This window comes from Thermobia domestica, chromosome 3 (assembly GCF_964235325.1).
Source record: "Thermobia domestica chromosome 3, izTheDome1.hap1.1, whole genome shotgun sequence".
In the NCBI taxonomy this organism is placed as follows: domain Eukaryota; kingdom Metazoa; phylum Arthropoda; class Insecta; order Zygentoma; family Lepismatidae; genus Thermobia; species Thermobia domestica.
This window is the reverse complement of record NC_137456.1, coordinates 276717358-276788976: the sequence shown is the minus strand read 5'-3', so window position 1 is coordinate 276788976 and position 71619 is coordinate 276717358. Positions and strand designations below refer to the sequence as shown.

Sequence of the window (71619 nt, the reverse complement as noted above, 5' to 3'; positions counted from 1 at the left end):
GCGTAGATAAGATTTTCAACTAGGGTGGATAAGATTATCAAGGCGTCTTTTATATTTTTTTCTATTCAGCAATGTTCTAACGCTCCACTCCAAGTATGCACTTGAGACAGGCCGTTCTAGCCTACAGCATCTAGAGACATTTAGGTTCTAGCAGCAGATTTTTAACCAATTTACAAATTGTTCATTCCAAATATAGGAAATTGTACAGCATATTTTTTCTTGAGAAATATCTGCTAGAATCATTTGCGCAATTGCGCGTGCATTACGGGTTTTCCCGTTTTCGCGAGCCTTCTATATTCCTTGCAGTAACCATCCACTAAACCTTGTCGTTAACGATGCAGACACAGCATCTCAGTACACCGTTTCATTGTTTGTATAGTTAAAAAAAGGTTTGACATTTTCTCTGCATCAGTTCAATGTTGAGTCATTCTAAAGGAACATATTAGCAATCTCACTTTAGAGCCATTAAGCACCACACGGTGGGAGAGCCGAATTGATGCTCAGATTCCACTTATATATCAAATAGGGAAGGTTTATGATGCCTTACTTCAAATAAGTAACCACAATAAAACAGAATGGTCTTCCACCATGCTCTGCGTATAGCAAACCAACTGCGTTCCTTTGCTCCCTCGTTATCTGTTATAACTTTTTATTCCACATAAACATAGTAAGCAAAAGTCTCCAAAGCATTGATTCTCATGTGTTGGATGCAGTCGGGTTTCTTGAAAATATATCTGAGAGGAGCAGAAATGATGCAAAATTTCAATCTTACTTGGTTGATTTAACCTGGTTGTCATCAGCATTAGATATGGATGATCCACGGATAGATAATTCAGTGAAAACTCGGAAGTCGAAAGAAGAGACAGTTTCAGTACGATACAGAGGATGAAGCAATTGAAAATCCACAAACAAGATACAAGATGGATTTTTATTACAAATTTCTAGACGTGATTCTGTTAGCTCTAAGAGAAAGGTTTGAGCAACTTAAACATCACTGCGAGTATTTCGATTTTCTTTACGATATAAGTAATCTTAAAAATATGCCACCTGAACTACTGTCTGAAAAGTGTACTAAACTTGCCAGCATTATAACACACAAAGAATGGAAATATATTAACCCCAGTGATCTGCATGATAAACTAAAAGTGTTATCCGCTATAATTAAGCCTAAAAGTTCACCAAAAGAGACTTTAAAATTAAGGAACATAACTTTGCCCCCAATGTATGTTGCACTTAAGATTTTGTTAACCTTACCGGTAACAGTGGCAAGTGGAGAAACAAGTTTTTCGAAATTTAGACTTACTAAAAACTATCTATGTTGCTACCTTATACATCATATAATGAAACATGGCCCGGAAGTTTTGGGCAACCAGTGTATATATGAATTTAATATTTATTAAAATTTTATTTTTAATATATAATTAATCAATGACTTGATTTGAAGTAGATCGCAAAATTTGCGTTAAGTTCCTTGAACTAATGATTTTAGTATATTTAGAGGGAAATATATGGTAATATATTTACATTGAATAATTATTCGTATATTTAGCTAAAATATAATATTATTTTGGGAAATAAGGTAATACCTGGTCGTATTTAGTCCTTTCCAATCAATTTTCATTCATATTTTTGGCTTAGGGGATCTTCAAAAGAATTCAAAAATTTATTTCAGAAATCTTCTTTAAAATTATTACATTTGTAAAGTCAGCCATAGTAGCTTCTTGAAGCATCCCTTTGTTTAATCTAAATTATCTGTGATTGGATCTTCCGCAATCACAGTTGTGGTTGAGATTTTTCGGCTTCCTTGATCTTGAGAGAAACTCCTATCATCGTATAGTTACGTCACAATGATCTTCCAATTGGGAATCTTCTTCCTGTTGTCTTTGTTCTTTTGGTTGATGAAGCCGCCATGATCAGATGGGTAGTGCGTCTGATCTGCAGAAAATCTACAATTTAATTCAGTGTGGTTAGCTGCTAGTGGAGCTTTTGGAGTACGAACTCCTGAGGACTGCGTCGCAATTCAAATTAGTTTTGACTTGCTCATCGTGTAAGGGTGAAGGAGAGCAAGCTGCTGGCGTCAGGTTTGCACGTTGTTGCAGAAACCCGAAGACATGGAGTTCCAGTCTCAAATATTTTGAGTTATCCAAAATACTTGCCCGGGGCAAGTAGGATAAAGTATTGGTAAAGTATAAACTGAACAAACACGGCATTTATTCCAAAGTTGGGCGTCCGCTTTCGCCACGTTTTTTCGCTGTTATCTCCTTTCCACACTTTCTGCAATTTGTTATTAGGTTCATTAATCCGTGTTCTTCACAAACTTTTAAAAGATTTTGCTCGTAATCAACGTATTCTTTCACAAATGTTAAAACTAGTAATTCATTGCCCTTGTACATTCGCCATGTTGATAACATAAATGCTCGTTTCTTTCCCACAATGCATCTGTTCAGTTACCTTGCGCCAAGTAGTTCCCTCCGCTCGCCGTATAGTACCATGTTTGTAACCGCTTATATATAACAAATAAACATATTTTTTGAGACTCTTATACATTATCAAGCACACAAACGATCAAATTATCCATATCTTTCCTGTAAATTTTAAAAATTTTGCTGGAAACGGACGCCCAACTTTGGAATTTAACCCACAAACACGTTCGTTATATGGATTATTGCAGCAAGTAAGTGGTAGAAAGTAAAGTTCCAAATTATTGTTGTTTTGGCCTAGTTGAAACCTGCGGAATTCTAACCTCTTTCGGATTGGAACATGTTTATATCTGGTGTTGTGATGCCTCCTAATATGTGCTAAACGCTGCGTAGTTTTCCCTAAGTTGTACAATATATAAACTCTGCGATGTAACATAAATCACTCGTTCAATGGAGGGGGGGGGGGGAAATTGTTCTTTTGGAGTTTCAGTGTGGATGTTTGTTACCAACAGTCCATGAAATGTGTGTACTTTCGAGTACATACATTTCACCCCAAAATTATATTTTGGATATGTAATTTCGTATATTCTTTTTCTGTTATTTATTATTTTCCGTACTGCTATATCACAGAACAAAATCCATTCTCTGGTTTGTGCTTACCTTCACTTTAGTTTGAATACGATGAGACAAAATGTATACAAAGTTTCGACTCACATTGATAACAAGGGTGCTTGCATAGCTATTGGTAATGGGAGATGCTCGTCAGCAACAACACGTTCGTTATGTATTTTAAATTCCTTTCACCAGAAACCAGAAATTCGAATTTTAAGCACATAGTTTAAGACTTTTTTTTATTTTAACAATATACAAAAGTAGAGCTGAATGGTCGACGTCCCATACGTCCTCGGTAAGAAGCAGGGTGTGTGCTATATTATTAATCTGTTGAATAAAGTGATTTTATATGTTTTAGGTTAAGTTAGATAGTTAGGCTAGGGACTAGGTTAAGTGTACTTTCTTTTCATGTAGATTTATTTAGTGTATGTATTGTCTCAAAAGAAAATGTTTTGTTGTGGAATCAAAGTGAATGAGGTCTGAGCTCATACAAGGGAGGTCACCTTGTTGGTATAAATCCTCCGCGCTGACCCTACTTTCACAACGGTATCCAAAAGAGAATACTAAGAAAAGAAAGTAAAATATGAAGCATACAGCCGTAATGAGTAGCACATGTGTAGTGCAAGGCTTACGTGATTTTGTAGTAAATGTCCTTATTTTCAAAAATTTTTTTTGACTAAACCAAACGTATGTAGAATTGTTCATGATATGTGCGGAGAATATATAATGCAATAATAGACTTACCCATTCAGCTATGTCAAGAATTTTCCTCAATTTCCAACCTTTTTTTTAATGTATTCTCCTGTTATCTCTTATCATACAGAAAGTTAGTGTAAATAAAGCATGCGAGTCGAAACAAAATCTTTCATTGTCCAGTGCAAAGCTAATTATTTTAAAACGATGTAGTATAGTAACTTCAATAGTATTGTTAGTACTCAGAAAGTAGAGTTTTGAAATACAGTACGTGAATAGTGTAACGAAAGTATATTATAGCATCTTGAGACGTATAGAATCGTTTTCACTTAGTGTGACCGGGGTTGGAATCACAGACCTGCCAGGAAATTTCACTTCGATAATAATATCAGCAAAATTCATTTTTGGCATTCAGTTTTCTTTTTCGAAATTCCATCCCGTTGCGCGTTTTAGATCCGATTTGAGATTTTTTTTTATCTGGGTTAGTAAAATCACACATTTAGATTTTCGAAGCACTCACCGTCAGTTTCACTCTTGGGTCAGTGTCTTGTTCTGTCGGATTGTGGTTTGTAACCTTATCTCGCGATGGGATGCAGGCTATGAACTGCGGATCGGGATACTGGGCTGCGAGTGAGAATGAAGGAGGCTTAGAAATCTTTATATTTAGGATCAACTTGAGTTCTATTTTCCGGAGATGATTGGTGTAGTGGATGGGTCAGTGAGTGTTGATAGCTTACCCGTCTGGGCCCGGTGGGTTCGCGTTCAGCGGTCAGTGACACATTCACGCAGCCATAGTCTCGAGGAAAGGGAACATCATACAGAAACACAATATCATCATCATCATTCATTCATTCAGTTATTTTATTCTATATTATTTTTATTTTTATTTTATTTTTACAATTTTTTTTGTAAAATTGGCGTTCCACAGCCAGGATCTGTTATTTCAATCTTTCGCGAGTGCTAAGTGAATCATATTGAAAGAGCAGTGTAATGTAATGGGGACTGTTGTGACAAACGACTCCTTGAACGATGTGTAGTTACTCTTGAGTTTGTATATGTGTAACTTGGGGAAAACAATTTATATGAAATGGAGATGTCTGCTGGTAGCAGGTCAAGTACTGAATCCCGTAGCCCGGATGAATATGTGTGTTGTAGTGAGGAAATACAGGGCTTCAGTGTGTATTGTGACGGTTGTTCTGGATGGGTGCATGCACAGTGCTATGATATAACCGACGAGCAGGTAGAAGAATTGAATAAGTGTAGTGAGCCCTGGTTTTGTAAAACGTGTGTGGCCAAACAGCTGACTGTGCAATCGCTTTCCAAGTCACAGGAAAGTGGAAGTGAACGGAACACCGCGACGCACGACACGGGAGAGAAACTCTTACACAACGGTGGAGAGAGTGTCGGAACTGCAGGTTCACCTGCATCCGTGACAGACCTTGCGAAAATGTTAGAACGTTTTAGTAAAACTTTAACTTTAACTTTGGACCAAAAATTTGAAAAGGTTGACAGTATTATGAACCAAAGGTTTGAGAAAGTAGATAATAATTTGTACGCGATGAATCAAAAATTTGATTTGTTAAAGTCGGAAATGGAGCAAATTGTAAATGAAAGAGTCGAAAATGTAACCAAGGACGTATCGGACCTCCGGAACGAAGTTCGCGATTTGTACACTTCGGTGGGGGAATTTCAGGATACGATAACAGCGTGGGTGGACACCGTTGAGGAGAATCTCCGGTTGTCAGTAGAAAAGCAAAATCGCAGATGTGATCAGCTTGCCAAAGAACTATCGCATCTCGAGTTGAGCACCCAGAAATCTTATGACGTACTCGAGGCTAAGATCCAAACTTTGGTGAAGGATCGGGAGCAAAGTAAACCAGGTCGTGCCGGTCGCAAGCGGTCACGTGACTTTGTTGGTTGTGAGGGTGTTGACTCTGACGGAACAGACTCTGACACCCGAGTGGATGTACCACCAGTCTCCTCGGTTGGGGAGACTCGTACTGTCCCAACGGTAACAGTCTCTGTCTGTCAGCCGACCAGAGTTCACACTAAGAATGTCTGGCCGTTTGACTTAAATTCGCATTCGTTGGTCACGAACAATTCCAGTCCCGCCTGTGGGGATATCATGAGTGGTCAGGTTGCCTCTAGGGCTTTAAATCCTTTATTGACGTGGTCTCAGGCTTCGGTCTCGACTTCCAATGTATGTAGCTTAAGTAATGTAGTGTCCAGTACTGTTGCAGATAGGACTCCTTCGTTTGTTGGAATTCCGGAGGGAGTATGTAATCACACAGTGGTATCGATGCCAAGCAACTTACCTTTTGGACCAAATTATACTTCTTATTCGAATTTTGGACAAAATCATAATAAGGCAAAGAGCCCTGTGATTGGCTGCAACTCTCCCCTGAATCCCGGCAGATATGAGGGATGTTCTGGAAATAGAGCGTTGAATCTTAGGCTGTCGGAAATAAATCACTTACCAAACTTCGCAGGAGAATATGGTTTGGCCAGGTCTTTTCTAGAAAACTTAGAACAGGCGTTTAAGATAATCTCCGCGTCGGAATACGAACGCATGGTTTTGGTACCGTGTTGTTTGTCGGCTGGGGCCAAGACTTGGTACCAAACGGTCTGTAAAGACATCAACAGTTATGCTGACTTTGTGCGTCTATTTAAGGAGCACTACTTCTCGGCCAGGATGGAACGCCTGCAGAAGAAATTCATACAAGGAATGAAATTTGACCGGTCCAAGTATAACCGGCTAACTGACTTTGCCTGGAAGGTCATAGCCGAATACTATGCTGTGGCACAACATCCAGATGAGACAGAACTCATTGAGATTGTCCTAGATTGTCTGCCAGCTGGAGATGCTAGATTGTTGCGAGCCGTGGAGCCCAAGAATATCCAGCATCTGATTGTTAAGATAGCCGAAATAGAAGGTCATCCGGAACCTATGGAACCAGTAACAGATAAGAAATTTAAGCGTCTGCACATTCGGCAGGCCAAGATTGGGAAAAAGACCGAAAAGAACGGGAAGTCTCAACAGACAAAAGACACTTCGTCGCAGACGGAGGAGGACGAAGGAAAGAAGAATGGTGATGCCAAGGGAAATGGAAATGGCAATCGATTCTTGGGGAACCGAGGTCGAAGAAGAAATTTTCAGGCCAGAAGACCCTGGCACAACAACAACCGAAGGCAAAACTGGGGGAACGGAAACCAGAATGTTCCATATGTTTCCAATCCTAACTACCAATCGGGAGCGACGAACTTTGGATGTCATCGAGGTGCATCCCAACAGTGCGCGCCGAATTCGAACCATATACCGGGAGCGCAAGCATATCCGGGATACATGCCGAATTTGCCTCCTGGAGGAGGAGTGGCGACTCCCACATCCACTCCTTCCCCAGCGGTGAACATGGGTATGTCCACTGGTTGGCCTCCGCCGTATACGTCGTTCATGCCGCCGATGGCGCAGTCATCTGAAGCGAATGGGAATAGTTCGGGAAATGCATGTCGCAGCCCTCATTAGGGGAGACTGTGGACTGCGATATGAATTCCTCGACTCCCCAAAAAGAAGAAAGTTCGGTAACGGAACATCAAAATTTTTGTTTGGCATCAACCTGTCCAGAAGTTAATTTCGAACCTCAAAATTCAAAATTAGATGTTTTGGTAACTTCCGGAATTCGGGGAAACAAATCGGGCACGCCTCTGTTCTCGGTTCCTTTCGTGATAGACGAGAGGGAGTGTGACTCCAGTGCGGAAAGGAGTGTTCTCTTATCCTATCCCTCACCCACTCTAACTTGTTCGGTAGGAGAGTTATCTTTGGTTTGTATCCTAGATTCTGGAGCGGATACGAATTTGCTCTCGGGAGATGCTTGGAGGCGAATAAAAGAGATCCATCCTTCTGCCAAACTTCGACCGAAAACTAATATCTCTTTAAAAGGTTTTGCAGGAGACGAATCATTCCAAGTTAAAGGTTTCCAGATCTTAAACTTCACTATCCAAGGTTGTGTGTTTGAAGTCCCAGTCTATGTTGTTCAGAAATTAAAAGCACACTGTATTTTAGGATTCCCATTTTTCGTTCGGTACAACCTTTCTCTAAATTGTAAATCTAAAGAAATTTCGCTTGAATCAGACTCGGGACAGATCATTTCTATTAACATGGAACAGCAGAATTGTTGCCAGGTTACTGTCGCAGAATTAACTTCAGATAAAGAGAACGACTCTTTATTTCAACCCTCGGTTACGAAGGAGGAACTTCGGGACTTTGTTTCTCAGAGAACCGATCTCGATTCGGATTCTCAGGAGAGGTTATTTTCATTATTAGTTCGATTCAGGTGTCTCTTCACAGAGAATCCTCGTGTCATAAAGGTCGAGCCGTATAGAATACAGCTTTCCGACGACCTCCCGGTGGTAGGAAAGTTGTATCCTGTACCCATTCATCTTCAAAAAGAGTTTGAGGAGGTCTTAGATAAGTGGGTAAAACTTGGGATTATTGTTGAAGGTCCTTCACTTTACAGATGCCCTGTACATATTGTGCGTAAGGCGTCTGGAGAGCTAAGGCCCGTGATTGATTTGCGTGGTATCAATGAGCGTGTGATTGCACCAAAGATTCAGGTCAAGCCGATCTCCGATCTAATCGCGCGAGTCAGTGGTGCAACCATTTTCACCTCGTTGGACTGTACGCAATCATATCATAGTGTCCCGATCCATCCAGACTCTTACAAATATGTTAGTTTTGTTTACAAAGGACGTCAGTATCAAATGACTCGTTTAACAATGGGTTTGAAATCATCACCAGCGGTTTTCCAGTCTGTCATGCACACCTTTTTTGGATTAGAAACCTTCAAAAATTTTCTTATAGTTTACCTGGACGACGTACTTTGTTTTTCATCTTCCATAGACGAACATTTCCAGCATTTAGAAAAGGTCTTCAACACTCTTCGTTCGGCTAATCTTTCTCTCAATTTTCGGAAATGCAACTTCTTCAAATTCGAAATTCCTTTTCTTGGTCATCTTGTTTCAGGATCTTCTGTAAAAATAAATCCTAAAAGTAATGAGGCCATCCGTCACTTTCCCCTTCCACGAACTAAGAAAGCTCTACGGAGATTTCTTGGTCTCGTGGGATGGCGAAAGCGACATTTTCAAAACTTCGCAGGTTTAACTGCTCCATTTTACGATCTTCTTAAGAAGGACCGGAAGATAGAAGTTCGGAGTTGTTAGAAAAGTTCAATCACCTAAAAGAACTTCTAAGTAGTCCTCCTGCTCTTGCTCAACCGGATTTCAATTTGGATTTTCATCTGTTCAGTGATGCCTCTGCGGAGTCATTGGCTGGCTACGTGGCTCAATTTCCCCCGGGACAGGATGACCCGGAGGTTATTGCGTACGCGAGTCGGCGAATAAAGCCGCATGAGGCCTCCTTATCAGTCTTCCAGTTAGAGTTGGCAGCTGTCCTTTTCCTTTGCGAAAAGTTCTCCTACTTCATTTTGGGTCGACGGCCTACGGTCCACTATGACAATGCTGCAGTCACATATGCTTTCAGTTTGAGAAATCTCGATGCTCGAACTACTCGTCTTCTGCTCAAACTGCAACGATTCGATCTACAATTTGTTCACATCAAAGGCTCTGACAATGAAATCGCTGACCTATTGAGCCGTTATCCTCCAGAAATTCCTGAGGCAGAAGAGGATCATTTTATAAATTTTTTGACCGCGGAGGACGCTGACTTCTTGGATGTCGCGGAACTGAGGCGAGAACAGCGGAAAGATCCGTATTGTAGAAAGCTACACGCCATTTGGAAGGATTCTCGAGACAATGACAGGATACGTGTGGAGAATCATTTAGTTTATATTAGAAATTCTCAAAATTCTGTTTGGCTGCTGGTCATTCCTGCCAGCTTGGTGGAAAATATTGTTTCGGCGATTCACAACAAAGGCCATTTTGGTGTGAAGCGATGTTTGTCGTTCGCTAAGGCCATGTTTCACTGGAAAAGTATGCATGCGACTTTTACTAAGTATATTCAAGAATGCCTTCCTTGTGCACGAACTAAGTACTCTTACAGGGTAATCAGAAAGGAACCCTGCCATGTTGAGGCCTCTGCTTCCTTCGAGAAACAATGCCTCGACCTGGTCGGGCCCCTTCCTAGGAGTCAGGGTTATAAGTATATCTTGTCTATCTTGGACGTCTACAGTCGCTTCGTGTGTTTCTTCCCCCTTAGGACGGCTCACACGATAGAGATTGTGGCTGTCCTCGAGAAAAGATATTACTATCAACTACCTTATCCTAAGTATTTGGTGAGTGACCAAGGTCCGCAATTCTTGTCGCGCGTCTGGCGAGAATTTTGTCAAAAACACCGAATCAAACACATACTTACCACGCCATACCATCCTTCCTCCCATGGCATTATCGAGCGCAGACATCGTGACCTCCACCGCATTCTCCGCCTCTATTGTAGCGAGAATCAATCCAAATGGAGTACCTTTCTAAAAGCCGCCCAAGATTTGTGTAACCATTCCTGGTGTGATGCACTTGGATGCACACCGGCAGAGCGTTTCCTATGCTACTCTGCGTCCAAGTGCTTCAAGGAGAACTTTATCTGGCCAAAAGTGTCACTTCCTGTCAGTGAAGACAAGAAACTCGTCATATCTAGTCCAGCAATGGTGCCCAAGAAAGAACGTAAACAGCAGAAACATCAGGATACCATTACAGAAGGCTCATTGGTAATGGTTAAAACTCATCACGTGTCATCCATACCAAAGAAAATATTTGCCAAGTTTATGGATACCTATGTGGGACCATATATTGTTTCCGCTATAACTAGAAATTCAGCGAAATTACAAAGTTTAAAAGGAGAGAATATTGGTACTCAGAGTTTCGATAATCTCAAATTATTTCGATGCTCTGAAGAAAAGAGGAGAGAGCTGTTGGGAGGTTGAACAGAAACAAAACATAGTGGAGAAAGAAAAAAAGAAAGAGAATCGTAGGTTAAATTTAGATTAAGGTAATTTTTGTTTGTTTTGTGTCTATTTTGTGTCCAATTTTCCTTTTTTCGTATAGTTATAAAATTCTTTATTAGGCTTAAGGTCTCTGAAAAATTTTCAAAACATTTCCTATATTGATTGCATTGCATTAGTGTATTTTATGATTAAAATGTTAGGTTAGAGAGAAAAAAAGGAGCTTAACTTAGGACTTCTAAGTTAGATTTTTTTCCGAAGCTCCCGGAGGATGTTACCTTATACATCGTATAATGAAACATGGCCCGGAAGTTTTGGGCAACCAGTGTATATATGAATTAAATATTTATTAAAATTTTATTTTTAATATATAATTAATCAATGACTTGATTTGAAGTAGATCGCAAAATTTGCGTTAAGTTCCTTGAACTAATGATTTTAGTATATTTAGAGGGAAATATATGGTAATATATTTACATTGAATAACTATTCGTATATTTAGCTAAAATATAATATTATTTTGGGAAATAAGGTAATATCTGGTCGTATTTAGTCCTTTCCAATCAATTTTCATTCATATTTTTGGCTTAGGGGATCTTCAAAAGAATTCAAAAATTTATTTCAGAAATCTTCTTTAAAATTATTACATTTGTAAAGTCAGCCATAGTAGCTTCTTGAAGCATCCCTTTGTTTAATCTAAATTATCTGTGATTGGATCTTCCGCAATCACAGTTGTGGTTGAGATTTTTCGGCTTATTTGATCCTGAGAGAAACTCCTATCATCGTATAGTTACGTCACAATGATCTTCCAATTGGGAATCTTCTTCCTGTTGTCTTTGTTCTTTTGGTTGATGAAGCCGCCATGATCAGATGGGTAGTGCGTCTGATCTGCAGAAAATCTACAATTTAATTCAGTGTGGTTAGCTGCTAGTGGAGCTTTTGGAGTACGAACTCCTGAGGACTGCGTCGCAATTCAAATTAGTTTTGACTTGCTCATCGTGTAAGGGTGAAGGAGAGCAAGCTGCTGGCGTCAGGTTTGCACGTTGTTGCAGAAACCCGAAGACATGGAGTTCCAGTCTCAAATATTTTGAGTTATCCAAAATACTTGCCCGGGGCAAGTAGGATAAAGTATTGGTAAAGTATAAACTGAACAAACACGTTCGTTATATGGATTATTGCAGCAAGTAAGTGGTAGAAAGTAAAGTTCCAAATTATTGTTGTTTTGGCCTAGTTGAAACCTGCGGAATTCTAACCTCTTTCGGATTGGAACATGTTTATATCTGGTGTTGTGATGCCTCCTAATATGTGCTAAACGCTGCGTAGTTTTCCCTAAGTTGTACAATATATAAACTCTGCGATGTAACATAAATCACTCGTTCAATGGAGGGGGGGGGGAAATTGTTCTTTTGGAGTTTCAGTGTGGATGTTTGTTACCAACAGTCCATGAAATGTGTGTACTTTCGAGTACATACATTTCACCCCAAAATTATATTTTGGATATGTAATTTCGTATATTCTTTTTCTGTTATTTATTATTTTCCGTACTGCTATATCACAGAACAAAATCCATTCTCTGGTTTGTGCTTACCTTCACTTTAGTTTGAATACGATGAGACAAAATGTATACAAAGTTTCGACTCACATTGATAACAAGGGTGCTTGCATAGCTATTGGTAATGGGAGATGCTCGTCAGCAACAACACGTTCGTTATGTATTTTAAATTCCTTTCACCAGAAACCAGAAATTCGAATTTTAAGCACATAGTTTAAGACTTTTTTTTTATTTTAACAATATACAAAAGTAGAGCTGAATGGTCGACGTCCCATACGTCCTCGGTAAGAAGCAGGGTGTGTGCTATATTATTAATCTGTTGAATAAAGTGATTTTATATGTTTTAGGTTAAGTTAGATAGTTAGGCTAGGGACTAGGTTAAGTGTACTTTCTTTTCATGTAGATTTATTTAGTGTATGTATTGTCTCAAAAGAAAATGTTTTGTTGTGGAATCAAAGTGGATGAGGTCTGAGCTCATACAAGGGAGGTCACCTTGTTGGTATAAATCCTCCGCGCTGACCCTACTTTCACAACGGTATCCAAAAGAGAATACTAAGAAAAGAAAGTAAAATATGAAGCATACAGCCGTAATGAGTAGCACATGTGTAGTGCAAGGCTTACGTGATTTTGTAGTAAATGTCCTTATTTTCAAAATTTTTTTTGACTAAACCAAACGTATGTAGAATTGTTCATGATATGTGCAGAGAATATGTAATGCAATGATAGACTTACCCATTCAGCTATGTCAAGAATTTTCCTCAATTTCCAACTTTTTTTTAAAATGTATTCTCCTGTTATCTCTTATCATACAGAAAGTTAGTGTAAATAAAGCGTGCGAGTCGAAACAAAATCTTTCATTGTCCAGTGCAAAGCTAATTATTTTAAAACGATGTAGTATAGTAACTTCAATAGTATTGTCAGTACTCAGAAAGTAGAGTTTTGAAAAGCAGTACGTGAATAGTGTAACGAAAGTATATTATAGCATCTTGAGACGTATAGAATCGTTTTCACTTAGTGTGACCGGGGTTGGAATCACAGACCTGCCAGGAAATTTCACTTCGATAATAATATCAGCAAAATTCATTTTTGGCATTCAGTTTTCTTTTTCGAAATTCCATCCCGTTGCGCGTTTTAGATCCGATTTGAGATTTTTTTATCTGGGTTAGTAAAAACACACATTTAGATTTTCGAAGCACTCACCGTCAGTTTCACTCTTGGGTCAGTGTCTTGTTCTGTCGGATTGTGGTTTGTAACCTTATCTCGCGATGGGATGCAGGCTATGAACTGCGGATCGGGATACTGGGCTGCGAGTGAGAATGAAGGAGGCTTAGAAATCTTTATATTTAGGGTCAACTTGAGTTCTATTTTCCGGAGATGATTGGTGTAGTGGATGGGTCAGTGAGTGTTGATAGCTTACCCGTCTGGGCCCAGTGGGTTTGCGTTCAGCGGTCAGTGACACATTCACGCAGCCATAGTCTCGAGGAAAGGGAACATCATACAGAAACACAATATCATCATCATCATTCATTCATTCAGTTATTTTATTCTATATTATTTTTATTTTTATTTTATTTTTACAATTTTTTTTTTGTAAAAATGTTCTTCCTGTTTGAAACACGCTTGTGTGAACTAGTGATGATATCAATAGAACACGAATTGGCTGAAACATTGGACTACGAGCATATGATAAAAGAATTTGCTCATACCAAATCAAGAAAAGTTTCTTTCAATTAAGGTATGTTAAATTTATGAATCTCTGTGTTTTAGTACATTATAAGGCTTATGATAATCACTTAGTTTTGCCGTAATATCTGACTCACTATATTATCTTCATGTTCCATACTCTAGGGAAACTCCTTTTGCTACAAAATAAGCTTAAAATGAAAATTCTTAGTCGTGACTAAAGCATATTTTTTAATTTTATTTTCTGTATGTGTTGCTGTATATCACAGATATACAGCGAAATCGAGCATACTGAATATTGTGTCATATATGGATTCCTTAGCATTCGAGAGAGGTAGTTCAAGTTTTTGTTTACTTTTCCATTTCATACATGTTTTTAAATAGGCATCTTACTTTTTCGTGACACTTGAACGTCTTCTGTCAAAATAAGGTTTGCGGATTAAAGGGGCGGCATGTGAAAGTACCGCCCAGGGCGGCAAATCTGCTAGCGCGGCCCTGACAGAGGTCGAAGTGAGACGGTATGTGGTTGTATGCCATACCGCCTCTGATTTTTCAGTGATGAAGGATTCAATCCAATGAACAATCCACTTGGATCCATAGTTAAACTGGAACATACATACTGAAAATCTATGTAGAAGACTATCTAGAGTTATATATTTATTACGTAAAGTAAGAACTATTAATAGTGAAAAAATATTTCTGTCAACTTATTATGCTTACTTTCATTTTCTATTGCTCTACGGTATATTATTATGGGGTAATTCAACTGGTGCTCAAGCCCTTTAAATGAAAAAAAGGCAATAAGAGTGTTAAAGGGACTACGTGATAATGACTCTTGCAGACCTTTCTTTAAAGAGATACAAATCATGACAGTACCCTCAATGTATATCTATAGCTGTCTCATGTATATTAAAGAAAATTTGGAAAATATCTGTACCCGAAATAAAATTCATTACTATAACACAAGATACGGAGACGACCTCGATACACCATATTTCAGATTAAATAAAACACAAAATAGTTATAAATACACTGCGATGAAGATGCATAATCTTCTACCTACAGAAATTCGTGGTATGTGTAATAGAAACTTTGAGAAACACTGTAAATCTTGGCTAATTGAAACAGCTGTGTATAGCGTTGTAGAATTTGACAAAGAATTAAAAAATAAAAAAGTCACTAGTTATGTACCTATATATTTAATGTGTATATTTTGTATACTCTTGACGTTGTCTATTGCAACAAATGTTGTTTAACGACAATAAAAATATTCTATTCTATTCTATACCGTCTCTGGTTTTCCAATGATTAAAACATACTGTCACTGGAAAGTAAATGCTAAATATCTTTAATAAATCCATTCTTATACACAGTAATTGATTTTGCACGTAAAAAATTTTATTTCTTATGTAGAAATAATTTCTAAGTTGACAATACCGGCATTGTTGTTACCTTTTCCCTACCTTTTGTTTTTAAAATGAGTTGTCTTCAAAGAAGTTTGTTGTGTGCCAATCTATCATTAAACGGGTACGTTGTCACTATTCGTTCCTCGAGTTCCTGTCACACTGCTACGCATCTGCAGCTACGATGCAGTAGGGCAAGGCATCGGATCGAAGACACAGATAAGGAGATGTTAGAGAAGTGATAGACTTTATGTACAAGAAGAGAGATGTTGAAACAACTGACCGTAATCGATGTTATTCTTTTGCATTTGAATCCTTAAATAAAACCCAGATTTCAAAACCTTCAGTTCATTTATTATGCTATTCATGCCCATTATATAAACTTTTCCGCTTACTGTTGCACAAAATTTATCAGTTTGAATATCCATAACTTTAATCTAGTATTCGAACGGTCAGTTGAACATGATTCGTTAAAGGAATTTACAATTTCTAGCTCATCAAAGAGAATGAGCCCAAGAAACTTAGCTGAAGTTGATCATTTCACTAGATATGTCAATTAATAATTCAAAATAAACTTAGTTCCAAGATATTTTTAAACAAATAATGATCTAGGCACAATTAATTATTATTTTTCAATGTTATGCATTAAATAATCAAAATAGACAACGATAATTACACCTAAACAAAATATTTTTGAAATCTTATTGTTTGATGATAATTGAGTACAGTTATTTTACAAATCATAGTTAAGAAGAAGAAAAGAATTGGCATTAAATTCATAGTCTATAGAATCCAATTCTTATTATGTGGTGCAGATAGAGAAAACAACAGCACACTAGAAATATTATGAAAATTAACTATTTAACGTTAGAAATTATAACACCATTTGACAAAATTATAACACCATTTGACAGATCATGAAATAATCAAACAAAATAAAATACAATAAACGAAAAGAAACTAACGAAATCAGGTCGTTACAGGTTACCCCGACTTCGAATATATATATATATATATATATATTTTAATTATGAATATCTACTAAGTAACTCAGATCTACGTTGTGCTGAACAATTGAAACGTTTTAAGTTGCAAAAGTTGTCAGTTCCAATGGGTTTCCCCGTTAATGTACTCAAAACCGCACAATTTCTCAACACTTTTCTAATAAGATAGGGACCTGTATAAGTTAACATATATTTATGAATTTTATCTTTAGCAGCTATTGACGTCGGGTGTGTTTTTAACATTACAAGGTCATCTTCTTTTAGTAGCGGTTGCGATGAGGAACTAGACACGCTTCTTTTCGACTGTTTGGTCGGAGTTGATTCAATTTGTAACTGTCGATCCTGTAATTCTATGGATAATAGCTCATGTGGCCAACGATAACGGCGTTTACAACTATTAGTCGCAGAGAAAGATATAAACAATTCTGCAGGACATTTACCCGTGGCACTGCTAATAGAATTATTTAAGAGATCCTGTATTTCTTTTATGGATTCGCTCCATCGGGTATGATCTTGATTGCATTTCAGTCTTAGGATCCTATTAAGCACTGGATGTTGTCGCTCAATCATTCCATTAGCTTGCGGAGTATATGGAGAACTCATATGATGAGAGATTTGATTGTATTCACAAAACCTTTTCCACACCTTAGATAAAAATTGCGGGCCTTGGTCTGTGATAATGTGGCTTGGCAGTGGAAAATTGTAGAAATACAGACGCTCAAGCACTCTTACAATTTCTGTGGTGTGTGCCGTTCAAAGAGGATAAAAACTAACAAACCTAGTGAAAACATCAATTACTGATAATATATATCGATATCCTTTACTCTTCGGCAACTTTTCCACAAGATCTAAACATAACTTCTCGTGTGGATAACTAGCTTCGATGTGATAACACTCTCCACTGACAGCTTGATTTCTAAATTTTGTGCGTGCGCATTCCAGACATTCCCGGATGTATTGGGTGAAATCTTTCTTTTGTCCACGCCAATATAACAAAGATCGAGTAAATGCCATGCACTTTTTGACACCAAAATGCTCCTTTTGATGGATCTTTGCTACAATTTCAGGGACGAGAGATCTAGGAATTATCAACAGCCATCGGTTGTTAGACTTGTCTTTGACAAATATTAAATCTCCCACTATAATTACTTCCTCTGAACGATGTCTCGAATCCATCAAATTTATCATCTTCTGACAATAGCTGTCCAAACGCTGTTCCTTCCTTAGTACTTCAGTTGTAAAAAGATCTGGATCTTCAGTGAAAATAAAATTAGAGTACACTACCGTATGTTGATTAGGAATCAAATTAATATAGACTTGCTTGATTTCTTCATCTAACTCCGGAGGATAACGGCTTAACGTATCAGCGACGAAATTTTCTTTCCCAGATTTTCTTTCCCTTTCTTTCCCGAAGTGTAAATCATAGCGCTGTAACTTAAGTACCAGTTTTGTGGTTCGTGCATCTAAATTCTTTAAGGTAAAAGCATGAGTAGCCGCGCTATTATCACAGTGGACAATAGTTTTTCTACCTAAAATATAACTAGAGAAATAGTCACAGAGATAGAGGATAGAAGCCAATTCAATTTGAAATATTGACATGGATAATTCATGAAGCTTCAGACGTCTGCTGGCATACGCAATAACTGTCAAATCATTGGAATCATCCTGAAATTGCGCTAAGAAACCTGCCAAATTTTCAGAGCATGCGTCACTATAAATGTGAAATTCTTTATCAAAATCAGGCTGACCTAAAGGAGGAGGATTGCTAACCAAGTTTCTTAAAGTGTTAAAAGCTTTAATGGCACTTTCATCAAAAATAAACGGGTGATCTTTCTTTAATAGCTCAAATAAGGGTGATGCTAATTTAGAGAAATTCTTTATATGCCTGTGACGCCATCCAACGAGCGCGAGGAAAGATCTAAGTTGCTTCCTAGTTTTCGGGATTGGAAAACATCTTATAGGCTCGTTTGACTTCGGATTTATCTTAATCTCAGAGCCGTTCACTACATGTCCTAGGAATGTGACCTCTTGTAGTAAAAATTTACATTTTTTGAAATTGAGTGAGAAATTCGCTTCATCAAATATATGGAAAACAGACTCTAAATGACGAAAATGTTCTTCCCAAGATGTTGAGAAACATAAAACGTCATCGAGATAAACAATGACGTAAGATCGAGTGTTCATCTTAAAGAACCGATTCATTGTTTCCTGGAAAATGGCGGGAGCAGATCGAAGACCCATTGGAAGAACGAGCATACAGTATTGCCTGCCAAGATATACGAAGCTTGTGCATTGATATGACGAGGGATGAAGACGTATTCCATAATATCCAGAGACACAGTCAAACGAGGAAAAGACACTGGAACCAGATAAACGCGCTAACAATTCAGTAATTGGTTCTACTTGCACATTCTGTGAGATAACCTTACGATTTAAACCTCTCAAATATAACACTGGGCGAACTCCTCCGTTGGATTTTCGGACACAGTGCATTGGGTTTCTGTATGGCGAAGGCATCTCTCTAGCAATTCCATGTTGCACCCATTTCTCCAATTCTTTTTCAAACTCCATTCTCATCGCTTGCGGCACCCCGTATAAATTTCCAACTACCGGTTCATCATCTGTAAGTTCAATTTTATATAAATCGGTTTTAATACCCCTAGGATATTCTGTAAATAGGTGCCGGTATTCACAAAGGAGTTGAAACAATCGTGATTTATTTTCTGATGAAATATCTTCTCTTTCGTAGACAACCTTTCGTATTTCCTCCTCGGTAACATTCGGTTCAGGCACAGAATAGTTCACTGTCGCTTCACCCTCATCACTTCCGGTACTAATAAAATTGGTATGCATTAATTTGTCATCCTCACTGATCGATAAATGAATAGGAGTAGGTTGTGTTAATTTTAATATTACTACATTTCCATCCTTATCTGTTAATTGAAGTTTCTGGTTACCACTATCTACAATACCATTACATTTTTTCAAAAACGGGCTTCCAAGAAGTAAATCCGGTTTCATTCCTTGAATGACAAAAATAGGTACTTCAAACAAATGGTCTTCTATACAAAGGTTTAGCATTTGCATTCCCATTGTTTGGAACTTATCATTACCAACAAATGTCCTGATTTTAAAGTGAGAATATTTTCTGAGCTTGGCAGACGGAAATTTTGATTTAATTTGGTTCCATATTCTATCGCTGAGTAGATTAAGTTCAGCGCCAGAATCAATTATACCGGTTAAATTTATTGTAGCTACACTGCAAGACACTGTAGGTGACGGATAACAGAAACAATAATCACTTCTTCCTAGAAGTACCTCTTGATCTATGTCTTGAGATTGTGTAATTTAGTTCTTTCATAATTTCGTTGTCTTCCATTGCTCCAGCAGAGAATAGCATCTGCGCGCAAGCCTCCTTCCCTGCTATACTCGGGTGCGCGGACCGTTTTCCGACGTGGACATTGCTACAACCTGCTCGGTGGAACAATTTTGTACATCAGATTCCGTCGTCTGACAATCCTGATCTGTGCCGTATCGCCTACGATATTTGGCACGATACCAACCATTTCGTCTTTGATAGTTGTTGCCACAATTTTTGTCCCTTCGTGAATACCGTTGGTTTCCGTAATCAGGCGAGTTAACTTGAGTTGAAGATTCACCAGTGCGAGTTTTCCAGTTTACTTTAGCCAACCTCACATATGGTTTACCTGAATTTATATTATTACCTCGCTGAGTAGGATTAACCTCAACAGAGTTCAGTTCAGTCAGTCGCAGTATCAGTTCGTCTACTGATTTCAAAGGCACAATTCTAACTAGACGAGATTCATCAGGTGGAATACACGCTAATAAGATGTCCAGCAATTCTTTTTCATCATAGGTTTCTGCTATTCCGTGATATCGCTCAATTAACGACCACGCAAACTCCACTGTCGACGAATATTTGGATTTATCATATCATGTCGAAAGTAAGCGTCGTTTTTGCGCTCTCTCCATATTTTCGGACATATATTGCGCTTTGAATTTGTCCTCAAATTCAGTGTAAGTTTTAACTTCTTTTATTTTTGTGCGATACCACGCACTAGCTGCTCTTGTCAGACACTGGTCCACTAAAATTAATTTCTGTTCCTCTGTTAAATTGAAAAGTTGCGAGAGTCTGTTGAACTCCTCCAGAAATTGCCGGGCAGCACCAGGAGTTGACTGTCCTCCAAATCGCGGGAAATTACGTACGTCCCTAGGTTTTAGAGACGATTGAACTACTTTAGAGTCATTCGACTCTGTTTGCAATCTACATTCATGAGGGAACGTTGATCGCAATCTACATTCATGAGGTAACGTCGATAAATCATTCCCGATTTCAACCGGACTATCTACAGTGGCCCTAGTTGGGTTACAACTAGATACAATATCTCGCGTTGTGCTATTCAAATCAACGTATGTGTAAGGCATTTGACAGGATTTAGAAATTTCACTTGGTCTATACATACTACTAACTCTATAAGTATTAACAGAACTAACAACATTAGTTATAGTTGATGTTACAGTTGCACTAGATGTTACCGTTGGAATAATAATATTTTCATTCCCTGAAACAGAATTGATATTAGTAGAAGTTACCAAATCTGAAACATTCCCGTGTTTGTTTATCTTCAAGTCTTCCACTTCCTGTCTCAGCTGTGCAAGCTTCAGATCCATACAATCATGTCTGTTTTTACAATCGACCTCAATTTCGTTTGTTTTATCCACAATAGCTTCCGTAACCAATTTGTAGTCCGCCAGTTCTTTCTTGAGTTCATCCGTTTTCTGGACCTCTTCGGAAATTGTATCTGTCAATTGCTTCATCTTTTCTTCTTGTAAGCTCACTTTCAGATTAGCATGTTCAACCACAGCTTCAATTTTTGAAACTTCTCGTCCTAAATCAGCTTTCCACTCATCCTTCATGGCTTTCATCTGATCCTTTATTTCTTTGAACTGTTGCTCCGTTGTGAACTAATTCCTGTTCATTTTCTCCCTCATACTCTTATTTTCTTCTTTCAACATATTGACAACACCAAGAGTCGCACTTGATTGCTGCACCAAGCACATTAACTGCTCCATCACATTTTTAAGAGTTATTTGTTCTCCCTGAATATTTGTCTCAGTCCGTGAGGACTTTGGACTTACATCGTGGTTCGTAATTAACTGAACACCACTCAGTTCATTACTGTATGTCTCCTCATTATTAAATTCTTGATTCGATGTTTCTGTACGATTCAAATCTTCTTTACAGATGTCACAATACCATTCCACTTCTGAATTACTCAATTCATCATAAAGTGAATCGTCCAGATCAACACAGCGAAAATGATACCAGCGATTATATGATCCACACATCACCGAGTTCAATAATTCATTATTAGTTTCGTCAGCTTCTGTTACGCCCATACAACAAGCGTAACTCTCGCTCTCACTCTGTCCACTAACTTCTTGTTGCACTTTCATTATCTCATTTACATAGGCCTCATTCCCAATGATTCACTAGTAATTGTTTTCCTTTCGTATCTTCTGCTTCTCACTTGTCCTCTATCACTTCATTCTCTACGTAGCTACGCTGATGTTCTACGTCGTCTACGTCATCCTGTCAAGGTCGCCAAATTTGTTGTGTGCCAATCTATCATTAAACGGGTACGTTGTCACTATTCGTTCCTCGAGTTCCTGTCACACTGCTACGCATCTGCAGCTACGTTGCAGTAGGGCAAGGCATCGGATCGAAGACACAGATAAGGAGATGTTAGAGAAGTGATAGACTTTATGTACAAGAAGAGAGATGTTGAAACAACTGACCGTAATCGATGTCATTCTTTTGCATTTGAATCCTTAAATAAAACCCAGATTTCAAAACCTTCAGTTCATTTATTATGCTATTCATGCCCATTATATAAACTTTTCCGCTTACTGTTGCACAAAATTTATCAGTTTGAATATCTATAACTTTAATCTAGTATTCGAACGGTCAGTTGAACATGATTCGTTAAAGGAATTTACAATTTCTAGCTCATCAAAGAGAATGAGCCCAAGAAACTTAGCTGAAGTTGATCATTTCACTAGATATGTCAATTAATAATTCAAAATAAACTTAGTTCCAAGATATTTTTAAACAAATAATGATCTAGGCACAATTAATTATTATTTTTCAATGTTATGCACTAAATAATCAAAATAGACAATATTTTTGAAATCTTATTGTTTGATGATAATTGAGTACAGTTATTTTACAAATCATAGTTAAGAAGAAGAAAAGAATTGGCATTAAATTCATAGTCTATAGAATCCAATTCTTATTATGTGGTGCAGATAGAGAAAACAACAGCACACTAGAAATATTATGAAAATTAACTATTTAACGTTAGAAATTATAACAACATTTGACAAAATTATAACACCATTTGACAGATCAGGAAATAATCAAACAAAATAAAATACAATAAACGAAAAGAAACTGTAACGAAATCAGGTCGTTACAGGTTCACCTAGTTTATATTTTAATGTGCCATATTGAATTGTTTATTTGTTGAGTATGTGTGTGTATCTTCTTGCTTTAATGCATATAAACGCCGTCTTTTGAGAATGGGCGGATTTGCAGGTTGTCAGCTGTAGGGGGCGGAAGTAATGGGCCCCACCCTACCACACTCTTAATAATCCAATTTGGGGCCACATGGACCATAGTGAATGAATCAGGGATGCTTTGGCCCGGGATTGCGTCACCTATTGAAATTTTGCTTATGCTTATTCAGGGGCCATGCACGCTGGTGCGAATGAGTCAGAGGTACCTTGACCCTGCTATGACGTCATTGAATTGGGATTTTTAGATTAGAGGTCATGATGATTCTTTAAAATTACTAAAAAATATGGTCTTGATGATTCATTACGTTATGAAAATAGTACAGGTTTACAAATGCTTTTAATTTTTCGTTCCCTTTTATGGCATAAAATTTGGGGATTGTGATCCCTTTGATGAGATGGACTAACACTGGTGCAAATGAAATCTTTAGTTTTACGTCCCACAGATATGCATGCTAGGCTAAAGGAGACGGTGACGATGAAAAATAAATGAATTGGTGGGAGAAAATTGGAGTATACCGAGCATAATGTTGCCCACCACAAAATTACTTTTCGCGGGGTTTGAACTAGGGACCCCATACAGCAGAGGTGAACGCTTTACCATTGAGCCACCGCGTCCCTTATTGGTGCGAATGAAGTAGAGGTATTTGGTTCGAGCTAATGTGTTTGTTTGACGTCGGGAGTGACTATATTTTCACTTTTCATTATACAATTTGGGCTCCCACATGTACCATAGCGTTAATGTGAATGAGTTAGAGATGCTTTGGTTCGGGATTGCATTACCTATTGAAATTTTGCTTATGTTTACTCAGGGGCCATGGAATGCATAGGATCATTTTTAGGACACTCTACCCAACTAGTTCTTTCCATCCTTCTCCACACCAGTGGCGTAGCAGCTGTCCCCGCAACCCCCGCAGTCCGGGGGGCCCCGAGATATAGGGGGACCCTAAGTCTTGCTATGAATAAAGATTTAAAGAAGTAGAACTTTAATCTTACTTCTATCGGCTTTACAACTAGGGCCCTTTCTCTATACTTTGCGGGGGGGCCGCAAAAGTGTGCTACGCCACTGCTCCACACCCACATTTCGAAGGCCGTGGAGCCGGAGCTTCTCATTTCAACCTGATCTTTTTTTAGCTTTTTTTCTGTAATTTATTCATCTTAAATCACTCCTAATTGACTGTTTCAGAAATGACCCGAACTCGTAACGTTTTAGTAGAGATTCGTAGACAGAAGTTTGATCGAGTAAACGTTTTTGAGTCAGATCATATGGCACTGACACATCGAGATTCTTTTTATAGTCAGCCTTCTCCAAATGATTTTTCATTTATTAGAGATGAGTGTTTAGGTTATTAGCGATGTCGTGACTTCCTACATGCTAATCTCGCTCGACTTTTGCCAGAATATCATCCAATTTTTCTGTGTTACGAAAATTTTAGACATCGAAATTTTCAGAACGAAACTGACTGAAACATATTTTGGCTGTTGCTTTTTAATAGCGTATCTTTCTCATAAACAGTACAAATTTCTTCATAGGGTTGCGCAGCATTTGCGTCTATCAGAATGAAATAGTAGAATGTAGCGCAATTTTGTTGAAAATTGACACATCTTCACGGCGTAATACTTACGTCTGATTGATACGAAATGAACCTCTTTATCATTATTATTTCTTACTGTATTTTACAAGAGGAAAACTTTTCGCTCAGAGTGAGCTCAAATTCATTAAGCTTTTTTCATTTTTAAACTCATATTAGCTATGCAAGAAGACTATGGTTCTTATCTTGTGCTTTAACCTCAGAAGTAAAACAAAGAATCAAAATTTCAGCTTCCCATCCCTATCATACTACTAAGTACAATAGTATGACATCAAGCTACGAAATAGTACAAGTGGCCCTGTAGCGAACATTTTTTTTTATGTTTGTGGAATTTTTTGAACCCTCTCTTACCCTTAAGACACTCATTTCAATGAAAGTGTAATAATAAGAATCTTTATTATCACACCTTCATTATTATGGCTTCACACCGATGGGAAATGAACTTGGACTTCAGCGGCAACGGCAATGTGTAATTATTCATCTTAAAGGCTCCAAAAATTATTGATTACACACTAATATCTATCCTTTTCGATTATTTTTACGCGTTATCCGTTCTCACTCCACCCCTCATCCTCATGCGGATGAATTTGGACTTGAATGGAATCGGGTGTTTTATTATCGATCAATCAATGGATTAAACATTAATATCGGTAGTTTTCGTTTACTTGCACATCTACCATTTCTTTACCGCTACCCAAACCCGTAACCAAGGTGTGATCATTCTCAGTCTCCCCAAAAACTCAGTTGTTTGTTGATATACATGTATTAATGTAAAATGAACTCAAGTTAATCCCCCCAAAATGATCTCTCCCTCATGTCTTAGTGTTCTGGGTAACGGCCTCTCTTTACCAATAATTTGATGAAAACCTAAGTTAGACCATAGTCCACTCATGCACCAATAATCATTGAAGTGTATGTAGCGGTCTAGGGTGAGTTCTCCGTCGAACATTCTTACATTTAACTTTTAACTATATCAAAATGCCCCTCTTGAAACGGAAATCTTTAAAAATGTTAGAAGCTTCCTTATTTTTAAGAGATGATTCCTCACATCAAAATAAGAGAAAAACCTCATATGGAGTATGGCGAAAAGTGCATAGTTTCAGTGCTAGGGCTGTCCAAAATCGCGAAAAAGACAAATTTCAATATGCCCTGTTTCGAATTCCAGAAACTGTGGATGGTGGTTCTTATTAGCGTAAAGGAAGCCACGCATATATAGTCCAAAAGTGCATATTTCATCAATTGTCAATAGGTGTAGAGGGCATTCCTTAATAGGGTGTAATCCTCAGATATATTTTAAATAGAGTTTTCAGATATACTCTGATTTCAAGAAGTGTCCAAAGTAGGCAAGAGGTAAACATTGCAACAATGGACATTAATTTAGCAAGAATTAATTGTCCAAAAAGAGAATTTAATATCAATTTCTTAATTTCAATGAATACGCAAAACATTATCCCATATCACCATAAATAATAAGGCATCCCCAATCAAACTAAGCATTCAAATCAACTACATCGAAAAGGAAAAAAAGGGGAAAAAATACAAAAATATAATAGAAGAAAGAATGATTAAAGATTACTCATTATCCTATGCTAATATGGACTATTACAATAATAACTTACGATACCATAATACTCCTGTTCTGGAAGACTACACCGAAAGGCACGGAATAGAACACTTTCCCTATTACATTTTAAAGCACAATTTTACAGTTCTATTCACTCGAAGTTCAGGCTTCCAAATTCACCTGAGTCAAGGTTGAGTTCTCTCACATCGGTTCTGCGAGTTCCCAAATTTGCCACTAGATGTCACTATGTCTTTGATGCGTATAGAAAGAGTCTATCCCTGCCTACCTCTAGCGACTAAACTGGTAACTACTTAATCCACTTTCTTATATCAATCTAAATGCTCACAATCTTAAAGTCCTTTTTTTAAATTCCGTTACAAAATTCCCCCACAAGGGTGTATAAATAATTTAACAGACAATAAGGTAATTGAAAAAAAATGATCTGTCTCTGTTGGAATCAGGCATGCCAAAATCGGAAGGATCAACTCACCATGTCCACTCACTTTCCAAAACAAAGATCTTACTTGAATATGGGCCCAAACAAATTCCGGAATATTCAGAGTTCCACGTAGAGTTCTAATCCTTTCCATAACGAGAATGAAAATGTGACAGCCATCTCGAGGATCCAGAGTATTTACCAAATGCAACTGATGACAAAGCAAAGGAAGTTTCTACCATTTCTGACGATGTATTCCCAGGGACATGAACAGGCATGGACAAGTACACACATCCTGCAGGATTGAACAAACAAACACAGTATACAAACATAATAAAAATATCTAACATTTAACATGTTTATCTACATATTTACAATATTTAAGGTTATTACATGTGTTTCCGGCAAGCTTTACTTTCATGAATAATATTTAATTACTTATGAATAGAAATTTTAAATGCAATTTTACAATTTACATTTAAATTCTTTCAATTTTACAAATTATGAAGCTCTAGGAGGATAGTACTTTTTTATATGCATTACATTCCTTTTTATAACAATGCCAGGGTTCTCAATAGATTTTAACAAAACAGTGTTTTTGGTCGGATAGCAAAGTATCTGGAATGGGCCATCATAATTCTGACTTAGTTTCGGCATAATTTTCTGCTCGATCGAAGCCTTTAACATACGCTTCACTAAGACAGAATCACCCACAGCAAATGTCACCGGAATATGGCGTTTCTTATAGGCGGATTCTTTCCGACGCCAAGCCTTTTCAATATTTTGGGCTATCCTCTGACTCATCTCTATTTTATCTTGTGCATTATCTAATACACCAAGATCTATGATCCATCTAACATCAAGAGGATTCCACATTATTCTCCCAAGATATAATTCACCAGGAGTTTTACGAGTTTCTGAATTCTCTGACGAGTTCAAAGTATATTGCACTTTGTAAATGTGATCAGCCCATTTAGTTTGGTTTTGATTTATGTACACCTTCAATATCAACTTTATATTTTTATTTTGTCTTTCCGTGAAGTTACAAGAAGGCGAATAGGGAGCTGTACAAATATCTTGTATGCCCAAACTAAACAAATATTGGCGGAACTGATCAGATCTAAAGTAACTCGCATTATCGTGCAATAATCGAGCTGGATATCCATACATATAAAATATCTTATCCAACTTGACACATATAATCTTAGAAGTTATCTTTCTAAGTGGTTCAATAATAACGAACCTTGAAAAGGCATCCGTGACAACTAGCAGCTATTTATATCCATGACTAGGTAACCAAGGACCCATTACGTCAATATGCAAGCAAGCATTGGGTTTAGTTTCTTTTTTCGAAAAATACGTACCATAAAGAGGAATATTTCGATTTTTTATCCGCTGGCAGATATCACAGCGTTGAATAAATTGAGCAATATCTTGATACAAATTGTCCCAAGTAAAGCGGCTTGCAATTTTAGCGATGGTCTTGGCCCAACCACCATGACCACCCCCAACGATTTGTTCATGGAAGAATTTAATGATACTCTCTTTCATACTGTCAGGAATTACAGCCCGAAGTCCCCCATATACCTTGCCATTCGTCCTTTTTAACAAAATATTATTTTGGATAAGATATGGTTCTACTGTATGTTTATTTTCTATAGATTGGATTATACCTTTCAGCTTTGGATCCATCCTTTGCAGTTCTCCTAAAGGTTTATTAAAAAGAGGCAATTTCCAAAAATTTATAAAAGATAAATGAACATTTTGATCGTTAACAGTATTAATCTCAACAATATCATCGCCCGGAGGCTCGAAATCAACAAAACTATACATACGACTGATATAATCAGCCAAAAAGTTCTTTTTACTCCTAAGATGTATTATATTGAAATTATATTTACTTATCTTTTCTATCATAGAGCCGTATTTTCTTTGTCTTTTATGATTTTTCAAAATCCATGTTAAGCTGGCATTATCACAAAATACTGTAAATTTATTATGATGCAAATACATATCAAACTTATCTAAACAGTAAATTAAAGATTTCATCTCAAGTTCGAAGATATTCTTCGACCAATCAGTTGTTGGTATTAACTTACTAGCAAACATCACCGGTCTTAATAACCCTTGATCATCATACTGACTAAGAATTCCGCTATAACATCGACAAGATGAATCGACATGTACTATAAATGGACTTGAAAAATCCGGGACTTTCAAAATGACATGATTTATTATAGCTTCCTTGATTTGATCTAAGATTTCATCTTCCTCTTTACCCCACTTAAATGTATTTTTGGGACTCTTAAGTTCGTATAAAGGCCCTAACAATTCTCCATAATCTTTCAAGAATCTCAAATAATATGAAAGAAAACCTAACAGTTTCGCTAATGCTCTACGGTTTTTAGGCCTGGGAAGTTGTTTAATAACCTTCACTCTTTCTTGGTCGATATACATATTTCCTTCAGAAAATTCATAACCAAGAAATTTTATTTTACGTTTACACAAACGAGTTTTATGAGGGGAAATGGTTACACCATTCTCTCGAAGTCTTTGCAAAACTTTTTCCAGAATCTCGTTATGTTTTTCAATACTATCAGCATGAACTATTATGTCATCGACAAATATGTCTAAATATTCGCCTTCCAGGTCCCTAAACATTCTATGCATTAAGCTAGACAATACAAAGCCTGATGTAACGAGACCCATGGGTACCTTGCGAAACTGAAGTAATCTAGTTGGGGTGGCAAAGGCTGTTATTGCTCGAGAGCTAGGATGAAGTTCGATTTGATAATAGCTAAACTTTACGTCAAAACAGCTAAAATAACGATGTCTCCCAATGTTAGCTGTAATAGATTCTGCGTGGGGACTCGGAAATCCTGTCATTAACACACGCTTGTTGATTTCTGAGAAGTTGACTACTAACCTCGGCGATTTATCTTTATTTGAAATCATAAAGCAGGGTGAAATAAACGGTGAGCTTTTAATCTCTTCAACAACCCCTTTTTCTATTAAAGAATCGATAAATTTATCCATATTTTTCAATTTATGTTTGGGAACAGGATAAGGCTGTGTAATACACGGTGTAGTATCAGTTAATATTATCTTATGTTAATAATCATTTATCATACCTAAATCATCGGTGATGACATCTTTAAATTCATTAAACAATTTTTCAACATAAGCTATTAAATTTGGAGAAATGATATCAACAGAGAAATCAACATTACCTTTTCCATTTTCTTCCAACTCATTGGGAGAATTCTGGAATTCTGATCTGGTGGGATTGTCAACACTGACCCCAGCTGGAACTTCTTCCACAAACTGGACCTCTCTGGAAAAATCCTTCGACTCCATCTGCCTAGATGAAGAACGCCGTGGTATATGAACGTTTGTCTCAACATTGGTTCGGCTGGAACTCCCCCTTCTCCACCTAGATCTGGCCCGCTGACGCTGACCGGAAACCATCTCTCTGCTCACACCCGATGTTATTTGGCCTTGGGACGATCGATTAGGACCACCACCATTGCTCTCCACACCTGAAGTTGAACGATCTATCTGCAAAATTGACTGTGAATAGTTACTAGTTAAAGGGGGTTTAAATGATTGATCAGGTAAATCAATGTCACTACGCATCACTGGAAATCGACGATCACTCATTGGGACTGATCCATCAGGATGTTCTGACCTCTGTGTTATAGGCGACTGAGTATTAACACCACTACCGAACTCCGCCACTGACGGTTGACACCACAAACCATGACTGCTCATCTCCACTGAAGACTCATGACCACTACGTACCGCAGACGGACGCTGACCTCGATGAATAGTTGACTGTCGTCTAAAATTTCTGGATGGTACTACTTTTGTCTGGTGAGAGACATCTAGATTACGCTCCGCCTCTAAAACTCCAAGATCTCTTGACATCATGGATGGATGGTGACTACTCTGATGAACAGACGGGCATCTATTTCCCACATCACACGATGTTGTTGATGGACGGGATGAATTGATAACAAAAGTCCCTTGACGAAAACGCCCCGCTGATTCACGACGATTACCAATATTTCCAGCTGACCTCTGAAAACCTCTTCCTCTACACGCTGCCGCTGAGGAGCTACGCTGCATAGATATAGAACGCGATCCAGGTCTAATACCATTACTCTCATTTCCACTATACTCCAATCGTTGATCGTTTTCAACTTGACAACCTCGTCCAGTAGAAGATGAACAACCTACCTGGTCCGGGCATTGCATATCTGCACCAGGAAAGCAATGTATAGAGTTCTGAAGTGAAGCGGTCGTATTACATACTCTAGGACAACATCCGGTATTACTATTCTGTCTATTAACCCCACTATTAATTACACTAGAATATTTTAATTTTGTAGGATAATCAACAAATACATCCGAATGATGAGAATCATGTTGATTAAATTCAGTCAATTTAACTTCTTTGTTGAGTTTCTCAAAAAATAAAGTTTTATTTCGAATGTCAATATGAGCAAAATTTTCGTTTAAAAACGAAATTCCCAATAATAATTTCAAACTAGGGTGATCAATAATTCCAAACCAAGCACTAAAACAAGAATTGTTCACGAAAAATCTTAGTTCAACCATTTCTTCGATGTTTACAGACTCATTGTCCAAAACAGTTACTGAATACTTTACAGGTTTAACTTTAGGTCGACATTTCATACTTATTTCCTCAAAAACTGTTCGTTCACATAAATTCAGAGTTGAGCCTTATCAATAACAGCCGGATAAGGCGTTCGACAGATGGAAACCATCATTTGTAAAAGATGATATTGTTTCTAATTTTCATTGTTCAAATACATAGAGTCTCCCCGAATGTTACTACCTTTATACGGACATCGATTCCAAGCATGATTACTACTACCACATACATTGCAGACCAATCCTGCCCCAAAATTTCTAACGCGATTTTGTTTCGTAAGGTTACGTACTACTGTATTCGAAATATATTGATTTTTTACTGTTTTCTGATAATCCAAGGCATATCGCCTATTCATCTCATAACTTTCCGCAAATTCTAAAAATTCATGAACAGTATTAGGCAAACCAGTTAACAATAATAAATCCCGAATCTCAGGTTTGATTAAGTTTGAGACCGTATGACAGAATTCTACATCTGACATTTCTATATTCAATAGTTGCAACACTGATATTTTCTCACGAAGAAAATTTTGAAGGGATTCATGCTCTTTCATAACTCTAAACATCTTACTATTGTAAAATTCCGTACGAACTAAAGGTGAGATAAATTTTTCCAAAATACATTCAGAAATATACTTCCAATCAGTCGTTATATTAAGTAAACGCTGCATCTCTTCAAACATTTGATTCTTACATTTACTTAAACTAGCTACTAAAACTGCTTCGGAAGGTGCAACCTTCATTTCGATCATTTCGTTTACCTTCAACAAGAACTGACATAAAAGAATACCACTATTTTCATTCACAAGAGGTAGTTCGCTAATTTGCATCTCAATAGATTTATAAATACTTTCTGAGAATATTTTTGTGAAATTACATGTGATAGGTGGTTTATTCAACCCACGATAAGGACGTACTTGTGGCACCGCACAGCCAGCGAAGTCCAACAAATCAGAAACATCCCGATTCTGGGGGGCCCCCCTGGCTCCTGCGGTGGACACATCGTCAATTTGCACCAGAGAACCAACGGGAACCTCGTTACCCCCTGGTGGATTACACACAGGAGACCAACCTGTGAACTCTCTTCCAAAACGAGCAGCAAAATTCATGATTCTGATTTTTTTTTTTTTTTGAAAAATAATTTCTAATTGATAGGCCGAAAATGGTCATAAGCTACCCCGTACAACACACTAAATTTATTAATTCTATAACACAGTAGAACCATTTACATATATTACGTATATCGGAACAAATATTCCTTACAACAGATTTTCTCAAAGCCAAATATTCGTATTATTCCCAATGCTGAAACGATTTTTGTTTGTTCTTTTTTTCTCAGCAAGTAAGGGAATGAAACATACACGTACTCTTTTATTTCAACCGACCACATACAAATAAATATAATGGGACATCGAACCAAGTACCACAAATTAGGACTCGAACCGTAATGCACTAACCACTCCTACCTTCTGGGATCGAACCAGCGCTATCTTGATCCGAACCAATATTCAAATATTTTACCGGGACACAAACCAACCCAAATAATAATACCGGGACACGATCCAACACAGCAATAACCGGCATTTGGAAGCCTGAACCTTGTAACAAAATTTGCTGGGGGTACACCCCAATACTTTATTTTTACTTCCTCGTGAGGCTTCAAAGAGACTAGAGGAAATCCCAATAGGTTCAATGCGGTAATACAGCTGCAATATGTGTTGGATGTAGGTTAGATTGAGTTTAATATCAAAAAGGACGTTTCTGCCATAACATTTATTTTAACAAAAACTCTATATGAATTTAACAACAAGAGAAATAATAAACGATGATAACAATAATTATGAAAAACCCCTAAATCAAATATCATCAGAAACGTTCGTCTTTCGATGCAATCCTGTCCTTACATTTTAATGAACATCGGAGTATAATAATTAAGTCCCACCTTAATTTAGCAAGAATTAATTGTCCAAAAAGAGAATTTAATATCAATTTCTTAATTTCAATGAATACGCAAAACATTAGCCCATATCACCATAAATAATAAGGCATCCCCAATCAAACTAAACATTCAAATCAACTACATCGAAAAGGAAAAAAAAGGGGAAAAAAATACAAAAATATAATAGAAGAAAGAATGATTAAAGATTACTCATTATCCTATGCTAATATGGACTATTACAATAATAACTTACGATACCATAATACTCCTGTTCTGGAAGACTACACCGAAAGGCACGGAATAGAACACTTTCCCTATTACATTTTAAAGCACAATTTTACAGTTCTATTCACTCGAAGTTCAGGCTTCCAAATGCACCTGACTCAAGGTTGAGTTCTCTCACATCGGTTCTGCGAGTTCCCAAATTTGCCACTAGATGTCACTATGTCTTTGATGCGTATAGAAAGAGTCTATCACTGCCTACCTCTAGCGACTAAACTGGTAACTACTTAATCCACTTTCTTATATCAATCTAAATGCTCACAATCTTAAAGTCCTTTTTTTTTTTTTTTTTAATTCCGTTACACCTAGCACGAATTACAACTCCCGCTTCTCTTTAGGATTTTAATCGAAGTAACATAAGAGAGCCGTATTCATACATGCTTCATAATGGAAGTTTTTCTAATCTGTCTTGGGAAGTAAATTACTATTTCATAATCCCACTATTGCAAGACTTTGAGATGTAGATTTTATACTGTATAAGAAGGTCTTGATAAAAATGTCATTTCGACCTCATTCATAAACATCTTTTAAGACAATTTTCCGATCTCGGGAATTCATATTCAAAACGGCGCGGCGTTTTCTTGAGAAACGTAAATCCTGTCAAAAAGAAAAGAACAAAGAATTTTTTCTAAAATGTGTTTAGTTGGAGTCTAGGGCAAAATTGAGAGAGTAGGTAGGACGAACAGTATGCTAGTCCGTATTCATAAATGTTGAACGCTCAAGATCGTTCCTTGAGTAAACCATGTGTCGAGTAAAACATAATCTTTCATAAAATTTCAATGTTGAGACAACTCTTATTCAAACATGTTCTGAGATTTATATATATACAATATATATATATATATATATATATATATATATATATATATATAGAGAGAGAGAGAGAGAGAGAGAGAGAGAGAGAGAGAGAGAGAGCAAAAACGCATCTTGGTCAAGAGTGCTATTCCTGTTTTGTATGAAGCAAGATCGATACCTTGCCTTAATAAACGTTTATGAATAAGGTCAAAATGTCACTTCCATCAAGGCCTCGGTAGAATAAAGAATAGAAAATTCATTATTCTAAATGGAAATGAACAAATTTCCACAGATGGCAGAATTAAATAGTAAGATATACAACAGCTCTTTTTTTTTTTTTTTTTTTTTTTTTGTTTCCAAGTGTAGGCTTACTAGTTTAAAATCAATTACCACTGATGCACGATTATTGAAATATGTGAATGCATATGAAAGATGATTGTGTTAGGCACTATTCTTCGCCAGCGGCGTGTTTCTGTAAGTGTACGAAACTTGTATTTTATGTTTACAAATGTAGCGTTACTAATGTGAAACCATTACAAACAGGGGCACCCGAAGAAAATTTTCTAGAGACGCCATCTCCATTGTTGAAAAAATACGTCTAGTATTTCTGATATTTATTATACGTGATTTGCTATATTACGTACACATTTTCGTGAGCCGGGGGGGGGGCGGACCCCTCTGGGGCACCCATGATTACAAGTGCTATAGGAAGTCATATCACTGCGCAAATCCGCCTATGTTCACTAACCTAGCTTGTGCGCTTATCTACCATCGCTGACGCGCTTGCTCCCTTCGGAGGCACCCCTGCTAGTGTTTATAGTTTGAGTGGAAATTTCTCTAATCTAGGCAAATTTCGTAAGTAAATTTAGCAAAAGGTAATTAGTTTTCTCATAAAAAGAAAATCCAGGGATATTCTTGCGCTGACATTAACCAATATAAATCCTTCAATTTTGCTTTGTTTTCATACAACAATAATTTGTCCGTGTGTGTTCATAGTAGCATAATTTGCAACCATTGTTGGCTAGATACATTTGTGTGTAATAGTTTTTTTTGTAAAAGAAAAGGAAAAACAAGTGAATAAAACAAATGTGGTTGGTATTTTCTTTAATATAGCTAAGGGACCAGTTAACATAGGTTGGTTTTTGTTTTTTTCGTTTTTTAATCTAGTGGCCTCCGTGAACTTCACCTATTCAAATTCGTGTATTGTCTTGTTGCCCAGCGCTAATCTTTTGTAGGAGAATGAGAAAGAATCAAGGGCGTGGATCTTGGGGGGACGAGGGGGCCCAGGCCCCCACAAAGTTCATGTGTGTCCCCGTGTTGTATTTATGAATACACAATATTTTGCATAATTTGAATGCGTCTTAAAATCCTCATATATATGCCTTCAGTATCTGAATGCCCCCCAAATTTACAAAGAAATCGGCACCCTTGGAAAGAATTATAATTTTTCAATTATTTCGAGAGATATGACTAAACTTGTCCTGCACAAATACTTTCTTACTGGAAGTCTATACCTCAAAATCTTACCTGAGTGGGATTATGAAACAATAATTCATCTCTGAAGACAAGTCTTGAGAAAAGATTTTATTAAGACGCACTTATTAAAATGGCCTTACCAATCTAATTCAAAGTAGTTGATTATTTATTACAAAAATTAATTTCAAACGATCAGACGTTATTTCGTCATTCGGTCACAAACGAGATCACTTTATCTTTTATATATTAGAAAAGTAGTTTGTAGCATGGACGCCCGAAGAATATTTTCTATGGGGGGCATTTCCTTGGTTGCTATACGTTTGGTATTTCTTATTTGCATTAAGAACATTTTAAGAATTTTGTTTCCTTGAGCGAGGGGGCCCGGCCCCCCTCTGCCCCCTTTGAGTGTCCATGGTTTGTAGACTGTCTAATGCTTGCAGTTCTTATCAAAGATAGCCAAGTGGATTGCCCAAGAATTCCTCACCATATTGGTGAATGGTTAGTTCATTTCTTATGTAATCATTCTGTTACACTGGTTTATTTTATCGTGTTTTTTTGGGGAGTATGAGAAACAAAGGGGGTTCTTCCAGTTGTAGTTATGTTTAATACAAACTGTCCATATTTTGGAGATTGTCCTTTGTTGCTTAGCAGAACGTCATCTGTCCGGTAGGGTATGTTGATCTGTGATCTGTCAAAGACCTACTTTTTACAAATGGTACACTTTGCGAATTTTGAACAATGTTTGTGTAGCAGAAGAACTATAAGGTTCTGCAATTTATGAAGATATCCTGTATGGATTTACTCTTTATTAAATGTCAATTGATGTCGTAGGAGTTAAATTACATATAAATTATAGGATAAAATAGTAGATAATAATAATGGTCTGTCGGAATACTGTGTAAACCAACTTGAATTTATTTCTTTAAAGAACAGATGCTCTTACTGTAGTGATAAATGGGTACTTTGCAGTTTCTGAAGTTTAAATTAGTAATGCCTTTGAAAAAATGTACCGTTCTGAAGAAATTGCAGCTTATTTAAGACTGATGCATCTGCTATTGATTGAATTTTTAATGCTAAGAATTTACAATGCCTGTATATTAGGAGTATTCTGTGCAAATATCTTATAAAACCGTAAATACAGATGCTGTATGTATGGTATAATATGTCTGTGTCCGTATGTGATATTTCTGATTGAAAAAAGTAAGAAAACGTAACTTTGCATGCAAACAAGTGGTAGGCAATTAACCTAAATTACATAATCGAGGGTTGTTTCACCGAACCTACCCTATCCTAACAACGTAAATCTTATGCCATTAGTGTTTGAAACTCTTCCATGAAATAAGGGCTCATTTAAATTTACAATCAGTTGTGGGTGGTTTTCCAACATTATGTGGAAATTGATATTGGATCCCCTGGTGCACGATTACTTTAAGAAGACAGACATTAATAAATAAAAATATGACGCCGTTAATTATAATGGGTATTCTAGCACGAATTTCGGGTTACTTTTCGCATATGTGGTCCAAAACTAGTAAAAAAATTTATAAATTTGCAGAAATATAGCAGTGGAACGTAACCTTTTTTATTCCATCATTTTGTTTTTCAACGTGGAGCATTTGAATTTAAAATTACTCTTGCCATTTATTCCGTTAAGCCCCACCATCTTTACAACGTACGGTAACAATAATTAGTTGTGAATAGATTAGGTTTGTCTGGTCAATGTTCCGTTAAGAGGTCCAGTAATTTCTTCCACACGAAATTTGCAATTTCTCCACTTCTTTCCATTGATTTTCGTTTGATTATATAAATATAACGTTATATTAAGTTAGGATAGTTTTGGACCCCCTTAACGGAACATGGACCAGTTGCTAGTACAGGTTGATTGATGTTTTTTGCACTAGTTTTCATGACACATGTCCTGATTTAGTATTTTTACCCATAACGGTTAAACCCTCCTAAAGTGAATCTACACCAAGGGCACCCAGGAATACAACTCCCCCACAAGAAATAATTTAAAAGATAAATGTACAAGGAGTGTATTTTTTTTTTTTTTTTATTAAAGACTACATAAATCATAAGTTCTTGTGTTGCTCTGATCTGCGGAAACGAAGCCCAAAATTTCTTTCATAATTCATTGCAAAATGGGTCATTTCGTGTAAAAAAGACCAATTCCAAAAACAGTGCCAGCTCGACAATTTCCACAGTTAATAAAATGGCATTACTGCTGTATCGCTGGACTACACGAAAATCGAAAAAGTGAATATTATGTAGTTTCTCCCCCAAAATACTAGGTTGTGATCCTGGCTCACGTGGTAGTGATTGTTGTTCGAAATACGTGTGGACGTATGGCATAAAAACTAGTACATAAAACGGTAATAGTATGCATGAGAACCCCCAGATCTGCGTTTTTTGTGTTCTATTATCACTTCTTTATGAAATGCTTCTACATAAATTTTCTATGTAGTGCAATAGTAAGAAGTATCCATGTGCACAAGACATGCGATATGCGTTAAATTACCCCCCCCCCTACACACACACAACCATAGATAAAGTACAAGGGCACTACACATGCAGATATAAATAACATGTACGTTCTTTTTTTATTTTCGTATCAGTCGATAAGTAAATAAAAGTATGAGCGTCCTGCTCCTTCGGGAACTGATGCAGCTTCATGTATACTATATCCCGTAAAACGAATCAACTCGTGCTAGGTGGCCACTAAAAAGCACGAATGCTGTCTAACCTCATCAGAGGAGGTGCGTCAGCGACGGGAGGTATATGCATAAACGATGATCGTGGGAGATAGGGTAAGTGCAATACTTTTTTTATCACTCAAAATTCATTTCAACATTCGGGGCACTGACAGTAACTACTTCAAACTCTCATTTCTTTACGAAAAATGTCTCATATCACAGTTTACCTTGGTAGAACCATTTGTTGGGGTGAACTGTATAGGTTTGGCCCGGCAGATCGTATCGGAACCTAACCCCTCGTTTAGATAGAATTCCTAGTACAGGTTGGGTGATGTTTTTTGCATTGTAGTTTTCATGACATATGTCCTGTCTTAGTATTTATACCTATAACGGAGAGGAATAAGCCCTCCTTAATCCCAGTTCGACCATCCGGTCTTAGTATTTATACCTATAACGGAGGGTGATAAGCCCTCCTTATTCCCAGTTCGACCATTTCCAGAGTCAATGAAATTTGATTGAACGTTCTGTATTGTCTTTGATGATTATGTGCCAAATTTTAGTTAAATATCTGTTTTCGTTCCATGTATGTACCCTTTCAAAGAGAAGCCCTGCTTTGGTTCCATGTGTATAGTCTTTGAAAGAGAAGCCACTCACCTTCGCTCCGCATGCAAAGTGTTAAGTTTGGCCAGCATTTTTGAAGTTGTAGTAAACATAAAGACCTGTTTTTGCTTGTGATAAGTTGCTTTTTTTTCTGTGTCATGATGATGTGTAATACTAAATATTTATTTACCGTTGTTAGAAAATGAATCATGAGACGCTGCACTCTGTTGGCAAGGTTCTAGATTACTGGGAACAAGAGAAAATCATAAAATTAACCCATTAGTTTCAGTAAGATCAGAGTAAGCATAGTATCCAATGATGCTGGCAGCACTCATAGTTAATGTCTTTGAAGCAAATGAAATTTTAGCCGTTTCAGTTGCAAATTTACAACCTGGATAATGTGTTGCATGTATGTATGACAATGTTTGGTGGTTGGGAAATATGTGTGAAGATGCTTTTTCAGCATCCTGCATCCCCATGGTTCTACTCGCTCCGTCCATTGGTTGACTATGTAAGATATATGTTGGATTCCAGAGCAACATATGTTTATGATCGTAGACGCACCATCATCATCAGTGCCATCTTTGCACTTTGCACGTGAAGCGAAGGTGAGTGACCTTTTGAAAGGTAATGTACATGCAACGAAGTTTATTTTAACGTTCTGTTTGACAAACTGAGTGTGGAAAAGTGTTCTCTTTTCTAATTTGTTCAAACATTTGTAATTAGTTTTCTAAACTTTATTAGTGGTATAATATAAATTTTTAAGAAACAAGTTGTGTGAGGATCTACAAGTGATTCTGCAAAAAATTAAAAGGTTTTCGGATGATATTGTGTCGCTCAAATATTTCAGGAAAATTCTCTTACAGGATGAATTTGAAAGAAAAGAGAGAAACAATTCTAGGTAAAGTTACTTAGGAAGGCCTCAGAGAGGACCGAGATTATATGAAGAAATAATCATTATTGGACACCGGTACAAGATGAATGTCTGTAATTTAATTATTGATATGTATTGTATAGCGTCCATTAGCAAGCAAGAGCTTCTACTTTGACATAACAGAACTAGAGTTCAGGAGCATTAGACGTAGAGTTAGGAAGAAAGTTCAGGTGTATCTAAATATTTATTTCGGTACAAATATAATGTAAATAATGCCTCAAATCACTCATGTAGCAATGTTTCTCATCGATCTTTCCTCCAATATTTCTAGTGAAACACTCGGTTACTTTTTCTCAGGGGCACATAACGGCTTACAACGTTAATTTAATTTTATTTCCAATATTTCGTTCTTTCACAAGGAACATTATCAAGGAAATATAAGACAAGTAATGTTAAATCTAGAAAGTTATGAAGGTAAAATTGTCGTATTATTATGTTTGTATTTTTGATAGCTAAATTTGCAACTTTTATCTTTTTCTTGCAGGACAGAGTGATATCTCTATGTACAGTAGCTGGTAGCTAATCGGAACAAGATGGCATCAGCTTCGAAAAAGGTAATTGTAACAGTATGACAAGAGTATTCTAAGTCAGTACTCAAAGAATATGAATTATAACTAGCACATACCTTCTAATCGATGGCATCTTCAGTGCTTTTTAATGTGGTGTACTTTTCTTTTGGGGTGTAATACGAGGGCTATCCAGAAAGTAGATTACGTTTTGGAATAAAAAATCAACAAAGTATAGGAAACAAATTTTATTATATACAGATGAAAGCCACACACAAATACTACTTTTCGACATAGTCACCATTCAAATTAAGGCATTTATCGTAGCGATGTACGAGCTTGGAAATTCCTTCGTCGAAAAATTCGGCCGCCTGCGACTTCAACCACTTCGTTACCTCTTCTTGCAGCTGTTCGTCGTCATCAAAACGCTGCATAGCCAGCCACTTCTTCATTGCTGGGAATAGGTGGAAGTCGCTCGGTGCCAGGTCGGGACTGTACGGCGGATGAGGAAACAACTCCCACTGAAAAGATTCAAGAACTTCACGCGTGACATTTGCCGTGTGGGGCCGGGCGTTGTCGTGAATCAACAAGATCTTAGAGCTCAACATTCCTCTGCGCTTGTTTTGAATTGCTCTTCTGAGGTTTTGCAGAGTTTGGCAATACCTTTGAGCGTTTATTGTAGTGCCTCTTTCCAGGAAGTCCACCAAAATCACACCTTTTCTGTCCCAAAAAACAGTCGCCATCATCTTCCTTACCGACATTGTTTGCATGCATTTCTTGGGTTTTTGGGGAGAACCTGTGTGCCCCCACTGCATTGATTGCAATTTCGTTTCACAGTTCACGTGTTTCACCCATGTTTCGTCACCAGTAACGATGCGATCGAGTAAAGAGTCACCATCCTTATTGTAGGCGTCCAAAAAGTGCAACGCTGCAGCCATTCGCTGATTTTTGTGGTCCTCTGTCAAGATTTTTGGAATCCATCTTGCACAAAACTTGTGGTAACCAAGCTTTTCGCTGATGATTTCGTGCAACAAACTTCGCGAAATTTGTGGAAAACTCAAAGAAAGTTCCGTTATTGTGAACTTTCGATTTTCACGGACTTTAACATCGACTTTTTCGACAAGTTCGGCAGTCGCTTTGCTGGGTCTCCCACTTCGATCTTCGTCGTGAACATTGGTTCGGCCATTTTTAAATCTTATGACCCACTGTCGCACTCCACCTTCAGTGATAATGTTGTCCCCATACACTTCACACAGCTGCCGATAGATTTCTATCGGTTTACAGTTTTTTGCTGTCAGAAACCTTATTATTGCACGCACCTCGCAGCTCGCGGGATTTTCAATTAACGCATACATTTCAAACCGTCACAGTATCTTAACGGAGCACAGCACGAACCTCTCACTAGCACGGCTAGATGCCGACTGAGCTGCGCAACGCTCTGACCCCAAGATGGCCGCGCTAGCCCCGCCCCTAGCGGACACAGACGAAAACGTAATCTACTTTCTGGATAGCCCTCGTATTTAACTCTGTTAGCCATAACGTCATTAGCAAGGAAACATGCATTTAAATTATGTAAAAAGGGTTGCTAGTATATTTACAATGATTTATTGAAATATGATAAGACAAATTAAATGAAGTTACAAAATTAATAACTAATTAATGGTGGTAACAAAAGTGAAAGCTAATTAAATGAATATTTACTAAAGTGAGAATTAGATGGGAGACATTTCCTATTACACGGTAAGAATCTTGAACATTTCCTATTGAAAATCACAATTCAACATTTATCCATATAGGATAAGTAGAAGGATAGTCACTTACAATACTACTCGGCAGAAGAGACAAGAAGATCCAACCTTTGATGGGCAGGAGAGATCCATTTCTATGTTCCGAACGATGGAGACTTCTTTTAAACAACTGCCTTGCCTCTCCACTGTACCAACTGGACCCCGAAGCAAATTTACGGCAGTCTTTTATATCAATCGTGTAACTGTGGTTAAATTCCTCTTAACCTATTTCTGTTGTGACCCACTCACCTACAAAAGTCACGTACCATATTAGAATTTTACTGTTAGGTGGAAACTTCTGGTCTCTTCTTACTCAATGAACATAGAGGAATAAATCAATCTCTGGTTTTTCAACCTGTATGAAAAATATTTAAAATATATAACTTTTTTCCGACTGTGATTTCTACCACATTAAATTAATTATTTATTTCGAGTAAATTATACTGTTCTACATAAAATCGCATCTATTAATACTGAGCCAAAGTCAATGCATTCATAAGAAAAAGGCAAACGCAACCACAGTCAACTCTTGTGCATCCAAAGATTTCCCACCAGGACCGTGGTGGCTCAGTGGCAGAGCATTCACCTCTGGTGCGTGGGTTTTCTCAGGGTTCTCCCGTTTCCTCCCACTTTCTTCATTCCATCATTTCATTCATTTCTCATCATCGCTGTCTCTTTTAGCCCACACGGCATAACCGTGGGACGTAAAACTCAGATTTCATTTCTGATTTCAGATTTATCATTCACCTGTCACGAGATATAGTCACTACAGTATATTCGGCTACACCTTCCGCGTTAGGTGTTCGTAAAAGACTTCTTCACGTAGCTCACAGTGATGACACAATACCATCTTGTCCGACAACTAACCCTTATCCCATTGATCTATAATACCTATCTTACTACATTCAATCCATTAACTATATACATATTATTTCAACTTTTAATTTACCTACATTTTGTATTGTCATTACTTTTTTATTATTGCTTCATACTTTATATTTATATAATCTTAGTCTACGTGGCGAAGTTAATACTAATTATGATTTATCTCCCACTTAACCATGACTGTATAAATTATATAGTTACAATTACTAAGAACAAAATTGAAGTATAGACATCTACAACTACACATACTAAAATGATTCATGTTCAAGTCGACACAGAATAGTAGTAATAATGCAATAAAAACCTCTATTACACGCACATGCTCACAAACTCACCCACACAACATACATGCATAAGTAAGCATATAATATAATAAGATAAAATTGAAAGGTTACAAAAACAACAATGAACCTTGACTGATTCATGAAGAGCTTACTCAACCGACTTTTTAAATAGATGCATGAAAGGTGATTGTCTTGTGTCAGGTGAAAGGTTATCCCATGCCCGGATGGTGGATAAACAAAATTTTAGTATAATACTTTGACGAAATTCATATTTTTCGACTTTTTCTGATATTCCTTTCTGTATTAATTTATACGTATATAATTTTTTCATATCTTGGTAAATCTTCCTTTTATTGTTATCTATCGTGATAGTTTTATCACATGATATCACCTGTAGTGCGAGGGATTCCTACAGGAATTGATCCTGGGGATTCCTGAGGATTTGATCCCAGACATCAGAATTTGTGACATAATGTCTGTGGGATTTCGTGGTGTTCCTCCGTTTCTTTTCTCGTTCTTATTTCACGAATACTTTCGTAATCATTCACTTTCGTCAATCGTCCGTCTTCTGTAGCCTAAAAAGGCATAAGTGTGGAACGTTCAAGATTTCATTTTTAAAATCAGATTATAATTAATTATACGCATTTAAATTGAACTCTTCATATGTCATTTCATGTCCCTCATTTACTCTTAATGACGAACTTGTCCTAGTAGTTCTATTATCTGCCACTAAGTCCTCTGCACTTCGAATATGGCCACACTCATGTAAGCATGGTGCCCACCTTGGGCGTTTCATAGCTACTTTCGTATTATCAATTTGAGCTCCTTCGTGGCTAAGCGGTTAGCGTACACGCCTATGGCGTGGGAGACCCGGGTTCGATTCCCGGCGGGAGCTCATGTGATTTGGATTCCACGTTAATCAGTAGGTTCACGTCTCATATAGCCTCGCTGCTGAACGAGACGTTAAACTCAAAGAATCGTATTATCAATTTCTTTTCTTTCCTATTTCCTCCCTTCCCCCTCTAACGGAGCTTTGTGTGAACTCTTTTTTTTTAGTTTTTTTTAACGTCTCACGATCGTACATCGAGGCTAAGGTAGACGGTTATGATGAGATGGATGTTGATAATGGTCGAACGAATAAAATGGGAGGAAACGGAGAACCTCGAGAAAACCCACGCGTACACTGTTTGTGCACCATAAAGCTGATTTTAAGCAGGCTGGAATCGAACTACGAACCTCTCGCACCATGTACCTAGTCGTACCATAAATACGGACACAACATTGGAAGTGAATTATTATGAAACTGTTAAAGATACTTTAATATCCGTAATGTATAGGTTACTTAAAGGTGTAATAAACACATAGCACCAATTACTTTTCACACAGGCCTTAAGTCTCTGTGTCCACTCACCTATAGAATTACGCTCTGTCTCTATAGGGAAACCCGCCACTGCCTTCACTAGGGAAAGTTTCAGACTGTCAATATTAGTATGCCTCTTCTTACAGACCATGCCCTCAACACTGACCACAACTTGTAGTTCAACGGGTTGAGGTCAGGGCTAATAGCAGGCCAATCATCTGGAGCAATGAAGTGTGGGAAATTTTCCTCAGCCACTCCTGGGAGGAGTGTTCAATGTGAGCTGGTGCGGAATCCTGTTAGAAGGTCCAATGTTGGTTCCTGAACAAAATGTCACTTAAAGGCTTCCCAACAGAGTTCAAAACACTATTTTCGTACACTCTGGATGAAATTTTCATCCCATTTTCTCAAAAATGCACCACTCACCAAACCTTGACTGAGGTCGGATGATGACCCCTATGGATTTTCAGGGTTTTCTCCCAAGATTCCTGGGAAGTTGAAGCATACACTTGGTCATTTTGTCGATTGAAAGCTTCCTCAATGTGTAATATCTTTTCATATGTAAAAAGAATTCTCCTCCTGTACCCATTGTTTGCGTAACGCTGCAATAGGCGTTTTGCTTTTATCACCCTCTGCTCTTTTTGACGTGCATTGAAGAAGTGACCTATACTTCATCGGTAAGCCTTCAACCCCAAGTCACTTTTTAACACACGAGACATTGATATTTTGGAAATGTTCAGGTCACGAGAAAGCACTGACTTCTTTCGTACAGCATTTCTCTGAATACGGTCCGCCAGTGGTTGCATTAACTTTTTGGTTCTTACGCTGCGTGGACGGCCTTACCTTGGGCGATCATCAACTGTCCCAGAGTCCGTAAATCGCTTGATGGTCCAATACACGAAAGATTTGCTAATATTCAACTTTTCAAGTGTTGTGAATATCACGGGGCTAAATTACACAATTTATGAAGAGCTATTTCTGCCACACGATTTTTGAAATCGATCCACTCCATAGCTACACTTTCACGAACACACTTTCTCTATGACAGCTCAACTCACAATGACCCACTCCACTCTCTTGCACAGGCGGATTGAGTGCGACCTTAAAAGCTGGATGTACACCCTGCCTCAAAACATGTGTCAATATTTGTATGATATGACTAGGTACTTTTTAAAGTGTTACGTGGTAATACTTTATCTTTCCTGATAAGTAATTCGCTTTGAGATTCCTATATTTCAACTAGTGATGCAAAAAAAGTATGATTTTTTGGATTTAGTTTTTTTTTTTTTTTTTTAATTTATAAAAAGTAGGCTTTCTTGAAAAAAATGACATTTTAGCTTGTTTGATTTGAATGCTTTTCTTATCCAAGAATCACCTGTTTTCCTGTAATGAATGCTACAATTGTGTATTTACAACATTCATTACTTGTGAGTTCTGTATTCAGTTCTGAGCAGGCTATCTTTATTGGTTTTCAAACTGACATTTCATTGATGGCTTGTAATTATAAATTATGCAACCCCATATGAAACTTATTATATATTCTGGGGATTCAATTTCAGCACCTCGTACCATTCAAAACTAAAAGCCATCTTTCTTAAATATTTATATAAAAGAATACATATTGTGTAGGAATTTCTTTAACAGAATCATATGCTTATGGAATGTAAACCATTTTGCTTATATTGGTTGGTTGCTTCTGTTCGTCTAGACGATGTGTTCTATATATGCGCACTGATTTAAGATTTGATACATTAAGGTCCATTACTAGGATAGGGCTATATGATCTATGCTACTGTTTCACATTATAATGTAGTCCTTGATATATATCGTATATATAAATATGTGGGACATACGATGTATTTCAGATAGCTGAAGGGTAATCGTGAAAGCTTAAACAAAAGACTTCATACGATGGAGAGTCAAATATAAAAGACATTACAGCAGTCAGTTACAGATGCGCTAGAAATTAGGAATAGTGCTCAGTTTTTTGAGAGTTTGGAACAATAATAGGCATAGTTTGAAGAGCGACTGATAGGTTGGAAGCAGTCTGCAATTTTCTTTAAGTTGGCAACAATGATAGACATGACTTAAAAAGTGGCTGACTGAAGACAGTAGTGTAAAACTAGGAGCACTATTCATAACAATCTCTGCAGGGCCTTACATGGCCTTTTACACATTGACCGCAGCGATAGTTATGCATCAGCCAGCATACAGCAATGAATTTCAGTTGTCTGATCCCTTTCTACTGAAGAAAAGAGAGTAACAGAATGGTGTTTCTTTTCTGTGTATGCTGCCACTATTTTTCGTGTAGTCTCCAACCGTGTTCGATTCCTGGTGCTTAGGCTACAAACCCGAGTACATATTAGGATCTCACTTTCAACAATAGATCCCGTCTCATATATCCTCGGTGCTGAGAAGAAACGTTAATTTGTAATTAATCAACCAGGAACCACGTGCATCCCTCAGAGCACACGTATGAGCTATTTGTGTCCGTTCCATTCTCATGGCTGTTGATTAACTTTACAGCTAAATTTTCCAAGATTTCTAGTGGTCAGGGAAATTGATTATGGGTGAGGCTAAATGTTCATTCGCATCACATCGCCATAGAAATTATGTATCCCGAAATGCAAACTTACAGAAATTTACCACCGTTGAAAAGACGATAGATGTATAGAAAAAACACTGAAGATAATCTCGACGTAAATGTGAGATTTTCAGTAGTTGTTGTTATTTCAGTTATTTAGTTTCCGTATATAATTTTATCCAAATTATTCTAATACGAAGTTGGATTAAATATAAATAAGACCATAAATGACATTTTTTTTTTTTTTTTTTTTTTGAGACAGTATATTTATTTTAAAACAGAACCTTTTCTAGATATCGTAAGCTAATTCTATTTTTGGAACATCACTATCAGTTTTTTAATTCCTTCATCATAAAACCTTTCTAGACCTGCATGTTGCTAGTTGCATACGAAATCTTAAACCTTTTCGTCCCTAGAAAACTTCCTTTCGCCCAAATCATTTGTAAGGAATCTAGTCACAGGCTAGTTGGCAACAATTCAGAAGAACAGTAGCATACTCCGAAGTTTTCCACTTGTCCACTGCAGTTCTTGATTTGGGAGAGGGGGGGGGGGGGCTAGCGTCCCACCATTTTGCACAAGACTAACAGAGACTATGGTGATGAGATGGGTGATAATGGTGGAATGACAGAAGTGAGAGGAAACTGGAGAACCCTGACAAAGCTCATTTACACGGCGTTACTGCAAAGCCCACTTGGCGGGATTTGGAATTCCAATTTGCGCATGCAGGAAAAGCAGTATGGGGTCTTGCGTTGTCATGAAGCAGCAGAATGTTACGATGGAAATTTTGTGTCTTTTGGATCAGTAAGTTTCTTTAACCACATACAAGAAATAACATCTTTAAGATCACATTCCACGATTATGCCTTTCAGGCTATAGGTGAACGATTATGGAAGAATTGATGGAATGCGAATATACATGACCTGGAATAGTGCTCCCTATCTTGCTCAATAATTCTCAAGGCGACATTGAATTTTTCGTTAGTTTAGAAAATGTACGTACACAACAATGTTAGTATCCCAAAACACAACCGAGGAAACTTTCGCAGCAAAGAAACGCGTTTTTGCTTTCACTAGTACTGTTCCATCTTTTAACTGCGATTTCATATTAGACTTCTTTGAGTCAGAGCGTAGTGTTGTACCTATGATTCATTATATGCGAAATACAAAATGCATCTCCTTCTATAACATAATGATCCAGATATTTGTCCAAGATTTGAGATTACCGTGCGATTGGCATTCAACAGTCCTGAGTTTACTTAATTTTTTCGTACTGACAATGCTTATTGGATACTTCACGAACTCTTACCTGTCGGTCATCATGAATAAAGATTTAAGTGTGCTGAATGTTCTGCGGGTAATACTGTTAATCGTCTTGGATCGACAAGCTTTATTGTCCGTTTAAGAAAACCTGACATCTGACAGCTTGTTGTGCGTGCTGTAAACAAAACGAAGGGAAGGGTTGTCCACCAATAGCTGCGGTGTTCTTCAATGTTGTTTCTAGGCAGCCATACTCCAAGAACTATTATTTTGTAGGGATGTGTCGATACCACTTCTTCATCGATACCCGATACCTATACTTTTGGACACATGTGTTACATATTATCAGGAATTTTCAGAATAATGAAATGAGCAACATTGTAATAGGGTATATTAAATATATCGCCAAAATTTGACAAAGACAAAAAAGCAGAATTTCATATTAGGTTCCACACAAAAAATATATTTCCTCTAACTTTAATCCAGCTCACATAAAATGAACTAAAAAGCAGCAAATACTTATATAGTGTAAACTTAATTCTAAGCTCCAGTGATTGATATTTAGAGTGATAATGTACTTTGAAAGTTACATTGTATTTACTGGTCTTTATTACATACATATAATGCAAACGGATACTACCGTTACAAATTTTTATTGTTTACAAAATTATGCGAACTGAACAAGTGTTGCTGTGTATACCATAAAAAAAAAAAAAAAAAAAAAGGGTTATTTAAACGAAGTCGAAAACGATAAAACTATTTATTAACTTTAGAACTAATTGTTTTTAACCAGTAAATAGGAGAAAATATGACAAAGTGAGCGTCTTGTGGGTTTCTTCCATAGCATTTTCTTCTGAATCGAAACCTCCGTCTCGTTTGGGATTCAAAGTACGGATCTGCTATTCTGACCATGGGCGCCCGAAGGGGGAAGGCAGGGTGGAACACCCCTGGCTCACGAAAATGTATACGTAATATAGCAAACCGCGTATATCAAATACTAGACGTAATATAGCAACCATGGAATGCCCCCCTCCCTAGAAAATGTTCTTCGGGTGCTCATGATCCTGACTGAGGACCTTTCGCTTTTCTTCACCACTATTTTGGCATCGAGGGACTAAAAATATCAGTTGAGTACGAGTGGTGCAAATGAAAGACGGACACATGCATAAAGAAATCGACTGTACAATTGATAATAATTTAGATCAACTTTAAGCCTAAAAGAAACCGATGAAATATGTGTTACTGTTAATATTAAACAAATTGAAAATATTTCGGAAAATGTGTCGGTAAATATCGGTGACCATTTGTTGATACCGATATATCGGTATATTCCTATTATTTTTGTTACTTGGAAATTAAGCATTACAAACTGCGGTATCGTATTATTACGATTATAGAAGTACGAGTTGTTAAACGTTCTAGGTTTGTTATCTGAGCTGCTCTCTTTTGTTGAAGACCCTTTGCCAACAGCACTTCCAGTGGATTATTGTATTTTGTCCAACTATCAGACGCCAGCATCTCTAACCGCATAGTAATCAGATTTCGAACTACTTACACACTTGAGACTTGTCAAGTATATCATTGCGGAACTGTACATGCAGTCTATGCATTTTTTTCTAGTGTTTTATACTTTCTACGTCCAAAAACTAAATAGTTGTCCATTGTTAAACTGATACGAATACTTCCCCTTCAGCCATTGTTGCAGCTAGGAAACAAACGACCGTAAGAGAAGCTCCCTGCATGGAGAGTGTCTAGGCAATAGTATCAACTGTTCACTATTGCATCTTCTACGAGTATTATGTTATTTCGTGCCTACTTAAAAGTTCTTTTATATTTAATCCACCCTCATACATTTCCTGCACAGTGTAGGCCAGTGGTTCTCAACCGAATTCTTATCACGACCCCCCATTTTATAACATCATCTTGCCAGCGACCCCCTTGTAATTTCTGGTTTGTACAGTCCGTAACAAAAAACCTGCAATATGAGCATGTAAGTTTATTGTGAAACTACGCCTAACAGCGCAGAGAATCAACATAACGTCTAAGTGGCACGAATCACACTAGGAGAAACTTCGGCGTCCTCCCCTGCACACTTATTTTGGAGCAAAAGACTTTGTCTTTTCACAATAAACTTTCATGCTCATGTTGCAGGTTTTTTGCTGCGGACTCTACAAATAATAAATTTGTGTGGAATTTTTAATATACCTATTGCGGAGATCTCACGATATCCGTCTATTTCTATAATAGTAGAATCCTTTTCTTGTATGTAATGGATACTTTAATTTCCCTAAAAGCAAATGGATTAAAACTAAATTTGCTTCAGTTCAGTTCATTCATATTACAAATATCGAATCCGATCGTCATACTGTTTCAAAATGGAGTCGTTTGAAAATTATAAAATTTCATAACTCTCTTTCTTAATTTTGGGTCATATGTTAAAAAAATTAAGTGACTTCTAGTTTTGGTATGAAAAAACTTGGACAGTTGTTTAAAAAGTTATTGAGTATTTTAAATGACTTGATAATGTGCGTCACGAAGATTGAAGCGGACATTGCCGCACTATTGAAATCACATGATGCTCAGGTATCTCATTCGCTTTCAATTTTAATTGTATTTCAATATGCTGGTTTTGTTGCATTTGCATTTTTCTAAAATTTCAATATGCAGTTCTCATTAGTTTCATATCTTACCTCTTTCATTTAAATTGATTTTTAAAAACTCTGAATCTGTTGAAAATGTTTAGTAGACATTTTTGTTGTTGTTAGGCATATTTTTATTTTTATACATATTGTTATCAAAACAAAATTCAAGATAATATTTAAAAGTATTTTCCGGTTCTAATTACAGTATATTTATCTTCTCCGCATATCTTCGCGACCTCCTAAGGGGGTCGCGACCCACAGGTTGAGAAACCCTGGTGTAGACTAATGACTAAAATAATAGTGCAGTATCTGTAATGGTGTCATTTATTATTTTTGATGCAAATAAAAATGGTGTGGAAAGAACTGAAGGGAGCCAACCAAAATAATAAGTGATAAGGAATAAAACTATTTTTAGAAAAGTATAAATTTACAGTGCAGTGTAAATAGTGGTCCAAGATGTGCAGCACATTACGGTAATTTAATACATTTTTTAACTAACAATGTTTAACATGTTTTAAAACCGAGGAACTCAAGAAAAGTCATAAATCTGGGCGGGAAAAGTAGAGAATTCCGTAAGACATCCTAATATATAGGTTTGTAAATACTAACAAAACTACATCGTAAAATTTTATTTTGTGTATATTTATTTATTTGTGCAGTGTTGTGAAAAATTTAAAAGGTCATATAAAAATTTCGCTATAACTTTTTAGTCCTCGTAAACCACTATAAAAACAAAAAAAAAAAAAAAAAAAAAAAGTTTTCAAAAAACAGCTTACAGTTGCTAACACATCAGTTAAACTTTGGGTCATATTTAGAGGGCTCTTTTTCCAAGAATTCTGAAAATCCTGTCCACCCCTCTAAACGTTCCGCTAACTAGTCTCCGCGACACATGATAGAGATTTATGATCCCTTCTGGCTAAACACCAATGTTGCCTCAATTCCTTTTCCTTCTTTCCTTTTTCCTAGTTGATTTTTTTTTTTTTTTTTTAATTTTTGTTGCGAACTGAAAATAGGAAGGAAAGATTTCTCCTTATTTTGCCGGACTTTAACTACACAAGTGGATCGAAGGTACGGCAACACTGAAAGCAGTGACAGCTTACACGCTCGCGAGGGCTAACCGAGGGTTGTGGGGGTGAAAAGAAGCAGTGGTTGGGGAAAGAGCTCTTTAAAGCTGTCCTGGTGTATGTAATGTCATGTATTTAAAAAACGCGCTGTTCAACGGTAAAAAAATGGAAAAGTTATTTGTAATCTTAACTTTTTTTTTTTTTTGGCTAATAAAAGAAGTGAAGATGCAGTGTCAAAGAGAATGCTGATGAGATCTTTTATTTCCATTAGCACTTGATTTGCATCAGTTTCTGGAATAGAAATGGAACTCAGAATTAATAAACTGAGAACGATTTGGTGATAATTTCGGAATTTGTTTGAATAAATAATATTTGTTTTGTGGCTTACCATGGTACACCTTCCGACAATTAACACGTTCACTGCGTTACGAGTCACCGGTGGCTCCTGCGATATTTCATTTCTGTGCTATGCCGTTTTATGCCTTCTATTACCTCTGTTCGTCTGTTGTATTTTCGTTTGTACAGATTTTGAACATTACTAGCATCCATGTGCTATACGAGTCACCGGTGACATGTGACTCGTATAGCATTGAGATCCAAACTCAGTTTTACACTGCCGTAGTGAACGTGTTGAGTAATGAGACTGATTTTATTATGACGAAGCAGTGAATCCATGACAAGGCACCCTCTCACTGGGCAGTACTTGTTCAGGAATATTTGACACACACATACACACACACCAAAAAAAAAAAAAAAAAAAAAGTGTGTCCTGCAGCATCTCTGTGATCTCCAAATATGCTCCCCTGCGACTATTTTTGTTATCTGTTCTCGTTGTTCCCTAAATTGAAATTACCATTAAAAGAAAGGCGACAAAACTGACTGTAATAATTATCGAGGCATTTCTCTTCTGTCAACATCCTATAAAATCCTTTCAAATATTCTGTTAGCAAAACTGACCCCATACGCAGATGAAATTATTGGAGATTATCAGTGCGGATTTAGACGAAATCGATCAACTATCGACCAAATATTTACCATTCGCCAAATACTCGAAAATAAGTGGGAATACAATACCCCGGTACATCAACTATTTATTGATTTTAGAAAGGCGTACGACTCGGTTAGGAGAGAAACATTATACAACGTTCTTGCAGAACTTGGAATACCGAGAAAGCTAATTAGATTAATTATGATATGTTTAAATGAATCCCAAAGTAAAGTCCGGGTAGGAAAATTTTTGTCCACGAGCTTTCACGTCGAAAATGGCCTGAAACAAGGAGATGCGTTGTCGCCATTATTATTTAACTTCGTTTTGGAATACGCTATAAGGAAAATCAAAGATAGCAACCAGGGCTTGCAGTTGAACGGTATTCACCAGGTTATGGCATATGCTGATGATGTAAATTTAATAGGAGATGATAGGAGAACAATAGAAAGAAATGCAGAGATCTTATTAAACGCTTGCAGGGACATGGGTTTAGAACTAAATACAGATAAAACTAAATACATGGAAGTGCGTCGGGACCGTAATACAGCAAATTATGGATGCGTTAAAATACTAAATAATACTTTTGATAAAGTGGATACTTTCAAATATCTAGGATCAATATTAACAGAGGAAAATCATATTCACGGAGAAATTAAATGTCGACTAAAAGCAGGGAATTCGTGTTACTATTCGGTTCAAAATTTCTTGTCGTCGCGAATTCTGTCGAGGAATTTCAAGCTTAAAATATACAAAACGATAATCATGCCTGTTGTTTTGTATGGCTGCGAATCATGGTCACTTACTCTGAGGGAAGAACATAGACTGAAAGTATTTGAGAACAAGATCCTGAGACGAATATTCGGACCCAAGAGGAACGGGAATGGGGAATGGCGGAAACTTCATAACGAGGAACTACATAATTTATATGGTTTACCCAACATTGTTAGGGTCGTCAAGTCTAGGAGGCTTAGATGGGCGGGTCATGTAGCTAGAATGAAAGAAAGTAGAGACGCTTTCAAAGTCTTGACTGGAAGACCAATCGGAAAACGACCATTAGGAAGACCTAGGCGCAGATGGGAGGACAATATTAAGATGGATCTCGCAGAGATTGGAATACAGTGTAGAAACTGGATGCAGTTAGCTAAGGATAGAAGTCAGTGGAGAGCTTTTGTGAACGCGGCATTGAACCTCCGGGTTCCATAGACCATAGAGTTAGTTAGTTAGTTAGTTATTAAAAGAACCACTTTTTGACAATGTTAAAGACATCCAAACAGCTGTGACAACGGCATTACGGCACAAACTGAGATGCAGAGGTCGTTCTACTTGCGTGATCGTGCCACTCGTATTTGCAGCAGGAGGGATGTACTTTGAATACTAAACAAATATTATTACGTTATCTTTGTTTGCTTGGTCACAATAAAATCAGTCCCATTGCTTAATTGTCGGACGGTGTACTTCGAACAAAAAAGTACGATATTTACAGCTGATTTAGACATGTATTTTAATTGTCTATATGCAAATTTCTAAAATATTTTTATTTATGTTTCAGTCGGTGACTTCAGCCAATTATAGCAGTCTTCCCGACGATGTGACGGAAGCTTTACAGTGTCCTGTGTGCTATGAGATGCCACAGCCACCGATCAACCAGTGTGAAAGGGGCCACCATTTGTGTGGGAATTGCCGGAAGAAGCTTCCTACTTGTCCACTTTGTAAAGGAAGGTTTAGTGGAGCACGCAATTATGTTGCTGAAGAGTTAGTAATCAAATTGGAAGGACTTTGTGATAAAAATGTTCGCAGAAACACTGGGCGTTCCCAGCAATCTAGATCAAACTATAAACGTGTAGGAAATATGTACTCGTGTCTTATAAATGAATGTGGAGAAGATAATATTCGTTCTTTCAAAGCTATGTTGAATCATATTCGCCAGAATCATGGTGATATTCTCCACGAAGTGAAAGTGTTTCCTAATAATTGCTATACACAGGCGTGGGAACTAGCGTATGAAAGTGATCAAATATGCCAGAGCATCTTCCATCTGAACAGGATGGGGTTGTTTGTGTTTTCACTTGACATTCGACCGAATGGTGACCTATTCGCATGGATCCAGATGGTAGCGACGCCAGAAGTCGCGTCCCGCCATAAATTTAAAATCAAAATTTTTGACCTGAATGGCCATAAGAGAAAAACCTCATATAGAGACATAGCCGCGTCCTCTTTAGACTCGTGGCGCGATATCATTGGATTTCATAGGTGTTTATTAGTAAGTAGTCGCGATATGAAGAATTACACATGGGACCGTGATTCATTCGGATGTCTTGTTGAAATATCTCGAACTGATCGAGTGGAGTACGATGATGATGACGATTATGAAGATAGTGATGCTATAGATGAAGAAGTAATCGATAGTTTATGTGAAGATTTAAATAATTGTTTGAGGAGTGAAGATGTGAGTCTCGTCGATGAAGATGTTAGACCCCAGTCATGCGAGAGAAATGAAGTTTTTCATCTTTCATACCGCCGCTCTCAAGAAGGCTACCATGCACGATCTGCAGTGCATAACAGAGGAAGGTACAATGGACGCTATCGACGGGGAAACTTTGACCAACAAACGTCGAATCGCAGAGGAAGGGTAGATGGTTCGCGACACTGGCGACGACAGCAAAATCGCTCACGGGCTCGTTACACACAGCGTAATCAAGATAATTACCCGCCAAGGAATGGTGGCCAGTCCCCTCACCCGCCAAGAGGTCGCTATAGACCTTATTTTAGCCGTCGGGGTCGGCGTTCATATCGTGAATCTACCCACTCAGATAGAAGTTCTTCCGACGAATATCTCGACTGTGATGTCAACTTGACATTTTGCCAAACGTCTGGTTACATTTATTAACCTGAAAAAGGAAATTATAGTGCTTTTTTGCTTTCCGTTTGGTGTTCCATGATCTTATTTTAATATAATTTTGTTAGATTGAACACAAAGAATAAAGTGTATAAGGGGGGGGGGGGGGAGTTCTGTGTGGTGCCTATTGCACTACAATGATTGCTTTACAAATTTATTTCGAGGGTAGAAATACCAATTTTAATATAAAGATAAGAAAGAGATAGATAAAATAATGTCTTTAGAATAAATTATTCTAAGCATTCGTTAATGAATGAAATGTTATACTTCTTAAAATAGATAGTATACATCGGAATAACACTCTGTTGTTTTGAATATTTTAATTCTGTTTATACTAAGAATTGTCTTTATGAGCTTACATTACAAAATTTCAATCCGTGAATATTGATTTGTATAAAAGCCTTTATCTGTATACAATTGTTTTTATAATTATGATGTGAAAAATCATTTTGTATATTTCATTCCTCAGGGTTACATCAATTTGTGGCATGCTTTCTGACAATTTTTTTTTGTCCCCCAGTGAATGCAACTTTAACAGAACCTTTTGAGCTTTCACAGAGGTCTTACTGATACGAAAAAATGAAACAACGTTAAAAATGTTGTATATAAATTGCTTTGGCGGTATTTACTTTTCATATATGATTATAATAAAAAAAATTACAGAATGTCACAGAACAGCATATCAAAGAAAGACAAATATATGAATGTGTGACTGGAATATTGTTTGATATATTTCGCAGTTCTTTAATTAATGATGTATGCTTATATTTGTTCTCGATATATATATATTTTTTTTTCATAGTTTATTGTACATATTTAGTAAGGTTGTCTTGATCTGTGATATTTTTTTAACATAAAATATACCAGTATTATTTATCTTTTTTTTTATTATTAAGAAAGAAAATATAAAAAATTATGTTCGAAACAATTCGAATATGTTATATCGATGAAATTTACTATTCGACGAGTACAAACAACAGTGATCATGATGTAGTATTATTTTTAACGTTGTAATGATTCCTTTTCTGGAAATAAACCACTGAATACAATAACAATATTTTGTAATCATTTAATTGAAATTTCAGTACATGGAAGTTCATGAAAAGTACTGTACAGAAGATTAATGCCTAAAATACGGAAAGAACTGTCAGGTTAGCCCTCTTTTGGAACTAAGTACGATAGATGTTCAGAAAGTTTTCATATTCATCTGGTTGATAGTTGAAAAAGGTTGAAACTCGCCAGAAATATTCACCAAAAATTACACATTTTTCCCACCGTTGCAAGCACTTGTGAGTTGTGAATGCCATCTTTGCAAAACTGTGCAGTTATCTATTGAGCCACGCATCTCTCGCAGAAGTGACGTCATAATGATCTTGAAAATGCTTACGTTTTTAGATTAGGTAAGAGGAAGAAATCTGAAAGCTCAAGATCCGGAGAATATGGACCCGGCGTCGGGAATGTGGCGACCGCATCGCCCATTTCTTCCGATCTGCGATAGACATTGGTCCTCCGGTTGGGGTTGATGCTCGTCACCATTCCCGTAAAACCGCAGCTGCGGATCACTGGGTCACTAATCTTCCGCAGGGGGTATGATGGTACTATACAATATGATGACTCGGGTGAAACCGGTCTGATTTTCTGTTGTAACTTGGCAAAGATTTATTTACTTGGATTTGGTTTTTGGGCCTGATTTCCACTTTTTAATTATTTCATGGCTTATTCTTGGATCCGATTTTGGTCTTGTGACGGCGGAGTGAAGTTTGATGGCGTCTAGCCGTACTGGATTGGGTGATGCCCTGAAAGGGAAAACTAGGTATGCGGCATGTTCGACCTTCAAAGACCTGGTCTCTGCTATGAGCCGATGGGACGGTGGTCTCCTTAAAAGTACCCATCAGTCGAGGATAGAAGTTGTGCTGATTCCTCGCACATTTCACTCATCTTCTTGACTAGAGTTGTAGGAAATACCTGCCTGCATCGTTGATCGACCAGAACGATTATGGAGAAGTAGAGGGGGTTATGATTATTTTCACAACATGGCACAAATCAAACCCCTTTAGCAGCCAGAGATATACAAAATTAGAGAAAGCGAACGAGGAAAAAATTGTGGAACATATCCCGCGATATTTGGTTATCAAAGATAAAATGGAAGAAACTAGTGGTAGTTTAAATAAACTTTCACCAATTATTCCACTTAGAGATTTTCAACATATTGCCACTGGGACTTTCCCACCGGGGCATACTCGCAATCTCAGAAATGGAACTCGTTATACGGACTGTAAATAGCAATCCAAGTTATTGCTCAAATGTACCACATTCGGCAGTCCCAATACAACTTAAAGCACATCATCAAATGAACATCAGCAAAGGTGTGATTACTTGTTTTAATCTTGGAAGCTTCTCAAAACCCAAGATCAAAGATGAATTGTTTGAGCAGCATGTCGTAGACGTTAAGTGAATCCGCATCCGCAAGATTAGCGAGCAACAACCGGCGGGTTCCTGTGTCATTACGTTTGGTATCTCCTATCTACCTACCAATCTTACTGTAGCATATTATAGCTTAAAGGCGAGATGCACTGTTTTAAATGAATGTTTCTTTTTCGTTGTTATAACCGCCAACATTTTGGCCACTTATCTATGTCATGCAATATCTGTCATATGTGCAATTGTTCTGACGCAGCACATGATCCACACAACATAAGGTCCCATCTAAATGTGCTAGTTGTAAAGCAGGACATCCGGCTGCGTCTCGCGACTCCGACATTTAAGAACGAAAAGGTAATCCGTAAACTTGCGATTACTGAAAAGATTTTTGCTGCATCAAACCGGCGCATACTTTTGACATCACGTTTTTATCTGCTGTGAAATCTACAGATGTCGAGGTCAGCACTCAGATATGTGATCTTTCTGTTGCGCTAGCAGTGAACAAAGCACAGCAGCTACCAATATCCATTGCTACCCAAACCACCAGTATTTCTGAAGAAATTCCGGAGACCCTGCTCAACAATCTTTGAGGGAACAATTCTTAAAGAGTATATCACTTACGTTGAAACGAACTAAAAAGTGTACTACTACAGAATCAAAGTCCACATCGGACCGTGCAGTTGAGCGATCTGTTAAATCTCAGCCCCTTACTCCCACCACCTCTACTGTGGAACAGAAACCTGCACAGTAGCAGTCTTTGAGTTCTCCGGATAAGCAAAAACCGAAACATCACTCAATTTCGCACAAAGTGATACTTCTATGATGGAAAATAGGTGGAGGACGATGTTCATAATTTCCTTGTGTTTAAAGGTAAGAATTAAAAAGGGGAAATATAGTAAACATTCAGTCGTTTTTAATTTTAACCTATAATGGCTCTTCTACAATGGAATATGAATGGTTATTCCATTCGCTTCGAAGAATTTAAACACCTTTTAACTGTCATTTTCTGTCTCCAAGAAACTTGTCTTACTGCTACTCGCTCTTCTGTTGTTTCCAACTACACCGTTTACCGCCATGACAAGGACGGCGATTATCGTGCAGCTGGCGGAGTAGCAGTTGGAATACAGGATAAGTATCATTCTATTTCCAAGTAAACAGTGATTTCCAGGTTCTAGCTGTTGGAATTTTCTTCGGCCGATCGATTTCTTTCTGCAACATCTACATCACATCGGCTGATTTAGATCACATATATATCGTCAATTCTCACACTTATTACTCTGGTGAGGGACTTCAACTCATGAACTGTGGGATTTCCCTCATAGTGAGATTAGAGGTCAATTTTCTCGCCACTTCACACCTTATCTTATGAAACTATATCCGCCTTATGCAGAATCGTTTCGACGTATGATTAGCGTCATTCTAAAAGCCTGACTACTGCAGGAAACATACGTTAGTCAAAATCTTTAGTATGGCACTAATCTCGCGCCATAACGACTCTGCATATGGTCCCATGAGTCTAACACATTTTACCACTGCCACAGGAACATATTTCTATCTAGGTTTTTCTGTTTGCAGCTCATGATTCGCAGTTAATCTTCAGTGGCATGTCTACCATATTTATGTGGCAGTGATCGCTTTCCGATCATTCTCACTGGGCTACCTGCTTTCAGTCTGCTCCTTTGCCTTTATACCAAACCCCCAGATATTTGTTGACGAAGACTTTGAGGTCTTTCACGCAAGTGTAGTATCTGGTCCTAATGCCTCGATTCCATTGTGAGATGGGTCTCTTCGAAAACGTATTACTCCTAGGTGATCAGAAGAAATACGTCGAGTTATTCTTGCACGATGCCGTGAACTTAGTCGCTTTAATCATGTTCCTGTTGCTAACAATTTGGCAGTTTTGTCGCCTTCGTGCCGAAACAAGAGAAATGACATAGCTGACGCAACTGTCTCCAGTTTAACTATTTAATAGTTTAATGAGTGCTATTCGGTCTAAAATTCGTCGTCTTCGGGGCTATTCGACTTCGTTGACGTGTCTGCACTCCTGTAAGACGAACTGATCATTGATCAGAAGCGGATTGACAATGAATTGGGCCCACATTTTGTTGTAGTTTCTAGTTCGGTTGATTATTTGCCTGACTTTCCAACAAGTTAAAGCACGAGCAGAATTACATTCCTTACATTTTACGTCATCAAATAATGAATATTACAACTTGCCTTTTACTACTGCTCTCACTGGTACTATAAACTGCACTTGGACTGCACTCCATACATTATTCTATGATTCACAATCTTCCTGCTACTGGCAAACATCTTTTAGATCTTTATAATCGTATTTGGATTGAAGGATCCCTTCCTGCTGTCTGGTGTGAAACTTACCTTCTTCCTACATTGAAACCTGGGAAATCGGCTACGTCCATCTCCAGTTATAGGCCACCAGTATCTTGGAGATCGATACTTTCGAATCCGGTTAGGATTCACACTAGCCGACCGCTTCTTGCAAGAAAATGGCGTTTAAGAGCCTGCCTTACTAAAAATAATACAAAATTTACCATTTTTCTTTTGCTTTTTTTATTCATAAGTGAAAGGAGATAATGAAGTGCAACTTAGCACAATCATAGATAATGTTATTCTACAACACAAAATATGAACCTGAAGGATTTTCAATGTTGCCATCCATAGAAATTACAGTGTTGCCAGAAACACCCCTAAAATCTAAGTTAAGACAGCGACTAGAAGAACGAACTCAACTGCATTTGGTTAGTATCCATTGCCATGGTTTCCTGTGAACTACTTTTTAAATAATAGTTGCACTTTAGTTTGTAATAAAATAGATTTAACACACAGTTATTAAAACTAAATGTTATTTAAATAGTAGTTCACAGGAAGCCAAAACATGATACGTAACCAAATGCAATCGAGATAATTTCTCTAGTCGTTGTCTTACATTAGATTTTAAGGGCGTTGTTTTTCTGGCAACACTGAAAATCCTTTTGGTTCATATTTTCTGTAGTAGAATAACGTTATCTACGATTGTGGTCAGTTGCATTTCATTTTCCTCTTTCACTTATGAATAAACAAGCAAAAGAAAAATGGCAAATTTTGTATTATTTTTAGTAAGTCAGGCTCTTAAGTGTGACTCTCTTTGTTGCGACGGTAAATGGTGCTGTGACATATACTGGCTCCCGTTCATGGAATGATGTATGCGGACGACCTGGAAATTTATTGCCGCTCTTGTGACGTCCATGTTGCTGATAGACAATTACAATTCACTCTGAGCAGGCTTTCACGTTAGTCAACTACCACTGGACTTGCTTTCTATATCGACAAGATTAACTGGACCTTATGCAGAGTCGTTTTGACGTATGATTAGCGTCATACTAAAAGCTTGACTACTGCAGGAAACATGTTAGTCGAACTCTTTAGTGTGGCACTAATCACGCGTCAGAACGACTCTGCCTAAGGCCTACTGTGTCCACTTTTGTCGCTTACTCAACTACACATATCATCCAGAGTTTTACCTCGATAGTACACGCGGGTCTTTTGTTGAGAACATCTGATTTCTGCACCTTTAATTTGATCACCGGCTATCTTGGCTACGAGAGCTAAAATATCGCTGTCTAAGAGCACTTAATCTTCAGAAAGTGTTGTACAATATTTCTTGGGGTGTTAATCGCATTGTCCTACTACGAGAGTATCGTACCCTAATCCGCTCAAAGGGCTCCTCCGTGGCTAAGCGTTTAGCGTACGCGCCTTTTGCGTGGGAGGCCCGGGTTCGATTCCACGTTAATCAGTAGGTCCACGTCTCGTATAGCCTCACTGCTGAAAAGGGGCGTTAGTCTCAAAATCAAATCAACTAATCCGCTCAAAGTTGTAGCCAGTGTGCGAATTGAAAAATTTTCCCAGGGGGGGGATGAATTTCACCCATATGCGCACCCAGTCCTCCCCCATATATACACTAACAAGCAGTGGCGGCGGTTGAACGTTAAAAGTGGGGGGGTGGGAAGACACGATCTGAATATTTGTTTATAACTATTAGTTTTCCTGGTTGTTTCTAACCATAGCTATCTCTAGGAAGGCCCCGCCATAGAAACTTGGCAACGCAGCGCGAACGTCCTATCGGCTGGAACATTTGCCTTTCGGTAAATGGTGACAATCGCACGCTGTCAGTAAAAGGCGTTGGTATTTAGGAGCTGTAAAGTGTCACATTTATGAGAATTAGAGGACAGAATGCCAGATAAATGTATTATGCCTGGGTATCAACGTAATTACACTAAAACAATTAAGGAGGAAGAATATGTAAAGAGTTTCCGATTTCCAAAGCGTTCCATTCTCAAGCGAAATATTGGATTATCATTACGAATTTGTAAACAGTGAAGATTATATTAATAGTTTTTCTTGAGATTCTAAACAAAGACTATTTGAACAGTGTTACATTAGATGATTCTGCATTTCTGTACATATGTGTTTCAAGACAGCACACAAACTTAACTGTGATGCGTGTAATGATATTTTGATGCATAAAGAGGAATCAAAAGATGAATGTTCCACTAAGGTAAATCGAAGCAAATTGTCGGTACCATCAGATTTTATTGTAAGAGTATGCAAACTTCTATTTGCAATTATGCAGGTGTTAATATCTAAAGAATATGAAAACAAGTTAATTTCAAATAATAATCAGATATTAGTCTTGGATCGCTTAAGTGTATTAGGGATAAGCAGAGACAATAACATACTTGATTATATAATATTATTGTAAATCCATGTCACCACGACAGTGAAAAATTGGTAGGAAACATTGTTTGTGTAATATTCTTTTAAATAACTATTCAAAATTAATGAAGCAAGCTGTTGTAAAAGAAAGAAATAGAAGAAAGTTAGACATCTTTTCAGCATGAGTACGGCCTCCAATAGACCTAAAATTCTGGCAATTCTACCAAATTTGTAAATGTACTGTGTACTTAAGAACATCGACGCCCGAAGAAAATTTTCTAGAGGACATCTTCCTGGTTGCTGTATTACGTTTGGTTTTTTTTTTTTTTTTTTTTTTTATAGAAATCCTTAATAAATTTAAAATGAAATCTTTGACTTTTACGTTCCACGGTAATGCCGGTTAGGCTAAAGGAAACGGTGATATTTGAAATGAGTGAAATGGTGGAATGAAGAAAATAGGAGGAAACGAGAGAACCCCGAGGAAACCCACGCACACGGTGTTTGTCCATCACAAAGTTCACTTGGTGCTAGCTGAGATAGAACCTGGAACCCCAAACACCAGAGATGAACGCTCAACCACTGAGCCATCGCGGCCCCTTAAGAAATTTAAGTTGTTTTATAATACAAATTTTCGTGAACCAGGGGCACCGGGCCCCCTGCCTCCACCTTCGTGCGCGTATATTTTATGAATACTTATGTAATATATAAAACTAGAATAGGAATTTATCATATATCATCGGTACTCATACAGATAGCCTCAGTGCTGAAAAGGACGCTAAACTTCAATTTAATTCTCAATTTAGTGATGTTAAGCCTATCCTACTGTTCGTTTACTCTTTCTTGCTTTGACACATCTTTCAATATATTTTGTAATCTTATTTTATGAATGGATTTTATATTATTTTAGTTATTTGTTGTCATGATCCTTGTACTTTAAACGTATCTTACTAATTATATTGTATTAGTCAATCACTCTTTGATTACTTATTACTAACTTAGGTAGCCTTCACTATATTAGTCTCTTGCTTATTACATTCAACAAGAATATTCCATTTGTTTATGGACAAAACTGTCACAAAAAGTTGACTAAAGAAAGTGAAAAAAAGAAAGAAAAACAACCTGCAGAAAAAAGATTTGTCCTGGTATTGCTCGCGATGGACGTCGAGTGGTGTGGGGAACAGCGTTGCCACACCGAAGGCCGGGGCCTTCCTAAAGACGGCTATGTTCTAACGCTTTGACGAAAGGTTGTATAACTAATAGGATACTATCTTTTCCAGTTAAAATATTGTGTATCGTATTTCATATTTTATTAAGTAAATTGACAAGAGCAACGCAAGTAGGTACTAGTCCTTTGTACTGTTAAACAACGAAAGTGTAAGAAGTGATTTCATTTCTTGCTCATGAACATCTTAAAATTCTGTCTGGAAAATTGTGTGATCATATTCTTTAATAACAAACTTGCAAAACAAATAAGTAGAAAAGATAATATTAATCATAGTAATGAATAATGAAGCTTGTTTTGTAAAAGTTATATTGAAACTGGGGATTAATGAACAACTTATATTTTTAATTATGATCTAAATTTTTGTGCAATTAAAGAATAATTTGTGAAATACTTTTCTTTTCGAACTGTTTTTGCGAATTAGTTTCAAACGCCTAAAATATCGAGCCCTTGTAAGAAGTGAAAGTATGCTAGAATTGATGTGCTCCAATAGGTTGATTTTTTAGTTATTTTATGTGGCAATTAAAATGCAATTCCTATAGTTTCCTTTACTCCACGAGAAGACAACCAATACGTACTCACGCAACGGCAAATACTATATGGTACCATTTTTTCTATGAACCAGTAATACATACAAAAACTTTACATTTTCAAATGAAATTATATACATTAATGGGTTACTTAAAAAGTGCGGGGGCAACTGCCCCCCTTTGCCCCCTAATCGCCGCCCATGCTAACAAGTACAAAACAGTTGAGATGTGAGATCTTTCATAAATTTTCACTCAAGTAATATTTAGGTTAGCTACGCAAAGTAAGAATTGTTCCCTTTTTCTATCTTATCTTTATGTCCATTTAAAAATACTCCAGAGGGGGAAAAAGTTATCCCTGCCAGGGATAAAATTTTTCTTCTCCAGGGTGGGAAAGATTTTTGTCAGGGGGGGAAATCCCTGGCATCCCCCCCGCCAATTCGCACCCTGGTTGTAGCTTAGATACATTGTTTTACGATCCGCCAGACTTACCACGTTACGTCAACTGAATACTGTACAACATCTTGGCATATGCTTTTCGATTGATTGATGGATTCCGTATCAGTCCTATTCTCAGCTTGTATGTTGAAGCGCACGAGCTACCTTTAATCTCTTTGCTCAAATTTATTGATATTTGGCAGGAACATATTAAAAAAAAAAAAAAATCTGGCGCTCCAAAACTAGCTTGCGGCACGAAGTACATCGCTTAAAATTATGTAAAATGTACAAAGTTTTTAAGTCTCGGAGAAAGGATCGACACCCTATTATCTGGGAATAAACAGGCGCACGTTTTCGTCTTAAAAGTCGAATGGTGATTTCCCGGTAGAGCAATGTTTAAGCTCATCGCCTTGTATCAAGAGAACAGCAATCACGTTCATCGTCGTTAAGAAGCGCAATGAACTGTGTAATGATATCTTGGCTTACAACACTGTTCACTATAGTTTCAATAAAAACGGGGCCCACTCTGCCGTGTCGTGACAAAATGCTGTAACTTTGGCGGAGAAGTTTTGCGAAAATGAGCCGTAAAGTTTTCATTCGAAAATGTGATCTGTATCGTGTAGAACCAGTGTAACTAGGCAATAATGGTCAACCAATCAATTTTCACCAAATTTAATCACACAACATGCATTTACTTAACATTACATGTAACCACGTGTTTCCAAAGTCAAGATACACTGGTTCTACACGATACAGATCACATTTTCGAATGAAAACTTTACGGCTCATTTTCGCAAAACTTCTCCGCCAAAGTTACAGCGTTTTGTCACGACACGGCAGCACTATACGATGACACGATATGGCACACCGAACTCCAATTTTCTGAGAGTATTAGGGGGTTTCATGTAATACATGTAGATTTTCAGTTGACCAAATTCAGTGTTTTGATTGCTCATGTAGCCACCAAGATGAAAACACGCATCATTAGTGAAAAAGACAAGGTCAAGCTTTGCAATTCCATGATTGTCAACAAATGAGCGAAACCATGTACAGCACACTACGTGCCTATTTTTATCCGACTCCTTCGATTCCTGAACACTGCGAACGTGATATACACAAAACCCTCTTAATCGCTCTCTGAGCATTTTCATATGAAATCTGACAGTGCGCTGATAGTCTCCTGGTGACTTTTGACTGTTCCCCAAGTTTTTTGAGTACAAACACTGCATCACACTTTAAACATCAGCCAATTTATCATCAGTCAAAATGGGTGGTTTCCTGGTTTTCTTCTTGTCTGCAAGAGATCCTTAGAACGGGCGATTAATCGAGTAATGGTTGAATTGTTAGACACTGTCAAATCCAGGCCGTGCCGTGGGGAGGCGAGCGGGGCGACGAAGTAAGGGGGCGAAAAAATCGGGAGAAAAAGGGGCAAAAGAAAGGAAAAATATTTGGAATATATGTATGGGGGCGCCGTCGTATACTCGCCCCGGGCGCTGATTTTCCACGGCACGGCACTGGTCAAATCAGGATATTTCCTACCGAAATTCGTGTGCAGCACGTGCATACGAATATCCACTGGCAAAATAATGATAAAAAATGAAAACATGTGTAGGAAGGAATACACAAACTATTAATGCAAGCGTCGTGTGCCCAATACACATCTCAATGGCGTTTAAGTATGTTGTTCATACCCATGGTGCCATTTTATGGTAGCCGATGGATCTTTTCAATTGTAACACTATTTATAGACAATTGAATTTGGATGTGCGGGACTTTTTGGTTTGCATCAGTTAAACAGTACTTGAAACGATAAATACCAACTATATTGGGATCGAAAAATCAGAACTGATGTAGCGGTTGACACACCATAGGTACAACATTTAATGCAAAAATAAGTGCAAAGACCTGGCCGACGAAATCAAAAGATATGGAGGTGTCAGAAAATTACAGTAAGACCAATCACTATCACAGCTGTAGCTATTGTCTCTCAAAGCACTGTGATTCAATGGGAACAGATAAACGCGAAACATCTCTTAACAAACCTACAAAATTCAGTAATTCTAAACATCTACCATATGGTCAGGAAGTTCTTTGGTAAAGAACTACTCCAATAATCGGCATTACTACAGATGGCCGTCAGATTATTACGATAAAATCAGTTTAAACCGAGACATAGTAGTGATAATAATAATTTGCTCTTACTTCATAAGTTTTTGAAGCCCGTATTGCGCACTAGAATAGTATTTTGTGCTTATTTTCGATACTTTTGTATAAAGAACTCTAATTTGCCTAATTATTTAGTTTTCAGTAACTAGACGTCAGTAGTTTTCCTATTCAAAAGTCTTGAGTTGATTTCGACTTTAACGTCCCTTTCAGCAGCGAGGCTATATGAGACGGGACCTACTGATTAACGTGGAACCCGAACCACATAAGCTCCCGCCGGAATCGAACCCGGGACTACCACGCCAAAGGCGCGTACGCTAACCGCTTAGCTACGAAGGAGCTCTCAAAAGTCTTGAATAGGAATAAAAAAAAAGGCATGTCGAAGATGTAGGATCTGTAAATTGTAAGTGATCATTACATCTAATAGTTTACTCATAATTTCAGTTTACTTCTGTCAGTAGCTTGCGCCCTCTTTGCTCGCCCTTCATGCCTCCTAGATTGAAACTACTGATCAAAACGAAGATGTGGCAAACAGTTAATAGTACACGGAAATTTACGAAGTTGCCAAAATAAATAAATAAAAACCTATCAGTGATGGCAGAATACGAGGTACGTACCAAACGCACATACAAGTTTACATATAACTCCGGTCATGTTCAACATTCGAGTTAGACCTTTCTGTCACTTTTCAACGTAATCTCCGCAGTCTCACCATACATTGCCGCAGTCTGTGTATCTGCCTTTTAAAAGCACCTGCGAAATCATTTTGGGGTGTGTGTTTGAGACACCAATATGCAACATTTCTGAGGGAACTTCTGGGTAAAAAATGTCTACCCTATAAACCTTGTGCTTGGAGAACAGTCAAAAGTTACTAGGAGCAAGATCTCGCAAAAAGATGGGTGTAAGAGAGATTCGATGTGTTGATGCTACAAATAGTCGAGGACAATGTGGTCGTGCCTTGTTCCAGTGCAGGAGAAACCCTAAACTAAATCGGCAGACAGATGAGGCCGATTTTCTTACAATGTAGAAAATATTTTCTCTACAAGTTGCACACAGTATTGTCCAGTGATCTATGTCCTCTTGGTGCAGGATCAGCTAGAATTACCCCTCTTTTATCCCAGAATATGGCATAAGAGAACTTTCTCTGAGATTTTTCTCGGTGGGGGTGAGAAGGAAAGTTTCCACTGTTCTTGTTTTAACTGACGTTTTGTTTCGGGATTGAAAGAGAAAAACGTTTCATCCATAGTGATCACAGAGTCAAACAATGGTCCACTCACAGCACTATTTCTTGTCAGCAGTCCACTGGCGGTTGTTTCGCGGGACGTCGTTTTCACCTCGTCCAACTGCCTAGGGACCCAACGTGAACTAATTTCTCAGCTTCAGGTAGTCAGTCAATATGCATTCGACACCATCCTGCGAGAACCCTGTTAGTTTGAAGATGCCCTCCACAGTTCGCCATTTGTTCTCCATTACAAGGTTCTGAACATGGGCAGTGTTTCCTGGGATTGTCACACAACTTGGACATCCACTCCTTAGCAAATTATTTATCACTTTCTTCCCCCCTCTTGAATTCACACACCCATTTCCCAAGTATTATCTGCAAGTGCACAGTCCCCACATATCCTTCAGCTGCCGATGAAAATCCAGAGCCTTTTCACCTTGTGCACACAAAAGCAATCGTTGCTCTTCCATAGTAAAATTCGAATCGCAATAGTATGCAAAAGGGATTCTCGTTCAGCAATGCACTTAATAAATAAATAAATAATAGTTATAAAAACTGTGATTAGAAATTTGCAAAATACTTTAAGTCAACATTCCATTCTCTGTAAGTTCATTAAAATAATCTCACGCGTTCAGGACCTACGTAGTTTTGGTATGCACCTCGTAATTAATGATCCAAATCAAACCGGTTCAGGCAACACTGCACACTCTATTGAGCATCGAGGAAAATGTGTGTTGAGTGTGTAACACAACAGTTAGTAATAGACGTGCATGCATACCAGACCAGCTGTTACTGTATGGTGTTTGACTAAGGAGGCACAGAAAGGCTATAGCGCCAATTGCAAACTCGTCCCGCGTTGATTAACACGCTGATTCAATTCTTGTCACCAGAAGAATGTTAGACCAGTGAAATTCATCACAGGAGAACGAATGTAATTTATGAGAAGTGTATATCGAAGACAGCTGCAAAGAATTCGGCACGAATGTACCGGAAAGGTCGGAAACACACGAGAGACTCAACTCACTCTACAGCCCGGGTTATCCCGTGTGTCCACTTGTTCGGATGGATGAAAAACATTCTCAAGGTTTCACAGCGATGATGGGGTGAAGGGTGGAGTGATGGAATGGTTCAGTGCACAGCCGAACTCCTTCTTCTGGGCTGGAACTTAACTTTTGGTGAAGCAGTGGATTGTCTGTCTCAATCACTACGGGGACTACTAACTTCCAACATCTGTTAATACTTTTGACTCTTAGGTATTGTGCTTTCTTTTGCGCATGTGTCGTGCTCCCCGTTTTGGCCTGTATTTTAGTTTTTTCATCACGAGAAGGTTTCATTTGAAGACGGTTTATAATAATAATAAAGTAATTTTCAAAGCACTTTTATTTCTATCTTTTTGTTCGGTTTACAACTAAATGATATGATTACAAAAGCTACTCGGGAACATGAGAACTAGATACAATTTTCTATAACGTTTTAATGAACATGAATAAACCATTTTACATTCAAATACAAATCAACAAGTACAAAAAAATAATACATACATATAGACTTTACGAAATACTGTACACACAAACATATTTTTCCGAACACTACACTACAAAACGAATTATTCATTTTTAACAACGATTTCATGAACATGAGAAATAGTGAAGAAAACAGTACTTATTATCTAAAAGTTATTCGAATACGAAGAAGTATTCTCTCACTCTGACTGATTTCTACTTGCGTTCGTGATATATAAATTGATATGTAAATCCTGAGTTTGAAGCGCTGGCGATCCTCGAAAGTAAATCTTGGCAAATTATATATATATACATATTATCCCGTTCTCTAAACATCTAGGCAGTAAGTAGTTAGTTTAGGTTAACAAATAAACGAAGGGTGAAAATATAGGAATCGAATCGAAAAATTAGGAAAGAAATACTAACGAAAAGTAAATAGGAACTTATTATTGAGTTTAACGACAACATGCCATGATTATCTTTCGAGGCTAAAGGAGACAGTGATGATGATAAATGAACAAAATAGTGGAATGGAGGAAGTTTGAAGAAACAGGAAATCCCTGAGAAAACTCACACACACACGGTGTTTGTCCACCACATCCATATTTTCATTACATTCTTCTGAATCGTGTTGTGTTATCTTTGATTTTTCAAGTATGTTTAAACTTTACTCACGGTGACATACGTATTAACTGGAGAGTGACAATGTTGGTAAAAGCATCGATTAGATGAATTCAGTACCCAGATTATCAATGTACCAGATGAATTTTATTATTTCTGAAGACTTTCTTTCAAGAATTTTTAGATATATTATTCATGTGTTTTTATATTGATCAGCTGCGTTAACATAGAATAATGCATACATCGTTAGTTTGTACGTGTGCGTCTATAAATATGTTTCGTGAGAATTTTGGAAAACTAAAATGATACGAACAATATGGAATAAAAATAACTATGTGAAGATGAAAGAAATCTTGATACAAAGTATAAATGAGATATAAAACTAAGTAAAAAAATAAATAAAAGAAGAAGAAGAAGTAAAGGGTATTTTAGAAAGGTGAATCAAATATTTTGTGTGAACTATACTATTGTATGTACGAGGCAGAAATATGAAGACTACGAAAATACAATTAAAACTAGTAGAAGCTATTGAAATGTGGGTATACACGACGTAGAATAGAAAAGTGCTGTAAGAAAGTAGAACATTCCTGGAGATAGTTCAAAGAAGAAGCTGGTCAGTACTTTCTGATAAGAAACACTATT

At 37.4% G+C, this 71619-nt stretch overlaps 2 protein-coding genes across 9 annotated transcripts; one reads left to right on the top strand and one right to left on the bottom strand.

The window, feature by feature from the left end:
- Window positions 1-22197: 22197 nt before the first annotated feature.
- Window positions 22198-31215, bottom strand: LOC145681079 (uncharacterized). Its single transcript, XM_081752440.1, has 2 exons — window positions 29734-31215; window positions 22198-26798 (listed from the first exon to the last, which is right to left on the bottom strand). The coding sequence occupies exons 1-2, from the start codon at window positions 31199-31201 to the stop codon at window positions 26644-26646; spliced, it is 1623 nt and encodes a 540-aa protein (XP_081608566.1). The 5' UTR covers window positions 31202-31215; the 3' UTR covers window positions 22198-26643.
- A 4934-nt stretch (window positions 31216-36149) lies between these two features.
- LOC145681080 (E3 ubiquitin-protein ligase sina-like) lies at window positions 36150-57203 on the top strand. 8 transcript variants are annotated; one of them, XM_081752448.1, is made up of 3 exons: window positions 36150-36170; window positions 40384-40453; window positions 54802-57203. In XM_081752448.1, the coding sequence occupies exons 2-3, from the start codon at window positions 40433-40435 to the stop codon at window positions 56137-56139; spliced, it is 1359 nt and encodes a 452-aa protein (XP_081608574.1). In that variant the 5' UTR covers window positions 36150-36170; window positions 40384-40432; the 3' UTR covers window positions 56140-57203. The 8 variants fall into 8 exon arrangements, with proteins under 8 accessions (XP_081608574.1, XP_081608567.1, XP_081608570.1 ...); XM_081752441.1 differs by lacking the exon at window positions 36150-36170 and adding an exon at window positions 36194-36343; XM_081752444.1 differs by lacking the exon at window positions 36150-36170 and adding an exon at window positions 36263-36338.
- The last annotated feature ends 14416 nt before the right edge of the window (window positions 57204-71619 follow it).

Coding starts and splice junctions, on each gene's coding strand:
- LOC145681080 (XM_081752448.1), top strand. CDS start 40,433: ATGGCATCAGCTTCGAAAAAG. Junction 40,454..54,801: donor TGGCATCAGCTTCGAAAAAG/GTAATTGTAACA, acceptor TTTATGTTTCAG/TCGGTGACTTCAGCCAATTA.
- LOC145681079 (XM_081752440.1), bottom strand. CDS start 31,201: ATGAAATGTCGACCTAAAGTTAAACCTGTAAAGTATTCAGTAACTGTT. Junction 26,799..29,733: donor GTTGGAAGAAAATGGAAAAG/GTAATGTTGATT, acceptor TCAATCCTGCAG/GATGTGTGTACTTGTCCATG.